Here is a 71334-nt window from a genome sequence, read left to right as displayed (position 1 = left end):
GACGGTGCCCTATTTAACGTGAATGCAGCTGTCTCTAATGCATAACCCCAAAACGATAGTGGTAAATCGGTAAGAGACATCATAGATCGCACCATATCTAATAAAGTACGGTTACGATGTTCGGACACACCATTATGATGTGGTGTTTCAGGTGGCGTGAGTTGTGAAACTATTCCACATTGTTTTAAATGAAGGCCAAACTCGTAACTCAAATATTCGCCTCCATAATTAGATCGTAGAAACATTATTTTCTTGTTACGATGATTCTCCACTTCACGCTGAAATTCTTTAAACTTTTCAAATGTTTCAGACTTGTGTTTCATCAAGTAGATATACCCATATCTGCTCAAATCATCAGTGAAGGTCAGAAAATAACAATACCCACCGCGAGCCTCAACACTCATCGGACCGCATACATCGGTATGTATTATTTCCAATAAGTCAGTGGCTCGCTCCATTGTTCCGGAGAACGGAGTTTTAGTCATCTTGCCCATGAGGCATGGTTCACAAGTATCAAATGATTCATAATCAAGTGATTCCAAAAATCCATCAGTATGGAGTTTCTTCATGCACTTTACACCAATATAACCTAAACGGCAGTGCCACAAATATGTTGCACTATCATTATCAACTTTGCATCTTTTGGCATCAATATTATGAATATGTGTATCACCACGATCGAGATTCAATAAACCATTTACACTGGGTGTATGACCATAGAAAGTTTTATTCATGTAAACAGAACAACAATTATTCTCTGACTTAAATGAATAACCGTATCGCAATAAACATGATCCAATCATATTCATGCTCAACGCAAACACCAAATAACATTTATTTTGGTCCAACACTAATCTCGAAGGTAGAGGGAGTGTGCGATGGTGATCATATCAACCTTGGAATCACTTCCAACACACATCGTCACCTCGCCCTTAACTAGTCTCTGTTCATTTTGCAATTCCTGTTTCGAGTTACTAATCTTAGCAACTGAACCGGTATCAAATACCCTGGGGTTACTATGGACGCTAGTAAAGTACACATCAATAACATGTGTATCAAATATACCTTTGTTCACTTTGCCATCCTTCTTATCTACCAAGTATTTGGGTAGTTCCGCTTCCAGTGACCATTCCCTTTGCAGTAGAAGCACTAAGTTTCAGGCTTAGGTCTAGCTTTGGGTTTCTTCACGGGAGTGGCAACTTGCTTGCCATTCTTTCTTGAAGTTCCCTTTCTTTTACTTTGCCCCTTTTCTTGAAACTAGTGATCTTGTTAACCATCAACACTTGATTCTCTTTCTTGATTTCTACGTTCATCGATTTTAGCATCTTGAAGAGCTCGGGAATCGTTTTCTTCATCCCTTGCATATTATAGTTCATCACGAAGTTCCAGTAACTTGGTGATAGTGACTAGAGAACTTTGTCAATCACTATCTTATCTGGAAGATTAACTCCCACCTGATTCAAGCGATTGTAGTACTCAGACATTCTGAGCACATGCTCACTGGTGAGCTATTCTCCTCCATCTTATAGGCAAAGTACTTGTCAGAGGTCTCATACCTCTCGACTCGGACATGAGTATGAAATACCAATTTCAGCTCTTGGAACATCTTATATGCTCCGTGGCGTTCAAAACATTTTTGAACTCCCGGTTCTAAGCCATAAGCATGGCGCACTAAACTATCAAGTAGTCATCATACCGAGCTTGCCAAACGTTCATAATATCTGCATCTGCTCCTGCAATAGGTTCGTCACCTAGCGGTGCATCAAGGACATAATTCTTCTGTGTAGCAATGAGGATAATCCTCAGATCACGGACCCAGTCCGCATCATTGCTACTATCATCTTTCAACTTATTTTTCTCTAGGGACATATCAAAATTAAACGGGGAGCTACATCGCAAGCTATTGATCTACAACATAGATATGCAAATACTATCAGGACTAAGTTCATGATAAATTAAGTTAAATTAATCATATTACTTAAGAACTCCCACTTAGATAGACATCCCTCAAGTCATCTAAATGATACGTGATCCAAATCAACCAAACCATGTCCGATCATCACGTGAGATGGAGTAGTCATCAATGGTGAACATCTCTATGTTGATCATATGTACTATATGATTCACGTTCGACCTTTCGGTCTCCAGTGTTCCGAGGCCATGTCTGTACATGCTAGGCTTGTCAAGTTTAACCCGAGTATTCCGCATGTGCAAAACTGTCTTGCACCCATTGTATGTGAACGTAGAGCCTATCACACCCGATCATCACGTGGTGTCTCAGCACGAAGAACTTTCACAACGGTGCATACTCAGGGAGAACACTTATACCTTGAAATTTAGTTAAGGGATCATCTTATAATGCTACCGTCGTACTAAGCAAAATAAGATGCATAAAAGATAAACACCACATGCAATCAAAATATGTGACATGATATGGTCATCATCATCTTGTGCCTTTGATCTCCATCTCCAAAGCACCGTCATGATCTCCATTGTCACTGGCTTGACACCTTGATCTCCGTTGTAGCGTCGTGGTCGTCTCGCCAACTATTGCTTCTACAACTATCGCTAACGCATAGTGATAAAGTAAAGCAATTACATGGCGTTTGCATTTCATACAATAAAGAGATATGTCCATTTTGCATCATGTTTTCTTACTGTTATTTACAATGTTTTTATCCATAATAATGCTTTTTGGAGTAATTCTAATGTCTTTTCTCTCATAATTTGCAAGTTACACACAAAGAGAGAGAATTTCGGCAGCTGGAAATCTGGACCTGAAAAAGTTACGTCACGCCACCTATATTGCATAACTCCAAATGAGTTGAAACTTCACGGAGATTTTTTCACTAGTAGAAAAAAGGGCCATTTGTCCCGGTTCTAGAGGGCCTTTAGTCCCGGTTCTGGAACCGGGACTAAAGGGTCGGTACTAAAGGCCCCCCTTTAGTCCCGGTTCTTATACTAACCGGGACTAAAGGCCCTCCACGTGGCCGCCGTCTGGAGCTCCACCTTTAGTCGCGGTTGGTAACACCAACCGAGACTAAAGGAAATTTTACGAAAAAAATTTGAATTTTTTTTTAAAATATTTTTTATTTTTTTCCCGATTTTCAAATTTCTGAATTATTTTACAATTTAATCTCTAATCACCCCTCATCACTGCTCAATTTAACCTCTAATCACCCCTCATCATTCCAAATTATCTAACTTCCTGGCCGGTCACCCATCCTCACTACTCCAGCCTGAGCATGCTTACCTTCCGGGTTCTATTCCCCCTCGTTTCCAAGTCTGCACTTGTTGTTTTTCCTGACAATAGTAAGATGTCAATCCTATTAACCCTCAGGAGTTTAGCTTGAGCATGAAGTCACACGTTTCACTGTTTGAGTTTGAAACTATTATTCAAAAAAACTGAAATAATTATTTAGTAACACTAATATTCTTGAACAATTATTTAGTAACACTAATACTTCTTGAATAAGTAGTTTGACCATAGTTTGACCAGATTTAACCAAAATTCAAAAAAACTGAAATTTGAGCATATTTTTTTCCTTTTAGAATTTGACGATTCTAAAAATTTGCAAACAGGCCTATGGTTGTCAAAATCGGATGCGGATTTTCGTGCTGAACATTTTGATATATTATACGTTTTTTCCGACATCGTATGCAAAAGTTATAGCCGTTTTACTTTTTCATAACACTTTTTTGCAAAACATGTCCAAATTTAAGTTTTTTAATTTTCGTAACTAGTAGATGTAGTAATATAACTACATCTCGAAGGTATTTCTTTTTTGAAGTTTTTTTTTCAAAACTGAAATGGCGATACACGGGGGGGGGGGGGTCGAGTTTGAGACACGAACCCCTTTAGTCCCGGTTTGAGACACGAACCGGGACTAAAGGGCATCACACCCTTTAGTCCCGGATCGTGTCTCAAACCGGGACTAAAGGTCTAATCTTTAGTCCCGGTTTGAGAAACGAACCGGGACTAAAGGGCATCACACCCTTTAGTCCCGGTTCGTGTCTCAAACCGGGACTGAAGGTCACAATTGAACTGGGACTAATGCCTTTAGCCGCTCGAACCAGGACTAATGCTCACATTAGTCCCGGTTCGTACTGCAACCGGGACTAATGTGTATATTGAGCTGTGACCAAAGCCCTGTTTTCTACTAGTGCTTATGGAATATATAAGAAATATTGGAGCTAATAAGTACCAGAGGGGGCCACCAGGTGGGCACAACCCACCTGGGCGCGCCAGGCCCCCCTGGCGCGCCCTGGTGGGTCGTGGCCTCCTCGGCCCACCTCCGGTTGCCATCTTCTGGTATATAAGTGGTTTTGACCTAGAAAAAATAAGAATAATACTTTCAGGACGGAGCGCCGCCGTCTCGAGGCGGAACTTGGGCAGGAGCACTTTTGCCCTCCGACGGAACGATTCTGCCGGGGGAACTTCCCTCCCGGAGGGGGAAATCATCGTCATCATCATCACCAACAACTCTCCCATCTTGGGGAGGCAATCTCCATCAACATCTTCACCAGCACCATCTCATCTCAAACCCTAGTTCATCTCTTGTATTCAATCTTGTTACCGGAACTATCACTACAAAAAAATACACTTCCGTGATGATACGTGTTTGTCACAGTAGGTCGCGTTTTTTGTCATCCATGTACGTCCATGACAATTTTATGATAGAATCAAGATAGTCATACCTGTGCTGTCGTAGAAGTGTTCCATGACATTACCAAAATTATCATCACGGAAGTGTCCACTTCCATGACGATAAATCACGCGTCACAGAAGTGCTTTCGTCAAGGGTGACCGACATGTGGCATCCACCATACGGAACGCCGTTAAGCTATCGGGTCCGGTTTTGGATCCGATAACCCGCTAACAGCCCTGACCAATGGGGATTTTCCACGTGTAAAATCATCATTGGCTGGAGGAAACACGTGTCGGCTCACCGTTGGGACAGATGTCATCCACTCATTGGACCGAAGGCGCCTATGATACGTCGACACGTGGCACGGCCGAACAGAGGCCCATTCCTGTGAAAAGGCCGGCCCGTTTGACTTGGTCAAAAGGTGGCGGGCCGGCCCACGGAAAGCCTGTTAACGGCCTGTTCGCATATAGCCCATTTACAGCCCGCTAACCCAGGGCCCGTTACGACCTATCCGAATTAGGCCCAGTAGCGTCATCTGGGCCGTCCAATATGATTCTAGCCCATTTTAAGTTCCGGCCCATGTATGGCCCATGACGTCTTTCGGCCCATATGAGGCCCTTTGTAACTCTTGGCCCATTAACGGCCCGTGGTGAAACTGGCCCATAATGAATAGTGTATCACTTTATACCCATTAACGACCCATTAAACCATTGGGCTGTTTGCAGCCCATGTTATCTTTCGGCCTTCTCAGGGCCCATTTATTCTTGGGCTCATTTCCAGCATTCGGTTACTTATGGCCCGTTACTGCAATTTTCTACTTGTGGGCCAAATTCAGCCTGTGGTTACAGTCGGCCCGTTTGTGGCCCGTTAATACGTTGGGCCGTTTTCATAGCGTCATCAAATACGGCCTATTAACGATGGCTGATGACCCACAAGTATAGGGGATCTATCGTAGTCCTTTCGATAAGTAAGAGTGTCGAACCCAACGAGGAGCAGAAGGAAATGATAAGCGGTTTTCAGCAAGGTATTCTCTGCAAGCACTGAAATAATAGGTAACAGATAGTTTTGTGATAGGATAATTTGTAACGAGCAACAAGTAACAAAAGTAAATAAAGTGCAGCAAGGTGGCCCAATCCTTTTTGTAGCAAAGGACAAGCCTGGACAAACTCTTATATAGAGAAAAGCGCTCCCGAGGACACATGGGAATTATCGTCAAGCTAGTTTTCATCACGTTCATATGATTCGCGTTCGGTACTTTGATAATTTGATATGTGGGTGGACCGGTGCTTGGGTGCTGCCCTTACTTGGACAAGCATCCCACTTATGATTAACCTCTATTGCAAGCATCCGCAACTACAACAAAAGTATTAAGGTAAACCTAACCATAGCATGAAACATATGGATCCAAATCAGCCCCTTACGAAGCAACGCATAAACTAGGGTTTAAGCTTCTGTCACTCTAGCAACCCATCATCTACTTATTACTTCCCAATGCCTTCCTCTAGGCCCAAATAATGGTGAAGTGTTATGTAGTCGACGTTCACATAACACCACTAGAGGATAGACAACATACATCTCATCAAAATATCGAACGAATACCAAATTCACATGACTACTAATAGCAAGACTTCTCCCATGTCCTCAGGAACAAACGTAACTACTCACAAAGCATATTCATGTTCATAATCAGAGGGGTATTAATATGCATAAGGATCTGAACATATGATCTTCCACCAAATAAACCAACTAGCATCAACTACAAGGAGTAATCAACACTACTAGCAACCTACAGGTACCAATCCCAGACTTAGAGACAAGAATTGGATACAAGAGATGAACTAGGGTTTGAGAGGAGATGATGCTGGTGAAGATGTTGATGGAGATTGCCCTCTCGCGATGAGAGGAGCGTTGGTGATGACGATGGCGATGATTTCCCCCTCTCGGAGGGAAGTGTCCCCGGCAGAACAGCTCTGTCGGAGCCCTAGATTGGTTCCGCCAAGGTTCCGCCTCGTGGCGGCGGAGTCTCGTCCCGAAAGCTTGCTTATGATTTTTCTTCGGACGAAAGACTTCATATAGCAGAAGATGGGCACCGGAGGGCCAACAAGGGGCCCACGAGGCAGGGGGTGCGCCCATGGGGGGTAGGGCGCGCCCCCCACCCTCGTGGCCAGGTGGGGGCCCCCCTAACGTACTTCTTCCGCTCAATATTTTTTATTATTTCCAAAAATAACTTTCGTGGAGTTTCAGGACTTTTGGAGTTGTGCAGAATAGGTCTCTAATATTTGCTCCTTTTCCAGCCCAGAATTCCAGCTGCCGGCATTCTCCCTCCTTATGTAAACCTTGTAAAATAAGAGAGAATAGGCATAAGTATTGTGACATAATGTGTAATAACAGCCCATAATGCAATAAATATCGATATAAAAGCATGATGCAAAATGGACGTATCAACTCCCCCAAGCTTAGACCTCGCTTGTCCTCAAGCGAAAGCCGATAACGATAAATATGTCCACATGTTTAGAGGTAGAGGTGTCGATAAAATAAAATACGGACATGAGGGCATCATGATTATTCTCATAACAGCAACATATATGGATATTGTCATATGATTTCTTATGCTCAAGTAATAATCTATTCACAATGCAAAGTATGAATCAGAAACTTTATTGAGAACTAACAAACTATAATCTCAGTCATTGAAGCAATTGCAATTTATCATAACATCAGAAAGAGTCTATGTCAGAGCTTTCTAGCAAGTCCACATACTCAACTATCATTTAGTCTTTCATAATTGCTAACACTCACGCAATACTTGTGGTTACGGAGTTTTAATCGGACACAGAGAAAGATAGGGGCTTATAGTTTCGCCTCCCAACCTTTTACCTCAAGGGTAATGTCAACAATAATAGTTCATGCTAACCCACATCCAATTAGATATATATATCAGGATCTTTCCAACATCCTGTGCTTGCCAAAGGATAAAATGTAAAAAGGAAAGGTGAAGATCACCATGACTCTTGCATAAGGTAGAAGATAATAATAAAAGATAGGCCCTTCGCAGAGGGAAGCAGAGGTTGCCATGCGCTTTCAGGGTTGGATGCACAAAATCTTAATGCGAAAGAACGTCACTTTATATTGCCACTTGTGATATGAACCTTTATTATGCAGTCCGTCGCTTTTATTTCTTCCACATCACAAGATCGTATAAAGCTTATTTCCTCCACACCAATCAATCATACATATTTAGAGAGCAATTTTTATTGCTTGCACCGATGACAACTTACTTGAAGGATCTTACTCAATCCATAGGTAGATATGGTGGACTCTCATGGCAAAACTGGTTTAAGGGTTTTTGGAAGCACAAGTAGTATCTCTACTTGGTGCAAAGAATTTGGCTAGCATGAGGGGGAAAGGCAAGCTCAACATGTTGGATGATCCATGACAATATACTTTATCTCAGATATAAGAAAACATAACCCATTACGTTGTCTTCCTTGTCCAACATCAACTCTTTAGCATGTCATATTTTAATGAGTGCTCCCAATCATAAAAGATGTCCAAGATAGTATATTTATATGTGAAACCTCTCTTTCTTTATTACTTCCTATTAATTGCAACGATGACCAAAGCTATGTTTGTCAACTCTCAACAATTTTTAATCATCATACTCTTTCTATGTGAAGTCATTACTCTCAATAAGATCAATATGATCTCTTTGTTTCTTTTTATTCTTTTCTCTTTTCTTTTATTCACTCAAGATCATAGCAAATAATCAAGCCCTTGACTCAACACTAATCTTTATTATATATAGCTCACGGACTCGATTACATAGAGAGATCATAAAGCAAAACTCAAAACTAGATCACACCAAAACATTATTCTACCGGATCAAGATACTACTAAAAGGATCGAACTAAGAAAAACGGTAAAGATAGGAGATGTGGTTGTGATACGATACCGGGGCACCTCCCCCAAGCTTGGCAGTTGCCAAGGGGAGTGCCCATACCCATGTGATTATGTCTCCTTTGCTGGTGAAGGGATTGTTGATGATGTAGGCTTGTCGTCCATCTTCCAAGGCATAGGCTCACCATCATAGAAGGATGATCGAGTCTCCGGGATCCTTAAATCTGCAGCCAAACTCATCCTCTTGAATCTATATTCATACTCACAGTTTTGGTTTTGCAGGTCATAGATTTGGGCTTGGAGGTGCTCGATTTTCTCGTGGAGCTTGAAGATGGCCTCCCCAATGTCCTTGGCATCCAGCTTGTGGTTGTTGGTGAACTCCGTGATCATTATGTGATTGGAGTCAAGTCCACGCTCCACCATCTCCTGGCACTTAAAAACTTGTTGCTCCATTGCTTCAAGCCTTGTCTCCACGCTTCCGGTCCTCCGTGGTCCCTCAACATCGCGGATGTGCAGCACCCCCTCATGCATCTCAATGGTTTGAGGGTGTTGCAGCACCTCCGCGAGGTAGGGATTGATGACCTTCTCGAAGAACTTGTCCTTGGGGGCACTTGGAGACGTCATGATGATCTAGATCTGTCAGAAAAACAGCTCGAAACAAGAACAGAGGATATTTGCGTGATACAGGAGTCAAAACCTTCGGGAGATTATATAATGAATTTTTACCGACCAAAATACGTATCGTGCAAGAAAACGGAGTCCCGAGAGCACACGAGGTGCCCACGAGGTAGGGGGCGCGCCCAGTAGGGTAGGGCGCGCCCTCCACCCTCGTGGAGGCCTCGTGTCCTTCCCGGACTGCTTCTTATTTTTCTATTTTTCTAAATATTCCAAAACGGAGAAATATTGCCATTAAAACTGTTTTGGAGTCGGTTTACTTACCGTACCACATACCTATTCCTTTTCGGAGTCTGAAACGTTCCGGAAAGTGTCCCTTATGTATTCCTCCGGGGTTACGGTTTCAATAACATTGGTTTCAACATTTATAGGATTACCTGAGATATAATGTTTGATTCTTTGACCGTTCACCACCTTCGGATTTGTGCCTTCGAAGTTGTTGATTTTTATGGCACCGGAACGATAGACCTCCTCGATAACGTAAGGGCCTTCCCATTTAGAGAGAAGTTTTCCTGCAAAAAATCTTAAACGAGAGTTGTATAGCAATACATAATCACCTACATTAAACTCACGCTTTTGTATTCTTTTGTCATGCCATCTTTTAACTTTTTCTTTAAACAACTTGGCATTTTCATAAGCTTGGGTTCTCCATTCATCAAGTGAGCTAATGTCAAATAACCTCTTCTCACCGGCAAGTTTGAAATCATAATTGAGCTCTTTAATAGCCCAATAAGCCTTATGTTCTAGTTCGAGAGGTAAGTGACATGCTTTTCCATAAACCATTTTATACGGAGACATACCCATAGGATTTTTATATGCAGTTCTATAGGCCCATAATGCATCATCAAGTTTCTTGGACCAATTCTTTCTAGATCTATTAACAGTCTTTTGCAAAATTAATTTGAGCTCTCTATTACTCAATTCTACTTGACCACTAGACTGTGGGTGATAAGGAGATGCAATTCTATGATTAACATCATATTTAGCAAGCATTTTACGAAAAGCACCATGAATAAAATGTGAACCACCATCAGTCATTAAATATCTAGGGACTCCAAACCTCGGAAAAATAACTTCTTTAAGCATTTTAATAGAAGTGTTATGATCAGCACTACTAGTTGGAATAGCTTCTACCCACTTAGTAACGTAATCAACAGCAACTAAAATATGTGTGTATCCATTAGAGGCAGGAAAAGGTCCCATATAATCAAAGCCCCAAACATCAAATGGTTCAATAACAAGTGAATAGTTCATAGGCATTTCTTGACGTCTACTAATATTACCAATTCTTTGACATTCATCACAAGACAAGACAAACTTACGGGCATCCTTGAAGAGAGTAGGCCAATAAAAACCGGATTGCAATACCTTATGTGCAGTTCTATCTCCAGCGTGGTGTCCTCCATAAGCCTCGGAGTGACACTTGCGTAGGATCTGTTCCTGTTCATGCTCAGGTACACAACGTCTAATAACACCATCTACTCCTTCTTTATAAAGATGTGGGTCATCCCAAAAGTAATGTCTCAAATCATAGAAAAACTTTTTCTTTTGCTGGTATGTGAAACTAGGTGGTATAAATTTAGCAACAATGTAATTAGCATAATCAGCATACCATGGAGCAGTACGAGAAGCATTTATGACATTTAATTGTTCATCAGGAAAGCTATCATCAATAGGTAGTGGGTCATCAAGAACATTTTCTAACCTAGACAAGTTGTCTGCAACGGGGTTCTCAGCTCCCTTTCTATCAATAATATGCAAATCAAATTCTTGTAGCAAGAGAACCCATCTAATAAGTCTAGGTTTAGCATCTTTCTTTTCCATAAGATATTTAATAGCAGCATGATCCGTGTGAATAGTTACTTTAGAATCAACAATATAAGGTCTGAACTTATCACAAGCAAATACAACTGCTAAGAATTCTTTTTCAGTAGTAGCATAATTTCTCTGAGCATTGTCTAGAGTTTTACTAGCATATTGAATAACATTTAATTTCTTATCAACTCTTTGCCCTAGAACAGCACCTACAGCATAATCACTAGCATCACACATAATTTCAAAGGGTAAATTCCAATCAGGTGGCTGAACAATAGGTGCAGAGATCAATGCTTTCTTAAGTATTTCAAATGCTTCTACACAATCATCATCAAAGACAAATGGTATATCTTTTTGTAATAAATTAGTCAGAGGCCGAGAAATTTTTGAGAAGTCCTTAATGAACCTCCTATAAAAACCGGCGTGACCAAGGAAACTTCTTATACCTTTGATGTCCTTGGGACATGGCATCTTTTCAATAGCATCAACCTTGGCTTTATCAACCTCAATACCTCTTTCAGAAACTTTATGCCCCAAGACAATACCTTCATTAACCATAAAGTGGCACTTTTCCCAATTCAAGACAAGATTAGTTTCTTCACATCTCTGCAAAACTCGATCAAGGTTGCTCAAGCAATCATCAAAAGAGGATCCATAGACGGAGAAATCGTCCATGAAAACCTCACAAATCTTTTCACAAAAGTCAGAGAATATAGCCATCATGCATCTTTGAAAGGTAGCAGGTGCATTACATAAACCAAAAGGCATACGTCTATAAGCAAAAGTACCAAAAGGGCAAGTAAAAGTAGTCTTTGATTGATCATTGGCTGACACAGGTATTTGAGAGAAACCAGAATAACCATCTAGAAAGCAAAAATGTGTATGTTTGGATAATCTTTCTAGCATTTGATCGATAAAAGGTAAGGGGTAATGATCTTTTTAGTAGCCTTATTTAATTTGCGGAAATCAATTACCATCCTATAACCTGTAATAATTCTTTGCGGGATCAATTCATCTTTATCATTAGGAACGACGGTAATACCTCCCTTCTTAGGGACACAATGGACAGGACTTACCCACTGACTATCAGCAACGGGATAAATTATACCTGCCTCAAGGAGCTTTAGTATTTCTTTTCTTACCACTTCCTTCATCTTAGGATTCAGCCGTCGTTGATGATCACGAACTGGTTTGGCATCTTCCTCCAAATTTATTTTATGTTGACATAGAGTGGGACTAATGCCCTTAAGATCATCAAGAGTATATCCAATAGCAGCACGGTGCTTCTTCAGAGTTTTCAATAATCTCTCTTCTTCATGCTCTGAAAGGTTAGCACTAATAATAACAGGATATATCTTTTTCTCATCAAGATAAGCATATTTAAGAGTATCAGGTAACGGTTTAAGCTCAAACACGGGATCACCCTTGGGTGGAGGAGGATCCCCTAGGATTTCAACAGGCAAATTGTGTTTCAGGATGGGTTCCTGTTTAAAGAATACTTCATCTATTTCCCTTCTTTCATTCATAAACATATCATTTTCATGGTCTAGCAAATATTGTTCTAAAGGATCACTAGGAGGTACGGCAATAGAAGCAAGACCAATTATTTCATCCTTACTAGGCAATTCCTCTTCACGGTGTTGTCTACGAAATTTAGAAAAGTTGAACTCATGAGACATATCACCCAAACCAATAGTAACAACATCCTTTTTGCAATCTATCTTAGCATTAACGGTGTTCAAGAAGGGTCTACCAAATATAATGGGACAAAAGCTATCTTGTGGGGAACCAAGAACAAGAAAATTAGCAGGATATTTAGTTTTCCCACACAAGACTTCAACATCTCTAACAATTCCAATGGGTGATATGTATCTCTATTGGCAAGTTTGATGGTAACATCAATATCTTCTATCTCAGCAGGTGCAATATCATGCATAATTTCTTTGTATAAGTCATGAGGTATAGCACTAGCGCTAGCACCCATATCACATAAGCCATGATAAAAATGATCTCCTATTTTAACAGAAATAACAGGCATGCCTACCACAGGTCTATGTTTATCTTTAGCACAAGGTTTAGCAATTCTAGCAGTTTCATCACAGAAATAAATAACATGCCCATCAATATTATCAGACAAGAGATCTTTAACAATAGCAATATTAGGTTCAACTTTAATTTGCTCAGGAGGTGTATACATTCTAATATTGCTTTTACGAACCACAGTTGAAGCTTTAGCATGATCCTTTATTCTAACAGGGAAAGGTGGTTTCTCAACATAAGAAGTAGGAACAATAGGATCATTATAAGTGATAGTCTTTTCTTCAACTTTAATAGGTGCAGCTACTTTTACTTCTATGGGAGGATGATATTTAAACCACTTCTCCTTAGGGAGATCAATATGAGCAGCAAAAGATTCACAGAAAGAAGCTACTATCTCAGAGTCAAGTCCATATTTAGTGCTAAACTTACGGAAAACATCGGTATCCATAAAAGATTTAACACAATCAAACTTAGGTGTCATACCTGACTCCTTACCTTCGTCGAGATCCCAATCTTCAGAGTTGCGTTTAATTCTATCCAATAAATCCCATTTGAATTCAATAGTCTTCATCATAAAAGAGCCAGCACAAGAAGTATCGAGCATGGTGCGATTGTTATCAGAAAGCCGAGCATAAAAATTTGAATAATTATTTCTCTTGAGAGCTCATGATTGGGGCATGAATATAACATTGATTTAAGCCTCCCCCAAGCTTGAGCGATGCTTTCTCCTTCGCGAGGCCAAAAATTATATATATAATTGCGATCACGATGAACAAGATGCATAGGATAAAATTTCTGATGAAATTCCAATTTCAATCGTTTGTAGTTCCATGATCCCGTATCATCACATAGCCTATACCATGTCAATGCATCTCCCTTCAAAGATAAAGGGAAGACCTTCTTCTTAATAAAATCACCGGGTATACCTGCAAGCTTAAATAATCCACAAACTTCATCCACATATATTAGGTGCTCATCAGGATGCTTTGTTCCGTCTCCTGCAAAAGGATTAGCTAGCAGTTTTTCTAACATACCCGAAGGAATTTCAAAGTGGACATTTTCATTTTCAGTAGGTTTAGTAGGTTGAGGAGCAACTCTTTCCTCTACTGGTCGGGGTGAAGATACCCCGAACAAGCCCCTCAGAGGATTACTTTCCATAGTAACAAGTGACAGTAAATTTCAGCACACTATATAAATTTTTCCTTACCAAATTCCACCTACCAAAGGCGCTTCACTCCCCGGCAACGGCGCCAGAAAAGAGTCTTGATGACCCACAAGTATAGGGGATCTATCGTAGTCCTTTCGATAAGTAAGAGTGTCGAACCCAACGAGGAGCAGAAGGAAATGATAAGCGGTTTTCAGCAAGGTATTCTCTGCAAGCACTGAAATAATAGGTAACAGATAGTTTTGTGATAGGATAATTTGTAACGAGCAACAAGTAACAAAAGTAAATAAAGTGCAGCAAGGTGGCCCAATCCTTTTTGTAGCAAAGGACAAGCCTGGACAAACTCTTATATAGAGAAAAGCGCTCCCGAGGACACATGGGAATTATCGTCAAGCTAGTTTTCATCACGTTCATATGATTCGCGTTCGGTACTTTGATAATTTGATATGTGGGTGGACCGGTGCTTGGGTGCTGCCCTTACTTGGACAAGCATCCCACTTATGATTAACCTCTATTGCAAGCATCCGCAACTACAACAAAAGTATTAAGGTAAACCTAACCATAGCATGAAACATATGGATCCAAATCAGCCCCTTACGAAGCAACGCATAAACTAGGGTTTAAGCTTCTGTCACTCTAGCAACCCATCATCTACTTATTACTTCCCAATGCCTTCCTCTAGGCCCAAATAATGGTGAAGTGTTATGTAGTCGACGTTCACATAACACCACTAGAGGATAGACAACATACATCTCATCAAAATATCGAACGAATACCAAATTCACATGACTACTAATAGCAAGACTTCTCCCATGTCCTCAGGAACAAACATAACTACTCACAAAGCATATTCATGTTCATAATCAGAGGGGTATTAATATGCATAATGGATCTGAACATATGATCTTCCACCAAATAAACCAACTAGCATCAACTACAAGGAGTAATCAACACTACTAGCAACCTACAGGTACCAATCCCAGACTTAGAGACAAGAATTGGATACAAGAGATGAACTAGGGTTTGAGAGGAGATGGTGCTGGTGAAGATGTTGATGGAGATTGCCCTCTCGCGATGAGAGGAGCGTTGGTGATGATTTCCCCCTCCCGGAGGGAAGTGTCCCCGGCAGAACGCTCTGCCGGAGCCCTAGATTGGTTCCGCCTCGTGGCGGCGGAGTCTCGTCCCGAAAGCTTGCTTATGATTTTTCTTCGGACGAATTCATATAGCAAAAGATGGGCACCGGAGGGCCAACAGAGGGCCCACGAGGCAGGGGGCGCGCCCTGGGGGTAGGGCGCGCCCCCCCACCCTCGTGGCCAGGTGGGGGGCCCCCCTGACGTACTTCTTCCGCTCAATATTTTTTATTATTTCCAAAATAACTTTCGTGGAGTTTCAGGACTTTTGGAGTTGTGCAGAATAGGTCTCTAATATTTGCTCCTTTTCCAGCCCAGAATTCCAGCTGCCGGCATTCTCCCTCCTTATGTAAACCTTGTAAAATAAGAGAGAATAGGCATAAGTATTGTGACATAATGTGTAATAACAGCCCATAATGCAATAAATATCGATATAAAAGCATGATGCAAAATGGACGTATCAACGGCCCGTTATGGTCGGCCCATGAACGGACGACTCCAACTCTAGCCCGTTTACGGCCATAATGCGGTCTGTTTTTGGCCCATGTTTGGCGAATCGATCATACGGCCCGTATAAGGCCCATTGATGATACGGCCCGTAGAAGGCCCATTGTTTCTACGGCCCGTAGAAGGCCCATTGTTTCTACGGACCGTAGAAGGCCCATTGTTTCTACGGCCCGTAGGAAGCCCAGTGTCACTACAGTAAATATGGAGCCCATGGCCTGTTAAAGGCGGGAAACTACTATAGGTTTAGACCTGCTAATGGCCCAAGATGATTATAGGCCCACGTTTTGGCCCATATGAGTAACGGGCCGGCCTGAAGACCGACAACACTGAGATCCACTGAACCTTCCGGCCTAAATTACAGCATACCGACCAAAGAATAAACCTAGACTATACAACAAAGAAATTACGGCATATTACATCCACTGGGAATCAAAGTTCGCTACCGGTGATAATAAAGCGCAACATGACCGCGGATTACATACACTGGGCATCAAAGGTCGCCACCAGTGCATATAAACGCACCGACAAAAGAATATACAAAACTGACAACACTTCAGAAGGCACTAGACCTGGCAAGCTCGGGCCCTGCAAGCAGCCGAACAAGATGATGAGACCTCAGTTGTGTCAACGATAGATGCTTCATCCCTAGCTATATGGCACCATAGTGCGCAAGGCAGTCCCCTGACATCTTCATTACATCTTTGACTTCAAGTCGGAGCTGAGCTGAAGCAAGCCTTTCCGCTTTAAGTTGAGACTAAACAAGTCGAACTGACTGAGGTAGCGACTGCACAGAGTTGTCTCACACCTGCTGGTGAGTAGCTTCAACTCACTGGCTTCATCAAGACAGGACCTTGGGGACATCTCGCTGTCCTCAAGATGGTTTGGCTCACTATCTTTCCTAAAGTTCTGCCTGGCATAAGAGATACGACTCTAAAAGAGAAACAAGGAGACACGTAACAGGTTTCACAATTATATAAGCAAATAAATGGATCTGTTCTGCATAAGGAACATGTTTTTACAACTACAATTTAAAACTGGTAGTTGTTGCAAACATCCAATCAGATGTAAACAGTAGTGGAGGAAATGATGCCTATCCAAATCTATACTAGAACAAAGTTTGAAGGCTTGAGAAGGATGAACTTACATTACATGTTAACACGGGCTGGACAAAGCCCTTCTCCATGTTGATGGAAAGATAATTCAATAAAGGGCGCTAATCTGCGCCAGTGCGCCGGCCCAACTGTTGGGCCGGTCCAGCACCAACCGTCCAATGCGCGAGCTCTAGCCGTTCGATCCAGGGCCGTTGTCTTCCTCCTATCCCCTTCTTTCCTTCCGCGGCAGCGCGAGCGCCGCCCTCGGGCCTGGGCATCCTCCCGGCCGCCGGCTCCTCTCCAGCGTCACCGTCGCCCGCGTGGCCCGCCCCCGGTCCGCCGTGGCTCTCGCCAGCTCCACCGCATGCAGCTCCTGCCGGCAAAGGTCGCAACTCTGACGAAGGAGTGCCGCCCCGTCCAGCTTCTAGCAACGCCGCTCATGGCCGATGGCCGCGGCTCCGCGTGAAGTCACCAGTAGTTCACCGCCGGTCCCTCGAGTTCGTCGCCGCTGCAGCTCCGCCGTGAAGCCATTGCATCAACGGCGAGGTGCCAGTCCAGCTTTTTGTCGCTGGGTTGAAGCTTTTCAAAAATATGGTTGAAGCTTTTCAAAAATATGGTACTACCGCAGGGAGAAAAACAGAACTGCCAAAACTTCTTCATATGAGCTCCGAATTGAGCAAACTCAAGCTTGTTGGATACAAGACGACGAGTAGCATCAAAACAGCGACTGGTTATAGTAAGAAGAGGCAGGGGAGGTATGCCAACAAATAGAGGAGTGAAACCTCCAACCGAGAAGAACTGGCATAACCTCCAACATCGAAAACATCATAGAAGATGCGAGTGAACTCCGTTTTCGATGAACTCGAGCTTGTCATCAAGATGACCATAAGCTCCAAAACTCACAAAGAGAAGAACCAAACAAGAACCAAGAAAGATGATGCAAGGATGCAATGGTTTGAGCTCTCTACGAATGATACGATCAAGCTACTCATCGAGAGCCCCCCTTGATAGTACGGCAATCGATCCTATAACCCGGTCTCCCAACTACCATCATGAGACCGGTAAAATAGAAAACCTATCAAGGGCAAACCTTTGCCTTGCACATGGTCCACTTGAGCTAGATGATGACGATCTTGACTCCCTCAAGTTGGACCACCTTTCTTGGTTGCGTTGGCTTGATGAAGACTAGTTGATTGCTCCCCCATACTCCACTATGGGTGAGCCACTCTTCCGCACATCTTCATAAGTCCACAAACAACATTCGGTCACCACAATGGACGGCAAGCTTCAAGCATTTGATCTCTTCATGATGCTTCACTTGAACTTGCACACCGCAACCTAACCCCACAAAGAACTCTCACGATGATCATGGGTTAGTACACAAAGCGTAATTGACAATGCTTACCACACCATGGGATCGCTTGATCCCTCTCGGTACATCTTCTACGCTTTGTGAGTTGATCAAGTTGATTCACTCTTGACTTAGTCTTGATCAACCTTGAATCTTTTCAACTCTCTTCATTTGGATGATGTCTTGAAGATATAGATGAATGATCACACAATCTTCTTCTCCAAGACATGCTTGCAATAAGCTCAACTCTCACATGACCAATCTTTGGATAATTCCTTAATAACACCTTGGTCACCACATAAACTCCTTGAAACCACCACATGGACTTCAAGAAATGCCTATGGACAAATCCTTCAAATATAACTCAAGGCAACCATTAGTCCATAGAGATTATCATCAATTACCAAAACCAAACATGGGGGCACCGCATGTTCTTTCAATTGGCTTTATTCAACATTTTGGTAAGAGTAAATGTAGATATGATAATTTGGAGAAAGTGGGGGGCAGGGCAGATAAGATGCAGAGTAATGCTAGACAATCAACTATCTCCATGGATGAAGAGTGGGTGGAGGGGTATATATAGCCTCCACACAAAATCTAACCGTTACACACAAATCACCAAACTCGGTGGGACCGAATCATGAAACTCGGTCGGACCGATTCAGTTCATAATGTGACCGTTAGGCATTTCGGTGGGACCGAATGGATCAACTCGGTGGGACCGATGTGTTAGGGTTAGGGTAAAGCCTCATCTCGGTTTGACCGATTAATCAAACTCGGTGGGACCGGTTTGGATAATAAGCGAAACAGAAAGTTGGCCAAGCAAACTCGGTGGGGCCGATTGCATATTTCGGTGGGACCGAAATTATTGCAATAGGCAATAGAGAGTTTGCAAGCCCATCTCGGTGAGACCGAGATCCCATCGGTGAGACCGAATTGATTAGGGTTTCTGGCAGTGGCTATGTCAAGAGAACTCGGTGGCGCCGGATAGATCAAATCGGTGGGGCCGAGTTTGACTTTTGGTTTGGGACATATGTGGATGTGAGAAAGTGGTTGAGGGCTTTGGAGCATATCACTAAGCACTTTGAGCAAGCAAGCCATTAAGCAACACCTCATCCCCTCTTAATAGTATTGGCTTTTCCTATGGACTCAATATGATTTTGGATCACTAAAATAGAAAATGTAGAGTCTTGAGCTTTGAGATTGAGCCAATCTTTTGTCCTCAGCATTTTGAAGGGGTTCCACATCCTATAGTCCATGCCACTCCATTGTTGAACTTATCTGAAACATACTAGGTAGAAGCATTAGTCCAACAAGAGATATGTTGACATTAATTACCAAAATCAGCCAGGGAGCACTTGTGCTTTCACAGTGCTAACCTTTCAGAGCATGAAGAAGAAAGATTATTGAAAGTTCTAAGGAAGCACCGAGCCGCTATTGGATATACTCTTGATGATTTAAAGGGCATTAGTCCCACTCTATGTCAGCACAAAATTAATATGGAACCTGATGCTAAACCAGTTGTTGATCACCAACGTCGGTTAAATCCGAAGATGAAAGAAGTGGTAAGAATAGAAATATTAAAACTTCTGGATGCAGGTATAATCTATCCTATAGCTGATAGTAGATGGGTAAGTCCTGTTCATTGTGTCCCTAAGAAAGGAGGTATAACTGTTGTTCCTAATGATAAGAATGAGCTTATTCCACAAAGAATTGCTACAGGCTATAGAATGGTAATTGATTTTAGAAAACTAAACAAAGCTACTAGAAAAGATCATTACCCTTTGCCTTTTATTGATCAAATGCTTGAAAGATTATCTAAGCACACGCACTTTTGCTTCCTTGATGGATATTCTGGCTTTTCACAAATACCTGTTTCTCAACCTGATCAAGAGAAGACTACTTTCACTTGTCCCTTTGGAACCTACGCTTATAGCCGTATGCCTTTTGGTTCATGTAATGCACCTCCTACTTGGGCGCCTCCCACAAGTCGGCCTCCCCCCTTCCATAAGTGTCGGAGGGGGAAGGAAAGAGAGGGGGGAGAGAAGGAAAGGGGGAGGCCGAATCCTTCCCTTTCCTTTCTCCCTTCCCCACCTTCCTTCTCCTCCTATTCGTCCTATATGGGGCGCGCGAGCCCGATAGGGGCTGGTCAGTCCCGCCCTTGGCCCAATAATGCCCATATCTTTGCCGGAGGGTGCCCGGAACCCCTTCCGGTGACCCGATACGTACCCGGTACCCTCGGAACACTTCCGGTGTCCGAATACTATCGTCCTATATATGAATCTTTACCCCTCGACCATTTCGAGACTCCTCGTCATGTCCTTGATCTCATTCGGGACTCCGAACAACATTCGGTCACCAAATCACATAACTCATATAATACAAAGCCGTCATCGAACGTTAAGCGTGCGAACCCTACGGGTTCGAGAACTATGTAGACATGACCGAGCCACTTCTCCGGTCAATAACCAACAACGGAACCTGGATGCTCATACTGGTTCCCACATATTCTACGAAGATCTTTATCGGTCGTACCGTATGACAACATTCGTTATTCCCTTTGTCATCGGTAAGTTACTTGCCCGAGATTTGATCGTCGATATCTTCATACCTAGTTCAATCTCGTTACCGGAAAGTCTCTTTACTCGTTCCGTAATGCATCATCCCACAACTAACTCATTAGTCACATTGCTTGCAAGGCTTATTATGATGTGCATTACCGAGAGGGCCCAGAGATACCTCTCCGATACTCGGAGTGACAAATCCTAATCTCGATCTATGCCAACCCAACAAACACCTTCGAAAATACATGTAGATCATCTTTATAATCACCCAGTTACGTTGTGACATTTGATAGCACACAAGGCATTCCTCCGGTATCCGGGAGTTGCATAATTTCATAGTCAAAGGAATATGTATATGACATGAAGAAAGCTATAGCAATAAAACCGAACGATCATTATGCTAAGCTAACGGATGGGTCTTGTCCATCACATCATTCTCCTAATGATGTGATCCCGTTCATCAAATGACAACACATGTCTATGGTTAGGAAACTTAACCATCTTTGATTAACGAGCTAGTCTAGTAGAGGCTTACTAGGGACACAGTGTTTTATCTATGTATCCACACATGTATCAAGTTTTCGGTTAATACAATTCTAGAATGAATAATAAACATTTATCATGATATAAGGAAATATAAAATAACCACTTTATTATTGCCTCTAGGGCATATTTCCTTCAAACCGGGGGCAGCTCCGGATCTACAGCCTCATCGAAGCCGCAGCTTCCTCGTTGGCGCAACTCAGACGCCGGCGCTGGCCCCTCCCGGCCCGGGGGCAGCTCCGACAGGTGGCATGCGCAATCCGCGCCTCCCCTACGCCGTCCCCTGGCCCCGTCGGCTGCCGCTCCCCCTTGTGGGCAGCGGTGGGTGCTTGCGCCCTCCCCTCCGGCCCAGACACGCACGCCAAAGTCAAAGGCACGCGCCGCCCGCTGCGAGAGGCAGTGGGGCAAGGGAGAGGGACGATGCAGAGAGCTCTGTCCGCCGCCCCGAGGGGTACCAGTGGAGCCCGATGAGGACGCGCGGCTCCTCGCATGGGTCTACGGCCGGTCGCTTACGATGGCGGAGACGGACACTCGGCGGCTCCGCGGGAAGAACGCGAAGGCTCTCCGTCTTGACATCGAGCAGTTCGAGAGGGAGGCGAAGGAGACAGCGACGGAGGTGGCTCGGAAAGCTGCATCACTCCATGACTTCCACCAGTTCATTACTCCCTTCATAAAGAAATATAAAAAGAGTGACCTAAACACTTTTATATTTTTTACAGAGGGATTACTAGTTAAGGGAATCAGAACAGCTTTGCATGCACTGATCCTACCCCCCAATGTCTGCTGAACAAGGCATGGTCCTAAGTGGAGTACATCTTCTCTGCGTTGGCCTTTACATAGCACTGCCACTATGAGTTTGGAACCCTCAACAGACTACGTTCAGGGTGAGGCTAAGGGCTTGTTCTGATCTCCTCCCACTACTAGGGAAATGCTTATAGGTAGAACATCAGTAGTAGCGCTGGAAAATAGCAGGCGCTGTTGCTAATTAGCAGTAGCGCTTTTCTAGGACAACGCTACAAGTAACGCTTTAGCAGTAGCACTGGGAATGGAAAAAGCGCTACTACTAAGTGGGACCTAATGAGCCCACCGACGCTAGCTGTAGTAGCAGCGCTGCCCTTAATACAGCGTACTGCTAGGCCTTTAGCAGTAGCACTTGTCTACCAACCAGCGCTATTGCTATGGGCACCTTATCCACCCCGCGCGTCCTCACTCTCCACTCACACTCTCTCACTCGCTCTCTCTGCCACCGCGCGCCGTCGCATCCGTCGCTTGCCGTCACTCCTCTCTCCTCCCTCCGACGGAGGCTAGGTATCTGCCTCCCTTCCTCCCTCCTCCTCTCGCCGCCGTCCTCTCTCCTCCCAACGGCGGCCCTCCTCTCTCCTCCCTCCTCCCGGCCGCCGCCTGATGCCCTCCTCCCACCCCCTCAGACCGCCCTGCGCCCTCCTCCCTCGTCCCACTGCCCTCCTCTCTCCTCCCTCCCCCGCCGCCCGATGCCCTCTTGCTCATTCCTCCCTCCTCCTCCTCCTCCCACCTCTCTTTGTATAAAAATTTAGGTATAGAAATTTTTACTAAAAGAATTTAGTAATAGAAATTTTTAGGTACAGAAATGTATTAGAATGCTATATGAGATTTTATTTAGTAAATGTAGGTTTTTTTAATAGAATAAAAAATTAGTAAATGTAGGTCATTTCAATAGAATAGGAATTTTTTAGTAATTTTTCTTCTTTTGAATAGAATAGACAATTAGTAAATGTAGAATAGAACAGAAAATTAGAATTTTTTTTAGTAAATGCAGGTCTTTTGAATACAATTGATTTTTTTATTCGTTCGATGTCGGTCTTTTGAACCCACTATCAGTATTATAGGTATCAAATAAAGTATGAAAATGCCCATGTCGATGATTAGAACTAGGTTTTACAAATTTTTAGGGTTAGAACTTGGTTTTACAAATTTTGTTTTTGTTTTAGACATATGGTTTTAATAATGTTTTTGTTTATATTTTGTTTTTGTAGAAATCAAGGAGCCCGTGCATCAGCCCGGCCGCCGTCGTCCTCGTCACCGACCCCCTCCGACCTCGGGGTGAGACCAGCCAAATCCCCATATAGATAGATGGATGGATGGATTGATAGCTATATTTTTTTAAGGAAAATAGTACCTGACGAATGTTCGCCAGGTAGGAACTGCCAGCGAACGCCTAACTGCCACACAATCTTGATCCTACAGTGTAGATTGGATGGCTTTCCTACACCTGAAAAAAAATGCCATGGCAGTTTTACAAAAAGCCTTCCAGTTTCTCCAAATACACTGAAACCGTCAGAGGAACGTTCGCAAATGCCATCTTTTGTGGCGAACGTTCGCCAGATACGCCAACTCTTATTTTAAAACTACTGTTCACTTCCAAGTCCCTGGACGGTGGGACACATGTGTAAGCACAAGCCGGGGAACACGCGGCCGGCGCGTAAAACCCTAAACCCCTCCCTCGCCCTCCTCTCCCCCTCCTATCTAATCCAAAAATCCCCTGCTCCTCCTCCTCTCATCGCCTCTCTTTTCTTCCTCCCCAAGACCCTCCGACCCCCCCTTCCCCCAGGCCCATGCCCCGGGCCCCGAAACCCTAGCGCCCCCCCCCCCCCCCCCCGCCGCCCGCCATGCCGCCGCGGCCGTCCCTCCAGTCGCTGCTCCTCATGGCCGCCTCCACCTCCGCGGGCGCCGGGGGCTCGGGCCTCCTCCTCGCCGCGCGCCGCCGCTTCCCCGCCGCCTTCGCCGCCGCGGGGGGCCACCGCGTCCGCCTGCTCCACTCCTTCCCCTCCCGGACCCGCCTCCCCCGGCGGCCCGAGCTCGCCTGCTGCTTCGGGACCGCCCCCGCCGAGGCCGTGCCCGCCGCCGCCCCCGCGACCCCGCGCTCCAGGAATGGTAATGCGACGCCGTACCACTCCGAGAGATTCTTTGGTTCCGCTTTGTGGCGCAGGCAGGGGTTCCTTCTTCTTTCTGCATCACGCACCGCGTGCAACAGGGAGCTCTGGCGCCGAGCGAGCATTGCTGGTTCAGTGCTTAGTGAAATTTCAGTAGCACCGTACATTTCTTATTGTTTTGGCTTGTAGTAAGATAGATAGTTCTGAAGCCTGCGCTCTTATATATGATATCAAGGGAGATCGTGCTCGAAAAAAATCTTGGGTTTGTGGCCTAGAAAAAGCGTTTCTCTGTTTTACAGAATTTGAGCTCTCTCGGTTGTGAATAACCTGGCGCACCTGCTCATTTGCATAGCTGCTGTTTTGTCGCATTGAAAGTGGTTTGCTAATGCTTCGTGATAACTAGATGTAGAATCCTTGCTGTTTTTACTGATGTGCTGTCATTCTGTGATAACAGTTCGTTCCATGGAGGAGAGAAGGGCTTGTGAAGAACGACTAGGGCAGGTAGTTGAGAAGATGAAAAAGGAAGGAATAGATATGAGCCAATGGAGGCTTGGCACTTTTCAACGGACGATTTGCCCACAGGTATGCCTTTTCTGATACCAAGAATTGTTGTTTCCATTTGCTTTTCTTTTCATAATGTATTTAGTTGGGTAAGCAAGTAAGCTAAAAGGGTTGTTTTTTATGGATTGAGAACAATCAAGAATTCACAGCCACAATTTGTTTTGAGCGGTTTAATTAGCTCATTTGTGTTCCACATATCATGCACACTGGAAGTATGTATCAACGAGCCTGCCTTCTTGTAGAGTGAAGTGGCTGCACATTATGATCAATTTGATGACCAGCTTACAAACATGTTCATCTGTATATAATACAGATACATATATGCTATTTTGGTGATCCATTGTACTTTATATTCTATCAAACAGCAAATGGTTAAGTATGATTTCCCTTTTGTTAACTAGTGCGAAGGGGGCTCAACTGAGGAACGAAGCCTCAGCGTATTCATCCGGGAAGATGGGTGAGTTTTTATGTACAGCACATTTTGGGCTTGTTAGTTGGAGTTGTTTCTTAAGGTATATGTACTGTAGGCTATTTGTCATCTGATCTCTGTCCTATGCTGTTTCTTCAGTACACATGGAAACTGGACTTGTTTTAGAGCGAATTGTGGATGGAAAGGCTATACCCAGGTGAGTTTAGCAACAACTTAAAGAAAACTGAAAGTACTATAGCTCTTGAATCTTGATACCACTATTGTTCTGTCTTGCGTCTGCAGCCTGATGGAGTTCCGAAGGCGTACCAAGCAAAGAAGGACTCGGGAAATGAAAATGAAAGTGACCAGGAAGTCAAAGCAAATCAGCCAGTCAAGGTTATCAGAAAACTTCGTGAAGAGGACCTGCGTCTCGAGCCTCTTTGTGATGAGGTAATGGAAGTATTATCAAGTAGACTTTTTTTATTGTTATATTCTTCAAATGATACTGAAACCATCTTCATAGTTCTCTTTTGCATTCTTTGTTGTATGCTGGCAAAACTTTTGCACATGAGTATTCTGTAAGATGGTTATCTCTTGCAGCTCGTGACATACTTTTCAGAAAGAATGATATCGGCAAAAACACTTAGAAGGAACAATGTATCGCAACGTAAAAGGAATAACAAGGTATGACTGTACTGTTGATGCATTTTTACTATGGAAAAACATGCATTGGGTTACACACATATGGTATTTCGTTGCAGATCGTTATTGCTTTCACCTATAGACGTGATAAAGTCCTTGTTGGCTGCAAATACAGGGAAGTATCTAAGAAATTTTCACAGGTTTGTTTTGATGTTCCTTTTTAGGTTGCATGCTTAATTTATATTTCTATGAATATTATTCATACTCACTTTTTCTTCTTAACAGGAGGCGAACACAGAGAAAATTTTGTACGGTCTGGATGATATAAAGCAAGCACGCGATATTATCATTGTATGTTCTACATAAGCCATGCGACATTTTTCTTATTTATTTTTTGTTGCCAATCCATTTGAGCTTGAGTTCACAAAGTATTTACTAGCTTTTTGTCCTTTCTGACATTGCAGGTTGAGGGTGAAATTGATAAACTTTCCATGGAGGAGGCTGGCTATCGTAATTGTGTGAGTGTGCCAGATGGTGCACCAGCGCAAGTATCAAACAAACTCCCGGACAAAGATCATGTTAGAACTATTTTCTGATACTGCTGCTAGTTTTTGTCACTAGAGTTTATGTTTGCCACTGTTATTTATTAGTATAGCTCCTTTAATGTGAGCTGATCTGTACTGGAAACCTTAACTGTGACCTAACATCTTCTTACGTTCCCTGTAAAGCTAGGATAAAAAGTATTCATATCTGTGGAACTGCAAAGAGTATCTTGACCCGGTGCGCATTTTCCTCGTTTCAGAAGTTATTTGCAAACTCTATTGTTAAGATCTTAGTTTTGGTGTACTGAATATGTTCTGCTATATGGTATTAGGCATCTAGGATAATACTGGCAACGGATGCTGATCCTCCAGGGCAGGCTCTTGCTGAGGAACTTGCTCGACGTCTTGGTAAAGAAAGGTTTGTCTGCCATTGTGTTGCAATCACAAGCCTCCACAATTACTTTAATTACCTATGACTGCAGGTCATCATTTAACTCGTTTGCCACATTTAATTTGATGCAATCAGGTGTTGGAGGGTCAAATGGCCAAAGAAGAACGAGACAGAATTTTGCAAAGATGCTAACGAGGTTTTTTATGGCATGCATATGCAACTTTGACTGATAAATAATATCACTATCATTCTTTTGCTTGTCTTTCATGCTGAAAGATTTCTGATGTCACAAGTACGATCAACCTCTAAGAGGTGTAAAAATGTCCTGCTCCTAATGTGACTTTCTAGCGATAAGCTTATACTAACTTGTATCGAGAGTCTAAATGTTAACTTCCTCATCCTAGATTGTAGTATTAACGTATTATGATGCTTTCTGAAAGTAATCTACTTGTTGTTCTTAATTAGAGCCTGTAAGGTTTTGTGTATGCAATTAATCTACATTCTGAAGAACCATCTAAAATATATAGCCACATTTGAGTTCAGTTCGTATTATCTCTAGCTCTGTTTTTATGAAACTAGACAACTGTGTTTTGGAACTTTGGGTGTTCTTACACGTCCTGTAGTTGATCCTTGTAACTCCCTTTTCAACTACAGGTACTTATGTTCTTAGGACCACAAGCATTGAAAGAGGTTATAGAAGGTGCAGAACTGTATCCTATAAGAGGTCTATTCAACTTCAAAGATTTCTTCCCTGAGATCGATAGTTATTATCTAGGAATTCATGGGGATGAGCTTGGAATTCCTACTGGTTGGAAATGTATGGATGGGCTCTACAAGGTATCTATTAGTTGTGTTTTTCATTTGTTTTTCGTCCTATTTTGATCGGTTCGAGCTGGCTTCGTCCCTTGCCAAGTTAAAGAGTTCCTTTGTTTTCTTTTGCACATAGAAGCTTGTTTTATGACCGCATTGGCTGTTGACATATGCCATGAAATCAGATCATTTAACCAATTTCAGTGAACTTCATACTGTGTTGTCATGTATTATGACTCCTTGATACTTGTTGAAAACAACTAGGTGATTTCTTCCTGCCAAGAGTTCCTTCTCTTTTCTTTATTTGCACACTGAAGGTCGTTTTCTGACTGCAACATGAAACCAGATTATTTAACCAATTTTGGGAATAGCTGTTGACATGTGGCATGTTGTCGTGTTTTCTGACTTGTTGATCTAGTTGAAAGCAATTATATGATTCCAGCTTCAGTGGCTAGCGTGCCCAAAAAGATGGCCTGAACTGTAGCACATTGGAAGCTATAGTTGCAGGCTTCAATGCATTAGGCATTAGCCACAATTTCTCATGTGATTTTGTTTATTTTCCTGCAGGTTGTTCCTGGGGAATTGACCATAGTAACAGGAGTACCAAATTCCGGCAAAAGTGAGTGGATCGATGCATTACTGTGTAATATAAACAATCAGTGTGGATGGAAATTTGTACTATGCTCGATGGAAAACAAGGCAAGCCATTGTTTACTATCAATGCTATCTAGCCTTTCATTTCATTCGACACCTCGAAATAATGATGATTTTGGTGTTTAGGTCAGAGACCATGCCCGGAAACTATTGGAGAAGCACATTAAGAAACCTTTCTTTGATGCTAGGTAAGGATAAGAGTCTGCAAGTGTATCTCTGTTTGTGTCTGATCTCATATATGATACCTAGAATAAGCAACTGCTTTTTAAAGGACAGTTCCTTTTGAGGAAGAGAGTAAGCTGTCAACAGAAGATTATTTGGAATAGATTCCACTCTGAACTTTGGCTATTTATTCTTGTTGTTTTGAAGGTTTTGTGATTACATCTAGTTGGTTTAGCAATCCTTGTTTTGGTTTCTACAGATATGGGGGCTCTGTGGAACGGATGAGTAAAGATGAATTTGAAGAAGGCAAAGAATGGTTGAATGAGTCATTCCATCTGATTAGGTATATACTAAGTTCAATTACATTGTTTTAAATAGTGGTAAGACGTCAGGGTTTTCAAAGACAGTTTGGATCTGCCCATGAAACCCACCTTTTGCAAATTTTAGAACTGGAGCTGCTATTTGTGGTGCGTGCATATAACCAGATTGAACGCACCACCCTTCCTTCTGTCGGTTTTGTCCCGCTTGTCGGTTGATCCCAATCCCGAGACTGAACACCCTAAGTAATAGGTCAGCAAGCGACCACCCCACCTTGCAGCACTGTTTCAGAAAGCACCCTTGAAAGTGTTTTAACCAATACTCGTTTTAACATTTTAAAATAAAATTATATATTTGTGATATGAACTATACTAAACACAGAACAAAATGATCACTTATATAAACTTACCATACATTGTATCATGTTTGTTCCATATGAGGACGTTGGTAAGGGTCTGGTCAATACTAGCTTGAAATTCCAAATGATGGTAGGAACTAAGCAACAAAGAGTGGTGGAATAAATAAGCAAAAAGAAGCATGTAAACACTATAATCCAAATGTGTTATATTTGGAAAGGAGCGACACATTGTAGTTATCATTCTCCAATTCCATTTATAGAAAAATATAAGCCTAGTCTGTCTGAGTTGCATGCTGTAATCTGGCAATATGAACTTTGGAATTTGAAATATTTTTTAGCTGCAAATTTTCTACTTATCTCGCTTTTTTTTAGCAAAATTTATCTCGCTTTCATTGGAGTCAAACTCAGTCACTTGTGTTTTGTGCTGCCTATATAGCTTGTTGATGAAGCGAAACAAAAACCAAAATTATTTCCTTGTGGCCGCTTGAAAGGTCTCTGTAGCACTCTAAGGCCTGCTAAACTGCTAAACCAATAACATATGGTCACAACACTTATATCTTCACCATCTACGGCTACATTGGTAGCAGCCACTATTATCAATGTTTATTTTCAGTCATCAAGAGCGCTCTGTTTAGAAGGGCGTGGTATCGTCAGTGTGTCTTGGCTTCTCTTCATGCGCACTTTACTGGGAAGGAATAGTAGTTGTATTTCTCTTGGATGATGTGCCTGTATTAAATGGTGGTTCAGATTTCAAGTTGACGTTGAATATGTGTTGCTTAATCAGGTGTGAAGATGATTGCCTTCCATCCATCGATTGGGTTCTTAATCTTGCTAAAGCCGCAGTTCTAAGACATGGAGTACGTGGTCTTGTGATTGATCCTTATAACGAGCTTGACCATCAGCGCCCCCCAAATCAGTAAGCATTACCCAAACCATACATTCATTGTAAAAGATAGGTAGCGTTTTTGCAAGTATGTCAACTATAACTCTGCTATTACCCAGCTACATATGTTTCCCTTTTGTTTTTGGTGAGTTAACTCATTTGCTATGTTATTAACAGAACCGAGACAGAATATGTCAGCCAGATCCTTACGAAGATTAAGCGTTTTGCACAACATCATTCATGTCATGTATGGTTTGTTGCGCACCCTAGGCAGGTAATAAAAATTTCACACAATCTCATATAGATCTTTGCAACACAGTTGCAATATGCAATCAGGTTTCATTTGGTGTTATTGTTTGTAAAAAGCTTCACAACTGGACTGGCGCACCGCCTAATATGTACGACATCAGTGGAAGTGCGCATTTCATAAACAAATGTGATAATGGTATCGTCATACACCGAAACAGGGATCCAGATGCTGGCCCTGTGGATGTCGTGCAGGTTGATATTTGCACCTTTTCAACACATGCTTCATTTTAATGCCAGTGCCTGACTCTTATTTGTTTTGCCTGGTTGGATGGGGAATCATAGGTCTGTATGAAGAAGGTTCGGAACAAAGTGATTGGGCAAATAGGGGATGCTTTCTTGACATACGACCGGTATGCTCATCAGAAAACTAGTTGTTTCCATCATTTTCTAAACTGAGGTTTCTTGATGATCCTTCATAACCATTTCAACATAATGATTTTTTTTCTGCTTTGTTCCATAATTTCTGAAGTGCCTTTGTAAAGGGTCAATTATGGTTTATGTAGTTTACCTTGTCTTCAAATTGCATGGCTAACTTAATAACCAAATCATGGTCGTATTTCCTGCCACAGGATTACTGGTGAATACAAGGAAGCCGATGAGGCCATTGTAGCAAAGGTGGTGAAGCAGCAGATTCGTCAGAAATCGACAAGTTACCAACGCTGATTTACTTTGCTCGCTCTCCCGGACAGTTGACACGGTTGAGATATTATGGCCCTCGCTTCTGTGGATGTCACAGTTGACAGTTTGCCGTGTGATCGTGGCAGATTGGCTAACTTGATCGTTCATGCATCTGAGCTGATTCCTGGTGCGAAAAATGTGGTCGAAGGCTACTAACCTTACTAAGACGGCCACATGGCATTGCTGGGGTGTGGTGGTGTATAGCAAGCTAGATCATATTATTGTAATTAATCGTCGCACCAGGCGGAGGTCGTGTCAGCAGGGAAAGCTCATCTCAACCGCTAGTAGGTTATTTTTTGTATGCCCTTCCGACGGTTGTAGCAGTTGGAAGTCCATGACACTCACACGTATCGTTGGCATCAGTTTGCATGCATCAGCAGAAGCCCATGATTTGCTCATCGGAGGCCCCATGTTTTGAATCTTCCTACCACCCAGCACATGCCATCGACCATGTGGTGACCAAATCTATTTGGATCTGAGCTGGAACGACAAATGCTTCCAAAATCTATGATCATTAGATCATTAACCAGCATTTTTCTTTCCCGCTTAACTTTGCACCGTTCATTCGTGCTTGTGTCCCTGTGCCGCTGGCTGGCCCTTGGTTAACAGCTAGCTGGAGCTGGTCTTGCTAGGTGTTTCTGATGGGCAGCCAGCTGGACCAAAATCAAGGCTGGTTCTGTTTGATTGGCAACGGCTGTCCTGTGTCTGATTGGCAATGGCAATGGCTGGCTGTTGCTTTGCTCAACAGTCGGCTGCTTGGTTGTGCTTTACTGTAGTACAGGGTACAGCCCACTCTTTTTTGGCAAACGGCGGTACGACCTACTGGAGCTGCTGCTGCAGCTGTATGGGCCAACCGAATGCGTACTTGTTCCTTCACCACAAATAAATTTTAAAAAAGTGTGCATCGGTTGGTCGGTATCAAAACCACCGCTTCTTTTATTTCTCCAGCTTGCAAAAAGGCCATAGGCAATGCACCACCGAATGCACGATGATCTTAGAATATGAACATATGACTTGGCCTAGGACAACGGACGCCTGCTTCAAATCATAGGCCAACTCAGACAGAGCGCACCTGTTCCTTGGAACCTCCAGCTTGCAATTAGCTGTGACGCCATAAGCAATGCGCCACTAAATGCAATGACATAAATTTCATATTGTGTGTGTGAACAATACCGTGACTTGGCCTAGACTAGCAAGAACAAGAAATATCCTCATCAAAAAGATAAAGCAAGAAGAAGAACGCCCTGCTGTCAGGTCAAACGCCGAGCTGGCAGTCAGATTTAATAATAGCAACAAGTAAAGGTACGGGCCCAACAAACAAAAGCGAATCAATCAAACAACAAACAACAGCCTAGCATCTTTCTCAAAAAAAAAAAAGGAAAAAAAAACAGGCTAGCATGGCCTCTCTACTGACTGCCTGTAGCCAGCAGCGAGGGAGCACTGCCGCGCGAGAGAAACAAAAGCGGTTAGCAAGGAGGTAGCCGTTGGCATGGGCCGGCCCGCCTGGCCCTGCGCCGCAGAAAGCAAAGCAAAGCGAAGACGGACGACCCAACGGCTCGCCCGTCCTACCTGGCGCCACCCCACTGGCCCCCGCCCCGTAGCCGTTGCGAGGCCGCGGTGCCGCTATATAGCGCTCTCTTCTTCCTCCCCGCTCCACACACCACCACCAAAGCCACCTTCGCCTCTGACACCGCACAGGAATCTCCGGCCTTCTTTGCTTTGCTCGCGTCTGTCGTCGTTGTGAGGTTTCTTGTTGAGTGACTGACCGGCGGCATGGGCGTGGAGGTCGTCTCCGGCGGGGCTGTGGAGGCGGTGGCGCCGGCGAAGGAGGTGAGTGCGAAGGTGGAGGTGGAGGCGGGCGCGGCCGCCGTGGCCGTGGCCAAGAACATGTCGTTCAGGGAGGAGAGCAACCGCCTGGGCGACCTCAAGGACGCCGAGCGGAAGGCGCTCGCCGAGCTCCGCGCCAAGGTCGAGGAGGCCATCGTCGAGGGCAAGCTGTTCGACGACGACAGCGCCAGCGTCAAGGTCAAGGCGAAGGTGGAGCCCAAGAAGAAGGAGGGTAAGAAGAAGGAGGGCAAGAAGAAGAAGGCCGAGGAGAAGAAGGAGGAGGCGGCGGCCGACGAGAAGAAGCCGGAGGTGGCTGCTGAGGAGAAGAAGGAGGATGCGGTGGAAGCGGGTGAGGAGAAGAAAGAGGAGGAAGCCAAGGAGGAGGTGGCCGTGGCCGAGCCGGCCGAGGAGAAGCAGGAGGAGGCCGTGGCGGCCGAGGAGAAGCAGGAGGAGGCCGTGGCGGCCGAGGAGAAGCAGGAGGAGGCGGCTGAAGAAAAGAAAGAGCCGGAGGCCGAGGCGGCCGCGGAGAAGGAGGAGACCGCCGCCGTCGAGGCCGAGAAGGCGGCGCCGGTCGCGGCGGCCGTCGTCGACAAGGACGTGGCGCTGTGGGGCGTGCCGCTGCTGCCGAGCAAGGGCGACGAGGCCACGGACGTGGTCCTCCTCAAGTTCCTCCGCGCGCGCGACTTCAAGGCGGGCGCCGCCTTCGACATGCTCCGCCGGACGCTCCGGTGGCGCCGGGAGTGGAAGAGCCTGGCCGCCACCGCCGCCGACGGCGACGACGACGAGGGCGACGCGCTCCCGGAGGGCGCGTGCGTCCTCGACGGCGCGGACCGCGAGGGCCACCCGGTGTGCTACAACGCGCTGGGCGTGTTCGCGGACGAGGGCGTGTACAGGAGCGCGCTGGGCACCGACGGCGGCAAGAAGCCGGCCCGGTTCCTCCGCTGGCGGGTGCGCGCCATGGAGCGCCACGTGGCCGAGCTCGACTTCCGCCCCGGCGGCGCCGCGTCGCTGCTGCAGGTGACGGACCTCCGCGGCTCCCCCGGCCCCGCCAGGAAGGACCTCCGCGTCGCCATGAAGCAGGTGCTCGACCTCTTCCAGGACAACTACCCCGAGCTCGTCGCCAGGAACGTGAGTGCCCAAAACATTTCGATTTCATTCCCCCAAGCATGCCATGAAATTGCTTCGAGATCTGACTGGATTTTCATGGCGCCGCCGTGCTGCAGATCCTGATCAACGTGCCGTTCTCCTACTACGCCTTCACCACCGTCTTCTTCCCGTTCCTGACGCAGCGGACCAAGAGCAAGCTGGTCGTCGCCCGCCCCTCAAAGGTCACCGAGACGCTGCTCAAGTACATCCCGATCGAGGCCATCCCGGTGAAGTACGGCGGGCTGAAGCGCGACGGCGACACGGAGTTCGCCGGCGAGCACGACGCCGAGATCGCCGAGGTGGTCGTCAAGGCGAACTCCACCGAAACCATCGAGATCGAGGCCGCCGAGGTGATTACAAATGGAAAAGAAACTTGTGATTTTGCTACACCACGCTGAATTTGTTCAGAGCTGATGACTGACCGACTGAATTTGTCTGTGACATTCATCCAGGGCGACACGACGCTGACGTGGGACGTGACGGTGCTGGGGTGGGAGGTGAGGTACACGGAGGAGTTCGTGCCGGCCGACGAGGGCGCCTACACCATCGTGGTGAGCAAGGGCAGGAAGGTGGGCGCCGGCGAGGAGGCGGTGCGCAACTCGTTCCGCGCGGCGGAGGCCGGCAAGGTGGTGATCACGGTGGAGAACGCGACCCGCGGCAGGAAGCGGGGGCTCTTCCGGCACAAGGCCAAGAGCGCCCTCGCCAAGAAGTGCTGAAGAAAGTGATGATAAATTATGAGGCTTTGGGGGGGATTCTTTGGAGGGGGACTTGTGTGCGTGTGGATTCTACATTCATTATTCAATTCTTTTGTGCAAGAGAGTACTGTAGTAGGGGTACATTGTGTTGTGTTGTGTTTGGCGAGCACCATCCTTTTGTCATGGAATTATTATTGTCTGAGAATATAAAGAGGTTTTTACCCGGTTAAAGTTTATGCCCTGTTTTCCAGTGAAATCAGGACCGAGATTCAGTGACATGCAATCATGCCCCCCTCTTTTCGACACCCCAGATCCACCTCTTGGCTGTCTATTTTTTTTAAAGAAGGCCATCATGGCTAGCTTTATTGATTTCAAACAGGAATTACATCGTCTACGAGTTTGGAAATCAGACAAGCCGGGGCTCATCAGTCCATGAATTACAAATCTTACTAAAAAAACAGTAACTAGCTAGCGCATGCGCCGCTTGATTTGAAGAACGAGCACAATGTTTAAAGATAACCTTCCCAATTGGCTGTCTATTTTTTATTTCTACCTTTCCTTTTGTTTTTAGAATCTTTACGCATTTTTACCTTTTGTTTTTAGAATCTTTACGCAGTTTTACCTGACTCAACATTGTTTGGTGGGCTCGGCCCGCTAACGAACGAACACTCCGCTACGGCAAGCCGTGGCGTAGAGCCCAACTCAAGTCTGACGCCCCCTCCCCCGCCCCGATCTTCTTCTCCGTAGCCGCAGCAGCGCCGGCGGTGGAGGCCCCCGATCCGATCCCCACCGCGCCGGCTTCACTCACTGCTTGAGGTGAGTCCCGTCGGGATCTCCCGCGCCTCCTCCTCTCCCTTCTCTCCCTCCGGATCCCAGGCTGCTCTCCTCCTTGAGGAGCCGCTCCAGTCCTAGATCTCCATTCCATGCGTCATGCGCGTGCGTAGTGACTAGTTTTAGAATGTACGTACTGTAGTTGATGTTTCTACTTGATGCGGTGCCTTCATAATTCTAGATTTTCAGACGATAATCAGACGCCGTAATGTATGCCATCACCAGTTGGAAAACCCAAAAAACAAAAGAAAAACCCACTGTAACCTGGTTAACGAACATGTCCTCGGTTTTTTCTTGTTTGATTTCTTCCGAGCTTTTAATCTTGTCAGAAAACTATAGGTTACCAGTTAATGGTTTGGACTCTTTTTGTCGATTCATGATTCGGTGAGTCCAGGGATTGGCGTGCACCAAATTCAGGTATTGATTGACGTTACATTTCCTAGCAACCAAACAAATTTCGACTTCTGCCCCCTTTTTTTTCATTCACAGTAGCGGTGTAAAACCATTGACCGTTTGCGTTTATGTTTGCGTCACCATTCTGGAAACAAACATGTCCAAATTCGTAACGCGTGCGTGTGAGCTGCTAGGCTGTGACAGCCTTGTTACGGTGCAAGAGAATCTGATTGCGAATTGTTTTTCTTTCTTACTGGTTAGCTCCAAGCGTTCTGAGGGTGCAAGGTTTGTGAGGATGCCGAAGGCTGACGGGGATGCCAAGCTCCTGATCCAGTCCCTGAACAAGGCCTATGCTGCCACGCCCACGAATCTCAAGGCAATTGCCATTCTCTCTCGTGTTGCCGCAAGTGGCCACTGTCAAATAACTGATTGCTGATCCTATTCTAACATTTCTGCAGATCATTGACCTGTATGTGTTTTTTGCCATGGTGACTGCGCTTGTTCAGGTAATTTAGGATGTTTCACGTTTTCCCAAAGATATGTGATTTAGGATGGATAAGTTTAAATCTTACTTGACAATTTCATTTTTCAAGAAAGCAAGGATACAAAGAGGGTTGCGATATTGTGAAATGATTTGTTCTAGTATAGCATGAGAATCTAGGAAGGGCGGTATCATGTTTGCTTACTATACCGCATTTCTCAATTTTGAAGGAGCAGGGTGTCAGCCTGCAAAAAACTGCTGTGCCCAGTACCTAGCCATCTGTCAACCAAATTCGTGTAGGTGTAAATGTCATGGATTGCTAAGCATTTGTATGCCCCTTGATGTTTGATTTGACAGATCAAGTGTTAGCCATTGTTTTCTAGGTGGTGTGCTTGATATAGTGTGTACTGGCCAGATTATTAGGATCAGGTGCAAGTTTCCTTTAAGCACGTACTTTTGCTGACTAGCATTATCTTTGTCATCAGTTTATAAGCCATAAGTCTTCTGTTCACCCATAATCACAAAAGGCCCGATCCATTTGCAAACTACTGAAATGCTCCCTCATGTGGCAAACCAGGTTGGTTACATGGGAGTAGTTGGGTCATTTCCCTTCAACTCGTTCCTCTCAGGTGTCCTGTCATGCATAGGAACTGCAGTGCTTGCTGGTAAGAATTTCATAAGCCCCTCTCAATCCTGGCCACCCTTCCTTGGCTGCATGATATGTCATTGTCTACGTTTTTGCAGTGTGCCTCCGTATTCAAGTCAACAAGGACAACAAGGAATTCAAGGTAACTCTAGTTTCATTGTTAGCGTTTAATCTGCTGCAATACTCTGTTCTTTGGAATCCAGCATAACATTGTATGTCAAAACATTTATGTACAGGATCTTCCTCCAGAAAGGGCCTTTGCAGATTTCGTCCTGTGCAATCTGGTGCTCCACCTGGTGATCATAAACTTCCTCGGATAAGCCACTGTCCTATGAGTTTTTTAGATTTTGTAGTGTCCTAATGTTTGAGACTGTCATCATGTTCGATGTTCATGTGGTACCGCACACCATCTATGTAATCCGAGAGTTTCTCTGTGAACTATAATAATTTCGTGAATTTAGTGCTAACAACATAAGGACATGAGAACTTGCTTTCTTTTGATGCGGTGAAGACTGGCAAGATCGCGAAAGTCATCTTTTGATCCCGAGCTCATATGCTCCCGCATGAACAGTAAAATCGAAAAAATATCGAAAAAAGTTCAAAAAATTCCAAATTTTTTTTGAGAGAAACATTGACAAAAGTTCTAAGTGCCTGCAAAAATTCATCATGAAATCACATTCCTGTAAGGCGTGGCAAAAAAAAAACAAATTCAGTGCTTCAAAATGCTTTTGAAAGTAGCTTTTTCAGAGTACTGTTTTTGTTTTTTTGCCCATGCCTTCTAGGAATGTGATTTCATGACGAATTTTTGCAGGCACTTAGAACTTTTGTCAATGTTTCTCCCAAAAAGAATTTGGAATTTTTTGAATTTTTTTCGATATTTTTTCGATTTTACTGTTCATGCGGGAGCATATGAGCTCGGGATCAATTCCTCCGCGTCCGCAAGATCACTTCAATATTGTCACTGTTCTTTACTGCTGAAGCTGTTAAAGAAAATAAAATGTTTGTCCTGATGCCGCAATGCTCCAAATATTCTAGTGTCCTAATGTTCAAACACTGAACTTGAAGCTCCAAATATTGGCACCGGGAGTTGTGTACTTATGGAGTTCTTTTTTTCTTTTTGCAAATATTTTGTATTTCCCATTCACCCAATCAGTATGCTTCAATTTCATTTGTGCCGGAGAGTAAAATTTCAATGCAGAACCACTTCAGTTTTATTACCCCATATTTTGATACCCAACCACCATAATTGTTTGCATTGCAATGCTTCAGGTTATTCATTCGACCAGCGTGCTTGAGTTGTACCAAACACCGTGAAGGGATACAATTCCGGATCTCAGGTGCATACTTGAACCAAACAAGACTGCCGTTTTTTCATTCCAGCGCCAGTAATCTGTTTCCAACTGCGTCACCAAAGTTCAAGCAAACTATCTATACCATGCACCAGCCTACTCTTTCCAAAGCCCCTCCGTTCCAAAATAGATGACCCAACAATATTAAGCAAAACAGCATATGCCACTTCTCTAGAAGACCAAGATAACAATTTGTCAGATTTACCAATACAGAATGGCAAGAAGTATACCTGGCCATATGTTGGGCTGGGACGGGCCGGGCCCGGCCATCGGGCCTAGATATCAGGCCCAGGCCCGACCCACCAGTGGAAAAGCCCGCCGGGTCTCGAGCCATTGGGCCAAGCCCTTCCCTAAATCGCAAATATGCCAAGCCCGGTCCAGCCCAGCTGTCGGGCCTATACCTCAGGCCCAGGCCCAACTCGTGGGCAAGGTCGGGCCGGGTGAGGTCAGGCTTTTTCGGGCCAGGTCGGGTCGGGCCGGCCGGGCCGGGTATCCCATGGCCATGTATAGTAGGAAGGAACTTTGTCTACAGCTATTAGTATAATTAAAATAACAAACAAAACCTACCAGGGCAACATTGCATTTATAAATCACATCTTTCTTTTCGTAACAATGAGCCACCTCGTTGATTTCCATTAAAGAAACCACCAACAGGGTTATTACAACGGTAGAAAGCAAAACAAAGGAGAAACTAAAGAAAGTATTTAGCGAACACACTCGCATCTCAGTGCGCAAGTTGCACAACCATTTGAGCAAAACATCTATCATCGCAAAGCGTACAACCAGGAAACCAACAACATCTATTTAACACAGAAAAACAGCGACAACAGGCATGAAACTGATCCTCATCAAGAACACACCATCTAGTGCACAATCATCTTCCTTCAAGCTTCAAGATGTCTACTTAGGGGATTCCATCCATGGATCCTGGCATATGCTTCTTCCAGGATCAAGATCTTGATCTTCAGATTGTTAGAACAGGGTTGAGCTGTGTGTAGTGGCTTCTTTGCTTATTTCCCTCACAAGTATATGTACTGCTGGCCTATTAGCCCCGTTGAATAGAAGCTCATTTCATAACATGGTATAAGAGCTAGGGTTAGGTTCCCCACTGCCGCCGCCAGCTGGTCCAGGCCACCGCTGCCGCCATCCTTCCCGGCCGATGCCAAATTAACGGTGAATAACCAAACCAAATACTCCATCCGTCCTAAATTTTTTGTCTTAGATTTGTCTAGATAAGGATGTATCTAGTCACGCTTTAAAGTTAGATACATCCGCATCTAGAAAAATTTAAGACAAATTTTTTGAGACGGAGGTAATGTAAACTTTGTACTCGCGACAAAAACAAGGACAAAAATTATGGAACGGAGAGAGTAATATATTATACATGTAAGAAGAGCACACCGATACATTCCCAGGCAAGCATACATGTAAGACCACACCGATACTTGGGCACACACTTAACATTGTTTCATGCGTAGTCTTTGGCAAACAGCACTCTCGTCAAATCAATAGGGGTTTTATGACGGTACATGGTTGACACACCACAGCCACATGAAAACCTTCTTATTACAAACACAAACATGACCACAAGCCAAACAAAACCAAACCACACACAAACAAACGGTACGTTCGTCTCCATCTCGTTGGAAACAAATCAAGAAGATGTACTCCTGATCTTGGGAAAACACAACATCACACCGATTTATTCTTCAGAAAAACACACCAACATAATCTTTGGAAATGAACACCTGAACCGCTGTGGCAACGCAGCAGTCAGGAGCAGCAAGGCATGACATCATCTTGCACCACCAAATCTAGACAACATAGCATAGGGCATTATAGTTGAGAGTAGAATGCATAGCCGAGAGGATGATAGGAATTGAACACAATACATGCATGATTAATTAACTTGTTGATGTACATCTGCACTTGATCTACATGCAGAGTATTCTTTGAAGTGCATATTACTCTACCATATAGTAAATGTTAACTTTATGATATGGTACATGTATTAAGCAAGAAACCACTGGAGAAAGCATTGTGCATGTGTACCTAAAACGGGTTGCGACGGTTTCACCGGAGAACGGAAATTCTCTCCAGGGGCATCTTGTAATAAGACGAGTGGTGCGTCTTGAAGAGGGAAGGATGATGGCCGGCCTCCTGACCGTCCCACTCCAGCTTGTCCCACCAATCCTTCTCGCAGTCCACGACAGGGTGGTTGTCTCGGCCGATGGCTGGGAGGCGCCTCAGACCCCAGCAGCCCCTGACCCTGATGGTCTCGAGCTTGGGAGCAAACATCTTGGCTTCGCATATCTGCTGCAGCTTGTGGAGGTCGTGCAGGTACACATGCTTCAGGTTGGGGAACTCCAGTGTACCACTTATGAACGCCATAGGTATGTATGTTGAAATGCTCAGGTCGAGCTTCTGCTCCACTGGGAACACCACTTTCAGATCGCCACAGAAGACGATGTGGATGGTCTCCAAGTTTCTCAAGGTGTCCAACCACGACAGTGGGAGGATAAATGTGAGCCTCGGGCAGGAGTGAAGGTGTATGCTCTGCAGTTTCGCATACCTATGAGCACGTGCCGAGTAATACCTGGCCGATCCTTCGCTCCAAATGCAGCGGGCCATTGGAAGATCAGCTGCCCAAATGCTCTCTAGTTCTTCAAAATTGCAATAAACGTGGTTAGCATCGAATACTGTGTGTAGCTTGGGACATCGCTCCACACGACACCATTTGAGACAATTCCAACCAAGTTTCAGCACTTGACCGGACTTCATGAGTCCAGGGATGTTTCCAGGGTTGGCAGTAGTGATGGAAGAATTGTCATGCACATGCAGCGACTCAGCCTTGTCCATCACTAAGATGATAGCTTTCATTCCTGGGATGGTTTCCACGCTAGTGTTGCTAAATCCATCACCAATCTCCACATGGTAGTCCCCCGGCTGAAACTGCACTGCGCTGCTGTAGTCATGATCAATACTTATGTCATCAACAGCAAAATCATTGTAGGTGTTGTAAGAGTGATTGGGAAATAATGACTTCGCTAGGGGTGGCCCTGATATGCTGTCAGAGCCCATCTTCTCGTTGCTGCACCACTGTCCGCCAGCAGATATGCAGAGGTTTAGACTACATCCAACGGTGTATGGGGACCAAAAGATATTGTAACTTCTTCGCACTAGTGACTGAATGAATCTCATGTCCATTGTAGCAACATATCCATGATGATGTCCCTTTTTTAGCTTGTCTAAATCTGGTAGTGTTCTTTCGACCTTTTCTCCTCGGGTGTCAATGACTAGCAAAGTTAGTCTGGGCACCCCCATTTCTGGCCAAAGCACGGCACGAAGCTGCTCACAACCCATCATGATGATTCGTTGGAGACATGGGACAGGCACCACCTCAGACCGAGGAATGCCAAAATCATACAAATCAACAGTGTCGTTGCTTCCATTGCAGAATAGGATTAAACATCTGTGTTCTTGTAGGGTTCGGTGGATCTCTCTCCCGACATCATTAATCTCACCTCTTGATGCTTCATCTGTCCCAGTGAAATCATCTTCCCTGTCTTGCCTATCAATGGCAGCCATCACCCGATGAGGAAGCTCCAGTATTTGTGCGATTGTCCTTTGGAGTGCTCTTCGGCTTTTCCACCTGGAGCAATCAACGTGGATGATCTTGTCGAATCTTTCCAACAGATACGGAGGAGGGTGCTTGTCTATTGCTCTAAGCACCGCAGAAGCAGCCAGGCCTTGATATCCATCAAAATAGATGGGCTTATGTGCAGCCCTACTCGTATCCACTAGATAATAACGAGAGATCTTCTCTGCCGCTTGTTCGACATTGCTCGCAAAGATGACCTACATTATTTGATGGCAATTAAATGATGTTGCTGATTACCATTTTGCGATTTTTGTCAAGTGTAGTAGTAGTAAGTAGTAACAAATACTCCTACGCAAACAACGCCTCTACTTAGTTTTTGCTATTATTAGGAACAGTAATTAAACTGCGACGGTATGTCACGACCACAACTTGAGTATGTCTGTGTTTGTCAGACGGACCTAGCTAGAGAAGGATGGCGGGAGGAGGATTTAATGGCGGTGTGTTAGGGCAAAGATGTACGCGTTGCTCCGGTTAGGGGTACTGCAGCCAGGGGAGGAGGCAGAGAAATTAGTTAATTAAGCAGATGGCAGTTGGAGGAGGGTTCTCCCCTTCTAGCCAGGCTCCTAGCAGCTCTTGTAATGTCAAGCCTGGCGTTTAAAGGGCTAATTAATTTCAGCAAGAATCACATCCTCTATCTGGAGTGCTCTTGTTCTCTACTGCGGCTAATTAATTAAAGAGAAAAGTATACTTTTCGTTTCTCAACTCTTGGTGAAGTCTAAATTTGGTCCATCAACTTCAAAACCGGACAACTTGCACCCCCAAGTACCGAAACCGGACAAGGTTCGTCCCTGGACTTGGTTTTGACCGATTTTGGTGTTGACTCACCCCGGTTTTGACCGGTGCTCACTCATATTCCTGTAATCTTTTTATATCCGTGAACTTTTTGAATTCACATACACTTTTCAACTCCGCGTAGTTTTATCAAGGTCGCGTATTTTTTTCAAAAATAAACATACTTTTTTCAAATCAGCGAATATTCTGAAATTCGCGTACCTTTTCCAAATCCGTTATTTTTTAACATTTACGTTCTTTTTGGCGAAGGTACATGAACTTGGAAAAAGTACACATATTTGAAAAAAATACATGAACTTGGAAAAAGTACGTAGATTTAAAAAAAGTACACAAATTTTAAAAAGGTTCACGTATTTGAAAAAAATAACCGAATTTGAAAACATTACGTGGACTTGGAAAAGGTAGGAAAATTTGAGTCGGAACGGTCAAAACCGGGGTGGGACAGCACCAAAACCAGTCAAAACCGTGACCAAGGATGAATCTTGTCCGGTTTCAGAAGTTAAGGGTGCAAGTTGTTCGGTTTTGGAGTTGAGGGACCAAATCTAGACTCCGCCAAGAATTGAGGGACGAAAAGTATACTTTTCTCTTAATTAAATTAGCTAGCTAGCATATCTCAGAAATTTTAAGTTTAGGATTAACTATGGAGACTGTATGTACCTGTTTTATGATTAGCATACCATGCACCAGAAGAAAGTATTACTGGTCTACATTGGGAGAACTGCATGCATGCGTGTAGCTAGGTGGAAAAAGTATGTACCTCTTGATCTCGAGGCATGATGACTAGTGTTCCAGTGAAGGCCCGGCAAAGGCAGGAAGCTCCAGAATTCTAAACCATCGATCTGCACCTCCAGGTGAATCAGTTTGCAGCTGGCACCTAGCTATACCAGAAGAGCCTAGGTATTAGTTATGTTCTTGCCTGAACAAACATTGTCAATCGATGCATAATTAAATACCTATTCTTTTGGAAAGAAAAGAAACTGCAAGTAATTAACCTGAGAAATATATATATAGCGGAAGAATCATATCAGTAGTGTCACCTTAATCCGTAGGCTGGCACACCTTGTGTGCTGATCTATGATGCGGTTGCGGTTGCAGTAGAAGATGTATGTTTACGTCAGGTGAAGGAGCAACAATGAATGAATGGGGATAGTGGAGAGCGATTGCAGAGTGTTGCCGACATGCTGGGATGCAGCAGTGTTTGATCTTTGGCTTTAGTTTTGGCCAAAGCATCCGTAGCTGGTTCTTTGCTTCAGGCTGGAGCTACTTAAAGAATAAAGATTGAACTATCAGCTTCCTCCTTTTCTTTTTCTTTGAATAATATAAAGGAGGAGGCTAGACCTTGGATTGGAATCCAAGCAGGTGTATCTAAAGGTGTGCGGGAGGGGCACACAGATTTTTTCTTCTGTTCTCTTTCATGAAAAAACATAAAAATAACACTACCACAAGCAGCCATGGAGGAAGTATATCCAGCAGTTTGCATACATGAGCCCAAAGCTGCCATTTTGTGCGGAAAATGCATGTGATACAGTGCAAAGATTCGAAGAATGCAAGCACCATAGTTCGGGCATCTCCAACGCTGACCGGCAAATATGCTCCGGCATCCGTCCGCGGATAGGGGGATCAGTCCATGGACATTGATGCCGGAGGCCGCCATCCAAAGCTGCTCGCATCCAATGCAAGCATCAACTATTTGAACTAACTAGATAAAATTCATTCAAAGACAGCGGATTTCATTAAAGTTTGGATATAATTTACATAAATGAACGAATTTTTGACCGTTTTACTTAAAACTATATAAAAAACTAAACCCTATACCGGACAACCACCTCATACGCGTGGCCGCCATGTCCTGCCGCACCGCGTCGCCGTCCATGTCATCGTCATTGTCGTCATCTCTCCAGCAGTGCAAGGATGTCGAAGGGCCGCGGTAGCCTACCGCTCTGCCTTTTGTTGTGTGGTGCGGAGGGCCGCCTTGGCCACTGCTGGCGGGGCCGCGGAGCTCTGGCCGCGGCCTTGCCCTTGTCGGTCTTGGCGAAGCAGTCGCTAAGCGACTATTGCTCGCCGATCTTGGCGAGCTCGCCGTCAAGGCGGGGGCGGTGCCTGGTTGCCGTCTCCGCGGTGGTGACGGAGTGGTAGAGCGTCCACGCGGCAGCGAGGTCAGGGTCATTGCAGACCCATTTCGGGGCCACGTCTATCTTGGGGAACGCGAAGCGGCGACCGGCATTGCGCCGATCATACCTTGCCTACTGCCTTCCCGCACGCTCCGCCTCGGATACCATGACACGAGAGTCGGCGGCACTACCGTAACCGCCGCCTCCGAGGTAGTGGAGGAGCAGCCACGTGCCTTTGCGGTCGCGGGTGGCAGCTCCTCCTTTATCTAGCGGCGGTGGCGAGAAGGCCCATCAATCCACGTGTACCAGCTGTGCGGCAGGGTCGACGTCGGCTGGACCTTGACGCGCTGGAGGCGCAAGGGGGACGTCCGCTCCTTCTTCACGCGGCCTCCGACGTGGAGGCCTGAAAGTGCAACTTATCCCCGGGTGGTTTTGGTAATTCATAACAACATATACTTTATTTAATTAATGCCTATTCAAAGAATATTTCAGGAAAGTTCAATTAGGTATGGAAAATGAAATGTGAATATGGACCCCTCAAAATGCAAAGGACATGCATTAGCAAAGCTCCAAGACTCTACATGTGGTTAAGTGATCAAAGATCACACTGAGTCCATAGGAAAGACAATACTATTAAAAGGGGATGATGTTTTGATCATGAGTCATTTGCTCAAGTGCTTGAAGATATTGCTCCAAAAACCCTTAACCACACCCTCACAATCATATCTGTCCAAAACCCTAAAGTCATTCTTGGTCCCACCGAACCAATCCATTCTAGTCTCACCGAGATACACCAGAGAGAGCTACTGCTTAAATCCTAGGAACTCGGTTTCACCGAGATGACATTCGGTCCCATCGAAGTGAATGTGCCAACCTTCTATAACCTATCGTTTTCATTTCGGAATTTCTAAATGAAACCGATCGGTGTCACCGAAGTGTGGAAAGTGCTTAGGTCATCACATATCGGTCGCACTGAGTGGATTCATCTGGTCTCACAGAGACATCCGAAGTTCAAAACTTTTGCATTGGTCTGTCTCACCGAGTGTTTCACTCGGTCCCACCGAGTTGTGCATAAAGGTGTGTAATGGTTAGATTTTTGGTGATGGCTATATATACCCCACCCACACCACCTACTCTTAGAGAGAGCAACAAGGACGAAACTACCACTTCCTATATCCATTTTTTGAGAGAAAACCACCTATACTTGTGTTGAGATCAAGGAATTCCACTCCAACCATTTGATCCTTGATTTCTAGCCTCCTCGAGTTGCTTTTCACTCCAATACCTCTCCTACTACCAAGCCAAATCTGTGAGAGAGTGATTGAGTGTTGAGGAGACTAACTTTTGAAACACAAGAGCAAGGAGTTCATCATCAACAACAACATCTATTACCTTTTGGAGAGTGGTGTCTCCTAGACTGGTTTAGTGTCACCTGGGAGCCTCCAAATCATGTGGAGTTGAACCAAGGAGTTTGTAAGGGCGAGGAGATCGCCTACTTCGTGAAGATCTACCCCGAGTGAGGCTAGTCCTTCGTGGGCGTAAGCCATGGTAGCATAGACAAGGTTGCTTTTCGTGGACCCTTCGTGGGTGGAGCCCTCCATGGACTCGCCCAACTGTTACCCTCCTTGGGTTGAAGTCCCTATCAACGTGGATGTATGATAGTGCCACATATCGGAACCACGCCAAAAATTCACGTCTTCATTGTGTTTGATCTTCCGATTTCTACCTCCCTTTACTTTCTTACGCTTGCATGTTGTTCCTTATCCGCTGCCTATACTCTAGAAATGCATGTGTATATTGTATTGGTTGCCATTTAACTTGTGCTAAAAATTGGTCTAAATTTCAAGTTAAAAACTATAACTCGTGCCTTGTTAGTGTCTATTCACCCACCCCCCTTTAGACCTATCTTCTCGATCCTACAAGGTCGCGGTTGCGTGGCAGGGACGCCGGTTCATCTTTCACCTGCCGTAGTGGGGATGTTGCCTCCTGCTACACATGGACATGCGTCGGGGACGATGGCTCCTTCACGCGCGTCGGTGATGACCCACAAGTATAGGGGATCAATCGTAGTCCTTTCGATAAGTAAGAGTGTCCAACCCAACGAGGAGCAGAAGGAAATGACAAGTTGTTTTTAGCAAGGTAATTTCTGCAAGCACTAAAATAGTCGGTAACAAGTAGTTTGATAGCAAGATAATTTGTAACGAGCAAGTAACGGTAACGTTAAATAAAGTGCAGCAAAGTAGCCCAATCCTTTTGTGGCAAAGGACAGGTCAAACCGGTCTCTTATGATAAGCAAAGCGTTCTTGAGGGTACACGGGAATTTCACCATATCACTTTCATCATGTTGGCTTGATTCGTGTTCTCTACTTTGATAATTTGATATGTGGGTGGACCGGTGCTTAGGTGTTGTTCTTACTTGAACACCTCCTAGTTATGATTAACCCCCTCACAAGCATCTGCAACTACGAGAAAAGTATTAAGATAAAATCTAACCATGTCATTAAACTTTTGGATCCAAATTCGTCCCTTATGAAATAGCGCATAAACTAGGGTTTAAGCTTCTGTCACTCTAGCAACCCATCATCTAATAACTACTCCACAATGCATTCCCTTAAGCCCAAATATGGTGAAGTGCCATGCAGTCGACATTCACATGACACCACTAAGGGAATCACAACATACATATCATCAAAATATCGAACACATATCAAGTTCACATGATTACTTGCAACATGACTTCTCCCGTGACCTCAAGAACAAAAGTAACTACTCACAAATGATAATCATGCTCAAGATCAGAGGGGTATTAAATAGCATAATGGATCTGAACATATAATCTTCCACCAAATAAATCATATAGTAATCAACTACAAGATGTAATCAACACTACTAGTCACCCACAGGTACCAATCTGGGGTTCCAGTACAAAGATTGAACACAAGAGATGAACTAGGGTTTGAGAGGAGATGGTGTTGTTGAAGATGTTGATGGAGATTGCCTTCCCAAAGATGGGAGAGTTGTTGGTGATGATGATGGCGATGATTTCCCCCCTCCGGGAGGGAAGTTCCCCCGGCGGAATCTCTCCACCAGAGGGAAAAAGTGCTCCTGCCAAAGTTCCGCCTCGAGACTGCGGCGCTTCATCCCGAAAGTCTCCTCCTGATTTTTTCTAGGTCAAAATGACCTCTATACCAGAAGATGGTCACCGGAGGTGGGCCGAGGAGGGCACAACCCACCAGGGCGCGCCTTGGGGCCCAGGCGTGCCCTGGTGTCTTGTGCTCACCAGGGTGGCCCCCTCCGGTAGTTATTTGCTCCAGTATTTTTATATATTCCAAAACAATTCTCCGTAAATTTTCCGCTCATTTGGAGATGTGTAGAATAGGTAACTCTGACGTAACTTTTTTAGGTCCAGAATTCCAGCTGCCGGCATTCTCACTCTTTGTGTAAACCTTGCATATTATGAGAGAAAAGGCATAGAATTACTACAAAAGCATTATTATGCATAAAAACATTACAAATAGCAGTAGGAAAACATGATGCAAAATGGACGTATCAACTCCCCCAAGCTTAGACCTCGCTTGTCCTCAAGTGAAAAATCGAAATCGAAAATCATGCCCACATGCTTAGAGAGAGAGGTGTCGATAAAAACAAAATACGGACATAGAAGAATCATGCTTATTATTATAACAGCAGAGAAATTTAACATAAAACTTTATCACGCAATTTTTATCATATAACTTCTCATAAACAAGTAACAATTCATCACAACATTGAAGTATAAAGCATAAACCTTATTGGAAGCCAACAAACTATGTTCTCAGTCAACTTTGCAACTACAATTCATCATATTTTCAGGAACGGTCATGTATCGGAGCCTTTTGGCAAGTCCACAGACTCATGTTGGGGAACGTAGAAGAAATTCAAAATTTTCTACGCATCACCAAGATCAATCTATGGAGTAATCTAGCAACGAGGGGAAGGGGAGTGCATCTACATACCATTGTAGATCGCGATGCGGAAGCGCTGCAAGAACGCGGATGAAGGAGTCGTACTCGTAGCGATTCAGATCGCGGTTGATTCCGATCTAAGCGCCGAACCACGGCGCCTCCACGTTCAACACACGTGCAGCCCGGTGACGTCTCCCACGCCTTGATCCAGCAAGGAGAGAGGGAGAGGTTGGGAAGACTCCATCCAGCAGCAGCACGACGATGTGGTGGTGATGGAGGAGCATGGCAATCCTGCAGGGCTTCGCCAAGCACCGCGGGAGAGGAGGAGGAGGGAGAGGGGTAGGGCTGCGCCAAAAGAGAGACGTTCTCGTGTGTCTGGCAGCCCCAAATACCTCCAGTATATATAGGGGAAGGGGGAGGGGCTGCGCCCCATCTAGGGTTCCCTCCCCAGGGGTGGCGGCAGCCCCCAAACCCATCTAGGGTGCGGCCAAGGGGAGGAGAGGGGGGGCGCCACTAGGGTGGGCCTTAAGGCCCATCTGGACCTAGGGTTTGCCCCCTCCCACTCTCCCATGCGCTTGGGCCTTGGTGGGGGGGGGGGGGGGCGCACCAGCCCACCTGGGGCTGGTCCCCTCCCACACTTGGCCCACGCAGCCTTCTGGGGCTGGTGGCCCCACTTGGTGGACCCCCGGGACCCTCCCGGTGGTCCCGGTACATTACCGATAACACCCGAAACCTTTCCGGTGACCAAAACATGACTTCCCATATATAAATCTTTACCTACGGACCATTCCGGAACTCCTCGTGACGTCCGGGATCTCATCCGGGACTCCGAACAACATTCGGTAACCACGTACATACTTTCCCTATAACCCTAGCGTCATCGAACCTTAAGTGTGTAGACCCTACGGGTTCGGGAACCATGCAGACATGACCGAGATGTTCTCCGGTCAATAACCAACAGCGGGATCTGGATACCCATGTTGGCTCCCACATGTTCCACGATGATCTCATCGGATGAACCACGATGTCGGGGATTCAATCAATCCCGTATACAATTCCCTTTGTCTATCGATATGTTACTTGCCCGAGATTCGATCGTCGGTATCCCTATACCTTGTTCAATCTCGTTACCGGCAAGTCTCTTTACTCGTTCCGTAACTCACATCATCCCGTGATCAACTCCTTGGTCACATTGAGCACATTATGATGATGTCCTACCGAGTGGGCCCAGAGATACCTTTCCGTTTACACGGAGTGACAAATCCCAGTCTCGATTCGTGCCAACCCAACAGACACTTTCGGAGATACCCGTAGTGCACCTTTATAGCCACCCAGTTACGTTGTGACGTTTGGCACACCCAAAGCATTCCTACGGTATCCGGGAGTTGCACAATCTCATGGTCTAAGGAAATGATACTTGACATTAGAAAAGCTCTGAGCAAACGAACTACACGATCTTGTGCTAGGCTTAGGATTGGGTCTTGTCCATCACATCATTCTCCTAATGATGTGATCCCGTTATCAACGACATCCAATGTCCATGGTCAGGAAACTGTAACCATCTGTTGATCAACGAGCTAGTCTCCTAGAGGCTTACTAGGGACATGGTGTTGTCTATGTATCCACACATGTATCTGAGTTTCCTATCAATACAATTCTAGCATGGATAATAAACGATTATCATGAACAAGGAAATATAATAATAACCAATTTATTATTGCCTCTAGGGCATATTTCCAACAGTCTCCCACTTGCACTAGAGTCAATAATCTAGTCCACATCACCATGTGATTAACACTCATAGGTCACATCACCATGTGACCAACATCCAAAGAGTTCACTAGAGTCAACAATCTAGTTCACATCACTATGTGATTAACACTCAATGAGTTCTGGTTTGATCATGTTATGCTTGTGAGAGAGGTTATTAGTCAACGGGTCTGAACCTTTCAGATCCGTGTGCTTTACGAATATCTATGTCATCTTGTGGATGCTACCACGCGCTACTTGGAGCCATTTCAAGTAATTGCTCTACTATACGAATCCGGTTTACTACTCAGAGTCATCCGGATTAGTGTCAAAGTTCGCATCGACGTAACCCTTTACGACGAACTCCTTTTCACCTCCATAATCGAGAAAATTCCTTAGTCCACTAGATACTAAGGATAAGTTCGACCGCTGTCATGTGATCCATTCCCGGATCACTATTGTGCCCCTTGACCAACTCATGGCAAGGCATACTTCATGTGCGGTACGCAGCATAGCATACTGTAGAGCCTACGTCTGAAGCATAGGGGACGACCTTCGTCCTTTCTCTCTCTTTTGCTGTGGTCAGGTCTTGAGTCTTACTCAATACTCACACCTTGTAACACAGCCAAGAACTCCTTCTTTGCTGATCTATTTTGAACTCTTTCAAAATCATGTCAAGGTGTGCGTTCTTTGAAAGTATCATCAGGCGTCTTGATCTATCTCTATAGATCTTAATGCCCAATACGTAAGCAGCTTCATCCAGGTCTTCCTTTGAAAAACTCCTTTCAAACAACCCTTTATGCTTTCCAGAAATTTTACATCATTTCGGATCAACAATATGTCATTCACATATACTTATCAGAAATGTTGTAGCGCTCCCACTCACTTTATTGTAAATACAAGTTTCTAACAAACTTTGTATAAACCCAGAAACTTTGATCACTCCATCAAAGCGTATATTCTGACTCCGAGATGCTTGCTCTAGTCCATGGAAGGATCGCTGGAGCTAGCATACCTTTTAGCATCCTTAGGATCGACAAAACCTTTCTGATTGTATCACATACAACCTTTCCTTACGAAAACAGGTAAGGAAACTTGTTTTGACATCCATCTGCCAGATTTCATAAATGCAGCTAATGCTAACATGATTCCGACGGACTTAAGCATCGCTACGGATGAGAAAATCTCATCGTGGTCAACTCCTTGAACTTGTGAAAATACTCTTTTCCACAAGTCGAGCTTCATAGACGGTAACATTACCGTCCATGTCCGTCTTCTTCTTAAAGATCCATTTATCTCGGATTTCATGGCTTCTAACCATTTGTCGAAATATGGGCCCACCATCGCTTCTCCATAGCTCGTAGGTTCAGTATTGTCCAACAACATGATATCTCAGACAGGATCACGTACCACTCTGAAGTAGCACGCATCCTCGTCGTCCTACGAGGTTTGGTAGTGACTTGATCCGAAGTTTCATGATCACTATCATAAGCTTCCACTTCAATTGGTGTAGGTGCCACAGGAACAACTTCCTGTGCCCTGCTACACACTAGTTGAAGTGACGGTTCAATAACCTTATCAAGTCTCCACCATCCTCCCACTCAATTCTTTCGAGAGAAACTTTTCCTCGAGAAAGGACCTGTTTCTAGAAGCAATTACTTTTGCTTCCAGATCTGAAATAGGAGGTATACCCAACTGTTTTTTGGGTATTCCATGAAGACGCATTTATCCGCTTTGGGTTCGAGCTTATCAGCCTGAAACTTTTTCACATAAGCATCGCATCCCCAAACTTTTAAGAAACGACAACTTGGGTTTCTCTAAACGGTGTCGTCTCAACGGAATTGCGTGGTGCCCCTTTTAAAGTGAATGCGGTTGTCTCTAATGCCTAACCCATAAACGATAGTGGTAATTCGATAAGAGACATCATGGTATGCACCATATCCAATAGGGTGCAGCTATGATGTCCGGACACACCATCACACTATGGTGTTCCAGGCGGTATTAATTGTGAAACACTTTCCACAATGTCTTAATTGTGTGCCAAACTCGTAACTCAGATACTCATCTCTATGATCATATCACAGACATTTTATCCTCTTATCATGACGATCTTCAACTTCACTCTGAAATTACTTGAACCTTTCAATAATTCAGACTTGTGTTTCATCAAGTAAATACACTCAGCATCTACTCAAATCATCTGTGAAGTAAGAACATAACGATATCCACTGCATGCCTCAGCACTCATTGGACTGCATACATCAAAATGTATTACTTCCAATAAGTTGCTCTCTTGTTCCATCTTACTGAAAACGAGGCCTTTCAGTCATGTTGCCCATGTGGTATGATTTGCATGTCTCAAGTGATTCAAAATCAAGTGAGTCCAAACGATCCATCTGCATGGAGTTTCTTCATGCATATATACCAATAGACATGGTTCGCATGTCTCAATCTTTTCAAAAACGAGTGAGTCCAAAGATCCATCTACATGGAGCTTCTTCATGCGTTTTATCCCAATATGACTCAAATAGCAGTGCCACAAGTATGTGGTACTATCATTACTTTTGGCATGAACATGTGTATCACTACGATCGAGATTCATTTTAGGTGTAAGGCCATTGAAGGTATTATTCAAATAAACAGAGTAACCATTATTCTCCTTAAATGAATAACCGTATTGCGATAAACATAATCCAATCATGTTCAACGCAAACACCAAATCTCGATAGTAGAGGGAGCATGCGATGCTTGATCACATCAATCTTGGAAACACTTCCGACACACATCGTCATCTCACCTTTATCCAGTCTCCATTTATTCCGCAGCTTTTATTTCGAGTTACTAACACTTAGCAACCGAACCGGTATCTAATACCCTGGTGCTGCTAGGAGTACTAGTAAAGTACACATTCATATAACGTATATCCAATATACTTCTGTCGACCTTGCCTGCCTTCTCATCTACCAAGTATCTAGGGTAGTACTGCTTCAGTGACCGTTCCCCTCATTACAGAAGCACTTAGTCTCGGGTTTGGGTTCAACCTTGGGATTCTTCACTAGAGCAGCAAATGATTTGCTGTTTCATGAAGTATCCCTTTTGCCCTTGCCCTTCTAGAAACTAGTGGTTTTACTAACCATCAACAATTGATGCTCCTTCTTGATTTCTACTTTCGCGGTGTCAAACATCGCGAGTTGCTCAAGGATCATCATCTATCCTTGATATTTATAGTTCATCACGAAGCTCTAATAGCTTGGTGGCAGTGATTATGGAGAACCATCACTATCTCATCTGGAAGATTAACTCCCACTCGATTCAAGCGATTGTGGCACTCAGACAATCTGAGCACATGCTCAACGATTGAGCTTTTCTCCCTTAGTTTGCAGGCCTAAGAAACTTGTCAGAGGTCTCATACCTCTTGACGTGGGCACTAGTCCGAAATCCCAATTTCAGTCTTCGGAACATCTCATATGTTCTGCGACGTTTCAAAAAACCGTCTTTGGTGCCACAATTCTAAACCGTTAGCATTACTCACTGAACTATCACGTAGTCATCAAAACGTGTATGTCAGATGTTTCACAACATCTACAAACGACGCTGAGGTTCAGCACACCGAGCGGTGCATTAAGGACATAAGCCCTCTGTGCAGCAATGAGGACAATCCTCAGTTTACGGACCCAGTCCGCATAATTGCTACTACCAACTTTCAACTAAATTTTCTCTAGGAACATATCTTAAACAGTAGAACTAAAGCGTATGACATAATTTGCAAAGACTTTTTGACTATGTTCATGATAATTAAGTTCATCTGATTAATGAACTCCCACTCAGATAGACATCCCTCTAGTCATCTAAGTGATACATGATCCGAGTCAAACTAGGCCGTGTCCGATCATCACGTGAGACGGACTAGTCATCATCAGTGAACATCTCCATGTTGATCGTATCTACTATACGACTCATGTTCGACCTTTCGGTCTCTTGTGTTCCGAGGCCATGTCTGTACATGCTAGGCTCGTCAAGTCAACCTAAGTGTTTCGCATGTGTTCCGAGGCCATGTCTGTACATGCTAGGCTCGTCAACACCCGTTGTATTCGAACGTTAGAATCTATCACACCCGATCATCACGTGGTGCTTCGAAACAACGAACCTTCGCAACGGTGCACAGTTAGGGGGAACACGTCTCTTGAAATTTTAGTGAGGGATCATCTTACTTACTACCGTCGTTCTAAGCAAATAAGATGCAAAACATGATAAACATCACATGCAATCAAATAGTGACATGATATGGCCAATATCATTTTGCTCCTTTGATCTCAATCTTCGGGGCACCATGATCATCTTCGTCACCGGCATGACACCATGATCTCCATCATCATGATCTCCATCATTGTGTCTTTATGAAGTTGTCACGCCAACGATTACTTCTACTTCTATGGCTAACGCGCTTAGCAATAAAGTAAAGTAATTTACATGGCGTTATTCAATGACACGCAGGTCATACAAAAAATAAAGACAACTCCTATGGCTCCTGCCGGTTGTCATACTCATCGACATGCAAGTCGTGATTCCTATTACAAGAATATGATCAATCTCATACATCACATATATCATTCATCACATCTTCTGGCCATATCACATCACATAGCACATGCTGCAAAAACAAGTTAGACGTCCTCTAATTGTTGTTGCAAGTTTTTTCTTGGCTTGTATAGGTTTCTAGCAAGAACCTTTCTTACCTACGTAAAACCACAACGTGATATGCCAATTTCTATTTACCCTTCATAAGGACCCTTTTCATCGAATCCGTTCCGACTAAAGTGGGAGAGACAGACACCCGCTAGCCACCTTATGCAACTAGTGCATGTCAGTCGGTGGAACCTGTCTCACGTAAGCGTACGTGTAAGGTCGGTCCGGGCCGCTTCATCCCACAATGCCGCCGAAACAAGATAAGACTAGTAGCGGCAAGAAGAACTGGCAAGATCTACGCCCACAACTGCTTTGTGTTCTACTCGTGCATAGAAACTACGCATAGACCTAGCTCATGATGCCACTGTTGGGGAACGTAGCAGAAATTCAAAATTTCTACGCATCACCAAGATCAATCTATGGAGTAATCTAGCAACGAGGGGAAGGGGAGTGCATCTACATACCATTGTAGATCGCGATGTGCAAGCGTTGCAAGAACGCGGATGAAGGAGTCGTACTCGTAGCGATTCAGATCGCGGTTGATTCCGATCTAAGCGCCGAACCACGGCGCCTCCGCGTTCAACACACGTGCAGCCCGGTGACGTCTCCCACGCCTTGATCCAGCAAGGAGAGAGGGAGAGGTTGGGAAGACTCCATCCAGCAGCAGCACGACAGTGTGGTGGTGATGGAGGAGCGTGGCAATCCCGCAGGGCTTCGCCAAGCACCGCGGGAGAGGAGGAGGAGGGAGAGGGGTAGGGCTGCGCCGAAAGAGAGACGTTCTCGTGTGTCTGGCAGCCCCAAATACCTCCAGTATATATAGGGGAAGGGGGAGGGGCTGCGCCCCATCTAGGGTTCCCTCCCCAGGGGTGGCGGCAGCCCCCAAACCCATCTAGGGTGCGGCCAAGGGGAGGAGAGGGGGGCGCCACTAGGGTGGGCCTTAAGGCCCATCTGGACCTAGGGTTTGCCCCCTCCCACTCTCCCATGCGCTTGGGCCTTGGTGGGGGGGGCGCACCAGCCCACCTGGGGCTGGTCCCCTCCCACACTTGGCCCACGCAGCCTTCTGGGGCTGGTGGCCCCACTTGGTGGACCCCCGGGACCCTCCCGGTGGTCCCGGTACATTACCGATAACACCCGAAACCTTTCCGGTGACCAAAACATGACTTCCCATATATAAATCTTTACCTCCGGACCATTCCGGAACTCCTCGTGACGTCCGGGATCTCATCCGGGACTCCGAACAACATTTGGTAACCACGTACATACTTTCCCTATAACCCTAGCGTCATCGAACCTTAAGTGTGTAGACCCTACGGGTTCGGGAACCATGCAGACATGACCGAGATGTTCTCCGGTCAATAACCAACAGCGGGATCTGGATACCCATGTGGGCTCCCACATGTTCCACGATGATCTCATCGGATGAACCACGATGTCGGGGATTCAATCAATCCCGTATACAATTCCCTTTGTCTATCGATATGTTACTTGCCCGAGATTCGATCGTCGGTATCCCTATACCTTGTTCAATCTCGTTACCGGCAAGTCTCTTTACTCGTTCCGTAACTCACATCATCCCGTGATCAACTCCTTGGTCACATTGTGCACATTATGATGATGTCCTACCGAGTGGGCCCAGAGATACCTCTCCGTTTACACGGAGTGACAAATCCCAGTCTCGATTCGTGCCAACCCAACAGACACTTTCAGATATACCCGTAGTGCACCTTTATAGCCATCCAGTTACGTTGTGACGTTTGGCACACCCAAAGCATTCCTACGGTATCCGGGAGTTGCACAATCTCATGGTCTAAGGAAATGATACTTGACATTAGAAAAGCTCTGAGCAAACGAACTACACGATCTTGTGCTAGGCTTAGGATTGGGTCTTGTCCATCACATCATTCTCCTAATGATGTGATCCCGTTATCAACGACATCCAATGTCCATGGTCAGGAAACCGTAACCATCTGTTGATCAACGAGCTAGTCTCCTAGAGGCTTACTAGGGACATGGTGTTGTCTATGTATCCACACATGTATCTGAGTTTCCTATCAATACAATTCTAGCATGGATAATAAACGATTATCATGAAGAAGGAAATATAATAATAACCAATTTATTATTGCCTCTAGGGCATATTTCCAACAACTCAAACATCATTTAATCTTCTATGATTGTTAACACTCACAGCATACCCATGAACAAAAAGTTTCAACCAGACACATAGAAAGATAGGGGCTTATAGTTTTGCCTCCCAGCGTATTCACCTCAAGGGTGATGACAACAATAATAACTCATGTTCACTCATATCCAACTGGATATATGTGCCTAGATCTTTCCTCAACACATGATGCTTGCAAAAAGAGAAAATAAAAGGAATAGGGAAGAATACTTTGACTCTTGCATAAAAGTAAATACATAAAAGTAAAAGATAGGCCCTTCGCAGAGGGAAGCAGAGGTTGTCATGCACTTATTTGTTTGTATACCAAATCCCTTAATGCAAAATAACATCACGTTATATTGCCCCTTATGATAGCAACCTTTATTATGCAGTCCATCGCTTTTATCACTTTGCCATCACAAGTTCGTACAACGCTCAATTTTCTCTTACACTAAATGATCCAACACATTTAGAAGCAATTTTTATTGCCTTATTGTACCAATGACAACTTACTTGAAGGATCTTACTCAATTCATAGGTACGTATGGTGGACTCGCAAAATAAGATTTTGGGTTTAAGGGTTTTTGGATGCACAAGTAGTATCTCTACTTAGTGTAGAGTTTTTGGCTAGCAAAGATATTGAGCAAGCACCACATGTTGAAGGATCTATGACAATATAACTTCTATGTGAATATGAACAAACATAAATCATTACGTTGTCTTCCTTCTCCAACGTCAACAATTTTGGCATATAATATTTAATGTGGGCTCACAATCATAAAAGATGTCCAAGATAGTGTATTTGCATGTGAATCTTCTCTTCCCTTATTAATTCTTTCATGAATTGCATTATTGACCAATGCTATGTTTGTTAATCTCCAATAAATTTTACCACTTACACTTTTCCTTATGTGATGTCATTACTTACCATAAGATTAGCATATGATCTTTTTCATTTATTTTTATTTCTTTTTATTAAAGCATAAAAGTAAAGAAACAAAACTCAAACTAATCTTTATTATATATCTCGCACACGATTACATAGATAGATAGATCACTAAGCAAGCACTCGAAGATAGATTGAACTAAACTTTTATTCAACTAAATCATAGGATAACTAAAGATCAAACTAAAATAGATAAAGGCAAAGATAGTGGTGGTGATACGATACCAGGGCACCTCCTCCAAGCTTGGCACAAGCCAAGGGGAGTGCCCATACCATGAACTCAAGTCTTCTTTGGTGGGGAAGATGGTGATGGTGGTGATGAGGTAGCATTACACTTCAGGCTCAGAAGGTGCTCCAATCTACAAATGGTGCTCCGGAGGGCTATGACATGCTCTTGCAACAGAATATTTTCACGAGTGAGATATTTATTTTGCACATGAACCGTTTCAATGATCCTAAAAGCTTCAATTTCAGTAGGGGTGAGATGATCGTAGTATGGTAGAAGAATCTCTTCTTCTTGTGCTGCCGGAACTTGATATCTCGCAACTTTCTTGACCTTATCACCCTTGATGGTCTCCTCTGGTTCCTCTCTCTTTAGTTCTATCTTCATCAACCAAGCATCCTCTTCTACTTTGTTGGAGGAGGGAGAAGATATGATGCCTGACTTGACAGATCTAACAAAAAAACAGCAAGAAAGAAGAACAGAAGATTTCTCCGTGATACGGTGTGCAATACTTTCGGGAGGTATATAAAGATCTTTTATCTTGGGAAACAAGCAAACAAGAGAAAAACGGAGTCGGGAAGGTTCCCGAGGTGGGCACAACCCACCTGGGTGCACCAGGCAAGCTAGGCGCGCTCTGGTTTCTTGTGCCCTCCTCGGTTGCCTTCCCGGTTGTTCCTTATTTTCCTAATTTTTAAAATATTCTAAAACTAACAAAAAATATTTTTGCGGATTTTTCGGAGTCCGTTTACTTACCGTATCACGTACCTCCTCTTTTTCAGGATTCTGTAGTGTTCCGAAAGGTTTATTTTATGTGTTCCTCCGGTGTCATGGTTTGAATAATATTGCTTTCAACATTAATAGGCGTACCTGAGATAAGTGTTTAATTCTTTGCCCATTGACCACCTTCGGGTTAGTACCTTCGGCATTATTAATCTTGATAGCTCCAGAGTGATAAACCTCGGTCCTTCCCATTTAGAGAGAAGTTTTCCTGCAAAAAATCTAAAACGAGAGTTGTACAAAAGAACATATTCTCCAACTTTGAATTCCCACTTAGATTCTTTTGTCATGCCATCTTTTAACTTTTTTTTTAAAATAATTTGGCCTTTTCAGAAGCTTGGGTTCTCCATTCATCTAATGAGCTAATATCAAATAACCTTTTTTCACCGGCAAGTTTGAAATCATAATTAAGTTCTTTAATTGGCCAATATGCTTTATGTTCTAACTCAAGAGGTAAATGACAAGCTTTACCATAAACCATTTTATAGGGAGACATACCCATAGGATTTTTATATGCTGTTCTGTAGGCCCAAAGTGCATCATCCAACTTCTTAGACCAATTCTTTCGAGACCTATTAACAATTTTTTGTAATATTAATTTTATTTCTCTATTGCTAAGTTCAACTTGACCACTAGATTGAGGATGATAGGGTGATGCAATTCTATGGTTAACATCATATTTAGCAAGCATTTTATGGAAAGCACCATGAATGAAGTGTGAACCACCATCAATCATTAAATATCTAGGGAATCCAACCCTTGGGAAAATAACTTCTTTAAGCATTTTAATGGAAGTGTTATGATCAGCGCTACTAGTTGGAACAACTTCTACCCACTTAGTGACATAATCAACAGCAACCAAAATATGTGTATACCCATTAGGGGAAGAAAAAGGTACCATATAATCAAAACCCCAAACATCAAATGGTTCAATAGCAAGTGAATAATTCATGGGCATTTCTTGACGCTTATTGATATTACCAATTCTTTGACATTCATCACAAGATAAAACAAACTTACGGGCATCCTTGAAGAGAGTAGGCCAATAAAAACCAGATTGTAATACCTTGTGAGCAGTTCTATCTCCCGCATGATGTCCTCCATAAGCTTCAGAGTGACATTTCCGTAGGATTTGTTTCTGTTCATGCTCAGGTACACAACGTCTAATAATACTATCTACTCCTTCTTTATAAAGACTAGATGACTAGTTGCGCCAAATGGCGCAAAGGCCCATTTAAAACCATGTTCGTGTTGAAAATATTTGCATTTTTTTCAATAACCGTATATTTGAGTACATTTGGTAAGAACTTATACCCCTATACATAAAGGAAATTAAATGCAAATATTTTCTGAAGGTAATAATGCCACAAATTAGATTATCGGTAGGTCAAGATAGTTGAGTCTGCAATTAGGAACTCCGAGTAGCTGTAAACTTGCATTAAAAAGAGTAAACACAAGTGACACAATAAAATGTACTTAATACATGAACTCGTGAACATTTGTACATGATAAGTTAATAGAAATAGTGGTCAATTACATCATATAATTTGGTTCTATACTCTTGTGTATATATCCTAGGTGCTACCCCTTTGTGATCAACTCTTTGTCCTTCGAATCGAATGGCACGGCTACTACCCCTTGTGGAAAAAGAAAGGACTCTATAATACCCATAAACGTAAACTTATAATTGCAAAAACAAAACACCACAAGCACCATATATAAGGATATATTACAAAATACAATGCAGTTCATATGCTCATTCTTCAATTGACATTCTGGACATCAAATCAAAATTATGAGGTATTGTTGTGAATTGCAAAACTTCTAAACCAGGTGCTAGCCTCAGAACATCCTTCAGTATGTACCTACCACAAATTATAGTCAGATTAATAAAATACATATCCCTTTTTAGAAGAGAAAATACACAACCATCTAAAATAGAGAAAATTGGCGGCATGCGGCATAAAGAAGATATTGCTCATGCTCGCTTGAGACAAGGAATATAGCTAAAGAATTTTCCAAACCTTGAGAACGAACTACAATAAACAGCCAAAAAATCTAATATTCTACATATGCTGGACACATGGATGTTACTACAAAAAGGGAATGCATCAACAAGCATAAGTATCTCATTTTTAGCTACCAATATTAGCAAATATTCTGTTATGGGAAACTATTTAATGGTAGAAACTCTGAAAGACGCAAAGTCATTCGTTTCACATCATCATCTTGCTGGTGACCAAATAAACACTATTGTTTCATGTGTAGTTCAAGGCTGTATTTCAGAAAGTCTAACTGTGTCGGAAAGAAAAACTTGAAACCAACACTTAAAAAAAGCGTGCCTAAAACTGTAAAAAATTTGAACCTAGTCCAAGCACTTCCTAAAATACCTTGTTATGTTCTCTATGAGTGCACTCATTAATCTGTCAGCGGGTGTCATAAAGAGCATCGGCGAGACACCTTTTACCATGCGGCAGCTAGTGTCATGTAAAAAGGGGTGGAATCATCAGGTGAAGATTTTGCATCCCTGAGTATAACTAATAAGGATATTGCACTACCTCCTGGTTGTCCTACCAGTAAACAATCATATCAACATATGAACCACATAGTTGTTGGGAAAACAATGGTTTCTAGGTTGGTTTTTAGCACCAACCCTTAGAATGTTGCAATGTTACTTATGCTGATACATCAACTCTATTCAACAGTGTACCAAAAATGTCTTGCTTCAGACAGAGATAATGAATTAACAATTCCATCATGTGTTTTTCAAACCCAGCAATTCTTAATGTTGCATGACCTTGTGGAGTCAGGTAGATATCACAAAATTCTATGAAAGACTACCAGCCAAAATGGCAAAAGAAAAGAAAGTTCAGCAGAGCAGAGAGAGTAGAAAATTCATTATTACTTGGAAGCGACACATGTTCATTAACTGGGGGAGGCATGGTGTCATCTGTTTTCAATGGCCTGAAATCAATCCAACAAGCTTCATCTACCAAGGAGATAACCCATTAGGCCTTTTAACACTCTGCATCATCATCCCATCTGATCTGTCAGGCTGACAGTCAGCGAACAATACTTCAGCTTTGCACATGATTTAAGGACAATCTAATGGGAGCAATCGTAGAAAAGTAAATCAACAGTGAATTGTTGTTTTTGCCTTTTTGGAGACATCTCTTACGATTAAAATACCTATCCAGAACAATCAATATAAGGCATTGTGAGCAGATAAACATTATTGTTTCATTATCTCCCAACAACCTAGATCAAAAGCATTAACCAACTTAGTGTGTGCCTAGCCTTACAGAATATCATAGCACAGACATTCATTGAAGAAGATAAATGATTATAAACTCTGAGCCAGTCACACTACCACAAAAACATGATAACCCTTGAAAAAAATACCAGCTCGAAGGTATGGAGGCAAAAGCATCAAAGGTATATGGGGAAGAACTCACCAGAGCAAAATCAATGGAACAATTAGTAATCCTGCTTACATGAAGCACCAGCGAAACCAATGATAAATTTAGACCGGCGCTTCAGCAAGAAATTACTTCAACACAATGGCAACCAACCACAACTCCTTTAAAGATGACTATAATGAATTTAACACAGTAGTAGTTTAGTTTCCACAAGTGAAACAATGAAGAAGCTTATTGTATAAGTTTACTTAATTTGGTCACAGTAAGCTAAGTATTTATGTGCACAAAATAGGGAGGCACACTTTCTTCAGGCCTGATTACTGAATGGCAGGTACTAACTGAAGTAAACCAAGCATGTATGTGCTCTGAATATTCACAATTGCCAGTAAACAAAGTAACTAACTATATTTACCAAAATGTACAATGCCCAAGCTCAGCGAGGGAAACAAACACAAGGAATAGAGGTCGCAGACCTGAAACCTGCTGAAGTTTGCGTCGGTCTCCCTCTCAAGGGCCAATCCAGAAACAAAATCAGCAAGCTATGTGCCTCCATGGCAAGTTTTCCATCTATAATTGAGAAGCACCTGCAAAGATGGAATAGTCATCAGCCATAAATCACAAGTTCTAGGCAAAGAAAGAGAATTCCTATAAAGCAAGTATCAAAACATTGCTCCCTTCAAGATGATGTCCCCTCTGCATCATAACATTTTTTCCCGACCTTTGAAGACACTGCACTGAACCCTCTTCAGCAAATAGAGCATAGATTCATGAAGAGCTCTAGAAGAGATTAAATGGGTACACATGACCAGTACACATGTCATGAGTTAAATAGGTTCGTTATGATGACAGGAGCAAAAGCAAGTATACTATAAGGAATTAATTACGATATGGGATTACAAATTTGAGAAAACAAGGGAGAAATAATAAGGTACCCGAGCAAATCGGAAGAGCGGCGACAGAATAATAAGGTACATAGATATTAGAGGTAAATTGTTATCCGGAAATCTATACATGGTTTAAACATGGTTCAATCTTATTTCAGAAATTAAAATTTTGATTTTTATGTGACCCACATTATAGAATAAATGCTAACCTTTTGACAAGTCCTATGCAATATCAGGAATCTAGATCCAACCAATGCACTCGACTTGCCCTGCAAATATATACATGGTTCAGAGTTATTTTCAGAAATTAGGATTTCATCCACAGTTGCAACTCCAACACCAAAAAGAACTAACCATTCATTTTTAGAAGTTTGGACAGAAACAAAGAACAATGCTTACCTGATAGAAACCAACAGAGTTGAACATAGACTCTGATTGAGAAGCCAAATTGAGATGCCATTGAGCACTCCAAATCCCATGAAGGTCCTTCCATAGAAAGATTTGTGCTCAAAGGGCTTCATACATAATGCCACATGAAGTCAATAGAATGGAACAAAGAGATGCCAGGCTGTCAACATGGTTGTTGTACAATAAAGAATAAGGGTGAGTAAACTTTTAGGGTAAACCAATCTACTTTTGTTTTTTCTAATATGTTTAGACTACTACTCTTTCCTTCTCAAAATATCATTTGATAACTGGTACACCACAATCTCACTCTAGCTCCTTCTGCTCGACATATTCATTTCAGTAAGTCACCCTAGCCGAGTGGTTGTATCATTCAAGTTAAGCTCACGGCTTGTTTATTTTGTTTTAACCATGGTGTGTTACAACCCACAATACCTATCCATACCGAAAAACAAAATTTGCAACTCGCACTAACCAACATAGTTTTTTTCCTGAATTTACACTTGCAATACCACATACCAAAATGGATGCGGTAGTTACATGGAGTAATTAGGCTATTGAAAATAATATGTAAATCTATCGATGCTCCAAGTATATATTAATTAAAAGCCAACCTAGTGTAATTTTCATTTAAGAATAATATAGCATTGACCCTGCGATATACTTGTATGCAGATTTTCTCAGAATCACACTTGCTTCGCTATTTTGTACACCGGCACGCTCTCTTCCATACTAAGCATATGTTGGCTACTTCAGTAGCACCTATCCATATTTTCACTTTGCTAGGATATCCGCTGGAAGAGAAGAAGTGAAGACTCTATTCTTCAACTTTGTTGCCTATGCATACATACACATATTCAGTTGACGAAACATGGTTTACTTTATACTTACACACATGATCCTAAATCTGAGAAACCAGAAATGGCCTAGTCAAGCTACAACCTTTGAACACATACCTTATTTTGCCAGATGGTGTGCAGTGTGATGGCCACGAACAACAAGACCTGGACCAAAATACCGAAGATGATTCCCATCCAAAGGCCCTGCCCACCTGTATAAGGAAGCAAGTGAAGGCAAGTTCAAAAGCAAGCATGAGAACACATGATAACCGAGCTAATATGTTCACTGTTTGTTGTTTTTTCAGAAGGGGATGACCCTGGCCTCTGCATAAGTGATGCACACAGCAAGTATTCACTGATGCATACCAAAAAAAATGTGGCTTCACATCCCTGTGACAGATTCCGAATAGTAATGAATGTACACGAGCCCCCTAAATAGACACCACCAATGTAGAATTGACTTAGAATAGTTGCACAATGGAAGACACACATTTCACATTTATTCATTGACAATTCACAAACCTGATAGGTGTAAAGCTTGACGTAGATAAGTGACATCCCCTGTTTGGCATTACTGTAGTTCTTAAGCCCGCGGTAGAGCGTCTCGGGGACATACTCCGTGACAAGGTTCAGAAACAGCTCACTCCACTTGTGGTTGAGAAGAAGCAGTGCTTGAGGAAGACAACATTGGAATGGTTAATCGAACGCATAAGCTGCAGCTCCCGACAGTACCTTCTTAATGGCTACCGTCTCCCCAGTTTCCAAGCATTTAGCCTACACATGCAACCATTTCGCTAAACATCAGGCTGGTAATCGACAACACAAACAGAGAAACAAACATTGGCTAGAGCAATCACCTGAAAGACGGCGCCAAATGAACCAGTGCCCAAAATGTGCTCTGCCATGTAGCTTTTGCGTTCCATCTGGTTTCATCCTTTCCAGGTCTGAATTTTGAGCAGGCAAATAAACTCGTCTCATGGAGCAGCAACTGCCAAATCCACCTTCTTTTGGCACTCTGGTTTTCCATCACATCGCTTCTTTGTCCAGTGATTTTCAGGAAGGTGGCAATCTCCCAACATACTTCTCATAACAACTAACAGGCAATGTCGTTCCTACCAGTGTGACCACCAGCAGAACCCATTCGGACTTCCATGGCCTTATCCTCTATTATATATTTATATGAAGACTGGTTAGTGAAATAGGCAAAGTAGTAAAGTAACTAATTTGTGTATCATAAGTACAAATTTCTGATTACTGCGAGTAATCAGTAGTAGTAGCATCTGGGACAAAATTTTAGTTTTTACTCAACAACACATCTCACTAAGGCAATACTGGCCGTAAAACTCAGGCCAAGAGACACAAGGGAAACATAAGAGACGGACAGCGCACATGTCGCCGGCCTGAGCTCGACCGCATGTTGTCCTCGTTTCCTCCAACTCGAGGGCGGTGTGCGGAGGCAGGGGAGGAGTCGCCGCTGGCGAGCAAGAGGGATAGGAAGAGGGCAAATCAGAGGGAGCAAAAGGGGCAGAAGGAAGACCAGCGAAGGCGACGACGGCATCCTTCCCTGCCTCGTACCCTCCCCAGATGGGCCCCGGAACAGCCGCCACCATCTCCGTCGTCTCGTGCCCGAGCGGCACCTCATCGCAGCTTGACGCCGCCACCACCGCTCCTCTCGCGCTGCCGCCGATGCATCCGCCGCTCCCCCGCCTTGAGCCGGCCTGCCGCCATGGAGCCTTAGCGGGAGGAGGAGAAACACGAAGGGGAGGAGGCGGAGGGGGGGGGGGACACGGGGCTCGAGAGCGGAGGGATTGGTGGCTGGAAGACGCGAGGGGAGGCCCCAGATCGAGGGGAGCAGCGGCGATGGAGGGAGAGGAGGCCGCCGGAGTTGGGGTTGGGTGGTTGGGGCGTGTGCCCCTGCCCGCTACCACCCGTCGGCTCTGCAGGCCGCGCCCCGCGCCACCCGCGCGAGCCCGCTGCTGCTTCTGGGCACCACCCGTGCGCGCTGCTGCTCGCCCCGCCTGACCACCCCGTGCACGCCTTGTTCGCGCACCGCACGCGCCGGCCGTGCCCTGTCCCACGCCCTTTAGCGCTGCTTCGCGCACGCCCGGCGCTGCTCGCTTCCGCTGCACCCTTCCGCAGCCGCCATGCCCGCCGCCGCCGCGGCCCGACCGCGTCCGCCTCCCTTCACCGCCCGCCTACGCCTGCCGCTGCCTCCCGCTTCGCCGCTGCGCGCCCACAGCCGCGGCGATGGCTGATGGAGGATGGGGAGGCGTCGTGGGAAGAAAGAGACGAGCGGCAACGGCGACCACGCGCTGGGGCTTCGAGAGGTGGATAGAAGTGGAGGGGAGGAGGAGGCGGCACAGCGAGGAGGGGACGCGCAGGATTGGCCCGACAGTGCTAGGTTTCCGGTAGAGGATTGGCCTGGCTCTTGTCGAGGATCTCGTTTTCGGGAGTGGATTGGTCTGCCTCATTCACGCAGGCTCTAGGAAACCCTCCCTCTGCTCGATGGCCCCCATAGGTTCGCGACCCCACCTGTCATCCTCTTCCGAAGCAGTCACAAAGGTTAAAAAAAGTGGACGGCTGACCAAACGCCAGCAGCCAAAAAAATACACTGTTGCGCTTCGAGCAACCCAATCCTGCGGCCGAACGCGTCGCATGCGCGCAGTGCCCCCAGATGGGCGGCTACTTTTATATGTTCAACTAGATGACCCGTTGCACCCATGGCGCAAAGGCCGAGTGCAAACCGGGTATTGGAGGAGGACTTGTTGGCATTTTTTATTAACAAATTATAATAATGTGCGTTCATTTTTCCCCGCAAGCAAATAAACTAACTATAATATTTGTAGGCAGTCCTCTCTCGACGGTTGGGAGTTTTTTCCCGCGAACAAATAAACTAACTATAATTAAGTTACCTGAGTTCACTACGATCTGCTGGTAAATAAAAATTTGGGAATGGCGATCATACATTTTCTTTAAGTATTATTATTTTATCAAATTTGGGAAATGTAGACCATAAGTCAAAAAAAAAATGAAAGTAAGACTCCGTCGGCCTCATTAAAGCTAAGAAGGCACCTCGTCGACCTCATTAAAGCTGAAAAGGCACTCTTCGGCCTAAGAGGGGTCATACTTTTGAAAATTTTGAATCAGGGCATACATTTTCCCAATTTGTTAACATAAGCTCTAGAACAGCTAATATTGCATTGGGAACAGCAGATACAGTAGGCGATTGCGTGAACAAATATTTACAGTAGATTGAAACAGTCATTCGAGAGAGAGGGTACAACAAAAGAGGTCTAATAGCGTTATCCACGGAATATGAAAGTTGCTCCGTTCGGATTTAAACAGGTAAAAGTATGAATGGAGTTTTGGCTTGTCTTTATGACTGCCAAAACCGGGATTGCAAACATGCAAGTAACATAGCAGTAGACTGTTTAAAAGGGTGTTGTAGGAAAACAACGGTTGCCATGCAGCGTTCACTTGTTCTTGCAGGCTTCAAAGTAGCGGCGAAGAAGGTAGTAAAGGCCAAAACAACCTGAGGAAAAATACAGGAATATTCATAAGGTAAGAGCTCAACATGGTACCGGAAAGTTTATAGGAGGAAAATTGCTACTGCAGCAAAGCTTATTATACATGTAGCCTATCAGTTATTGGCAGAAGGCGTGGACATGAATACATGTATGAGCTGATATGAGAGGCAGAAGATAAAAGTAAAGAAGTGAAAAGATTATTAGTTGCGTGAATAGACATACCACACATAGACGCTCATTCTGAAGCGCAGATTGCTTAGGGACCTATCATTGTTTTATGAAATGGTTGATGCAGCAGCAGCAGTAGTGGCAATCCTGAAATTATGAAGTTTTCAATAAAAGGCATACATTAGTAATGAGTATTTATATTCTATATGAATATAAATAGAAGGCCAACAAGACAAAATAATGAATGTGAGGCAGCAAAATTCAGAAGCTGAATTGCGTGGGTTGATAACAGCAAATTTGTTATGGTTCATGCATCTATTTCCAATCTGGATAAATAGTCAATAGCGTTTTATGTCTCACTGTATAGATATAGTGTACCCGTTAAGCCTAGCTGGCTGAGCAAGCACCGCTTCCGCGCTGTTGGCAGGTGCAGCAGTACAAGCATCTGGATCAACATCAGCAAGTGCAGGGGCCTGTGACAGGGATATGTTGATCAGTGGGAATCATCAAAGGAAAAATCAACAACAATAAAAGAGAAAGCTATGCTGAAACTTGAGTTCTTAAATGGTTGTGGGGTACATATTGGGGCAGCAATCAGTACTATCTCTCTACTATCTGGTTAATCTCGGGTGTCTACTATGAGTTTCATCTTGGGTGCAAACAAACATTAAGGGAGCCATTATCTGTATTTTTTAACTAAGGGTATTATCTGCCTGCTATCATTTGTTTTGGGTCTATCCACAATTTGCTACCATCACTCTGGATTTGTGCATGCACTCCTTACATAATCTCACTATGTTTTATTCCCATGCATGTCAGTTATTGTACACAATGGAATTGAACATGTAGAGCAAAAGAGACGAGCCTTGTGTGGCAATAAAATTTCATGCAGACGTCGCTCGTGGGCGCAAAGGCAGACCCCTCTCCACCCATTCGGATCATAATCAAGAGGAAGATAACTGTTCTGAGGGGGATTCAGAAGCAGAAAACCACTCCTATTTACCCCATGAGGTCTTCGCTCTAACTTGGCATGCTGTTGTTGGTAATATCATGCATATGGTGCCTTGCATTGCTTAGTGTATACACCAAAGATGACATCTGCTTAGTTTAGACATGCTTTGTGTCAATGCCATCTATTTAGTTTCTTTATCGTATATGTGAATCATGCAATGCCATCTTGTTTAGCCAGGCATCATATATGTGAATTTTGCAATGCCACCCTGGTTAGCCAGTCATCTTATATGTGAATTATATCATGACATAATTTTTTTATTACGTGTTAAATTTGTCAACAATTTTAGTAATTCAATTACTCTTCCTGTGCATCAGCCATTCGGCACGGTCATGGAAAAATCTGGAGTGGAAACAAGGTCTTTAGAGCAGACAATGCTATCTAACGAAGCACATGTCTTGCTGGTTACAAATAGCTCCTCAGAGGAGGATTCAGAGACAGATGACCAGTCCTATCCCCCCCCGAGGTGCATGCTCTAACTTGGCAGAGTTATGTTGCTCATATCGTGCGTATGGTATCTTGCATTGCTATGTCATTTGCTTAGTTTAGACATGCTTTGTGTGAATGCCACCTGTTTAGTGTCTAATTACCATATATGTGAATTATGCAATGCCATCTTGTTGCAAGACATTATATATGTGAATTATGCAATGCTATCTTGTTGCAAGGCATTATATATGTGAATTACGCAATGCCATGTTGTTTAGCCAAGCGTCATATATGTGAATTATATCATGCCGTCCTTTTTTGTATTTCTCATTGCTTTTGTCAACAATGTTTGTATATTCAACTGCTCTTCCTGTGCATTAGCCATTTGAATTGGTGATGGAGAAATCTGGAGTGAAAACAAGGTCTTCACAGCAGACAATGCTACCTGGTGAAGTAGATATCTTGCTGGTTACAGATAGCTCTTCCGAGGAGGATTCAGAGGCAGATGACCAGTCCAATTATCCCCCTGAGGTGTATGCTCAAACTTGGCAGGGTTATATTACTCATATCATGCATATGTTGTATTGCAATGCTTAGTTTTTACATCATATACACGATATTGAATGCCATCTCCTTAGTTGACACATCATATATGCGATTGCCCTCTGCTCACTTCCTTAGTATATAAATCATATATTTGAATTATATCATGCCATGATGTTTACATAGACAGCATGTATTTGAATTATGGCATGCCAACCCATTTTCTAAAGACATAATATAGTTATATCATCTCATCCTATTCACATAGTCATCATATTTTGAATTATGTCATTCTATCCGTGAATTATATCATGCCATCATGTTTCCATCGACGGCATGTTTGTGATTTATGGCATGCCAACCACTTAGACACATCGTATAGTTATATCATGTCATCCTGTTTACATAGTCATCATATTTTGAAGTATGTCATTCTATCTTGTTTAGTTAGCCATCATACATGTGAAATTGTGTCATGCTATCCTGTTGAATTAGCCATCATATATGTGAAATCATGTCCTGCTATTCTGTTTGGTTAGACAACATAAATGTGAATTATTTCATGCCCTGTTTTCTTCCCTACTATCCATTGCACCTGTCTATCTTACAATGTCTGTACATTCAATTACTTTTCTTG

General features: G+C 43.9%; 4 protein-coding genes and 2 long non-coding RNA genes across 8 annotated transcripts; 3 read left to right on the top strand and 3 right to left on the bottom strand.

Annotated features, from left to right (window-relative positions):
- Nucleotides 1-24050: 24050 nt before the first annotated feature.
- On the top strand, nt 24051-31451 carry LOC123165625 (twinkle homolog protein, chloroplastic/mitochondrial). 2 transcript variants are annotated; one of them, XM_044583318.1, is made up of 22 exons: nt 24051-24337; nt 24791-24918; nt 25299-25354; nt 25466-25523; nt 25610-25756; nt 25907-25990; nt 26068-26148; nt 26234-26299; nt 26413-26526; nt 26681-26728; nt 26823-26908; nt 27017-27077; nt 27536-27581; nt 27657-27718; nt 28259-28390; nt 28472-28533; nt 28767-28850; nt 29968-30099; nt 30244-30340; nt 30433-30567; nt 30658-30725; nt 30945-31451. In XM_044583318.1, the coding sequence occupies exons 1-22, from the start codon at nt 24073-24075 to the stop codon at nt 31036-31038; spliced, it is 2106 nt and encodes a 701-aa protein (XP_044439253.1). In that variant the 5' UTR covers nt 24051-24072; the 3' UTR covers nt 31039-31451. The 2 variants fall into 2 exon arrangements, with proteins under 2 accessions (XP_044439253.1, XP_044439252.1); XM_044583317.1 differs by having other exon boundaries at nt 27536-27718.
- Nucleotides 31452-32698: 1247 nt separating this feature from the next.
- Nucleotides 32699-34952, top strand: LOC123165626 (patellin-4). Its single transcript, XM_044583319.1, has 3 exons — nt 32699-34008; nt 34104-34376; nt 34479-34952. The coding sequence occupies exons 1-3, from the start codon at nt 32827-32829 to the stop codon at nt 34740-34742; spliced, it is 1719 nt and encodes a 572-aa protein (XP_044439254.1). The 5' UTR covers nt 32699-32826; the 3' UTR covers nt 34743-34952.
- Nucleotides 34953-35378: 426 nt separating this feature from the next.
- On the top strand, nt 35379-37544 carry LOC123166133 (dolichyl-diphosphooligosaccharide--protein glycosyltransferase subunit DAD1). The gene is made up of 6 exons (XM_044583903.1): nt 35379-35537; nt 36207-36321; nt 36404-36451; nt 37004-37091; nt 37171-37214; nt 37309-37544. Exons 2-6 carry the CDS (start codon nt 36241-36243, stop codon nt 37390-37392), a joined length of 345 nt encoding a protein of 114 aa, XP_044439838.1. The 5' UTR covers nt 35379-35537; nt 36207-36240; the 3' UTR covers nt 37393-37544.
- Nucleotides 37545-39778: 2234 nt separating this feature from the next.
- Nucleotides 39779-44089, bottom strand: LOC123171537 (uncharacterized). 2 transcript variants are annotated; one of them, XM_044588987.1, is made up of 4 exons: nt 43912-44089; nt 43632-43752; nt 40474-42279; nt 39779-40235 (listed from the first exon to the last, which is right to left on the bottom strand). In XM_044588987.1, exons 2-3 carry the CDS (start codon nt 43647-43649, stop codon nt 40495-40497), a joined length of 1803 nt encoding a protein of 600 aa, XP_044444922.1. In that variant the 5' UTR covers nt 43650-43752; nt 43912-44089; the 3' UTR covers nt 39779-40235; nt 40474-40494. The 2 variants fall into 2 exon arrangements, with proteins under 2 accessions (XP_044444922.1, XP_044444923.1); XM_044588988.1 differs by having other exon boundaries at nt 43632-43748.
- A 19292-nt stretch (nt 44090-63381) lies between these two features.
- Nucleotides 63382-64197, bottom strand: LOC123167619 (uncharacterized). The gene is made up of 3 exons (XR_006484010.1): nt 64174-64197; nt 63984-64043; nt 63382-63474 (listed from the first exon to the last, which is right to left on the bottom strand). It is a non-coding gene; the product is annotated as an uncharacterized lncRNA (long non-coding RNA).
- Nucleotides 64198-65215: 1018 nt separating this feature from the next.
- Nucleotides 65216-66142, bottom strand: LOC123167618 (uncharacterized). The gene is made up of 3 exons (XR_006484008.1): nt 65876-66142; nt 65541-65792; nt 65216-65230 (listed from the first exon to the last, which is right to left on the bottom strand). It is a non-coding gene; the product is annotated as an uncharacterized lncRNA (long non-coding RNA).
- Between the last annotated feature and the right edge of the window lie 5192 nt (nt 66143-71334).

Source organism: Triticum aestivum, chromosome 7D (genome assembly GCF_018294505.1).
Source record: "Triticum aestivum cultivar Chinese Spring chromosome 7D, IWGSC CS RefSeq v2.1, whole genome shotgun sequence".
NCBI lineage: Eukaryota > Viridiplantae > Streptophyta > Magnoliopsida > Poales > Poaceae > Triticum > Triticum aestivum.
Note: the sequence above shows the minus strand (reverse complement) of the source record. Positions and strands in the feature narration are given on the sequence as shown.

Bases quoted from the DNA above. Each gene is read 5' to 3' on its own strand.
- LOC123165626 (XM_044583319.1), top strand. From the start codon at position 32,827: ATGGGCGTGGAGGTCGTCTCCGGCGGGGCTGTGGAGGCGGTGGCGCCG. The intron at 34,009-34,103 runs GTGAGTGCCCAA...GCCGTGCTGCAG, and splicing joins CCGAGCTCGTCGCCAGGAAC to ATCCTGATCAACGTGCCGTT. The intron at 34,377-34,478 runs GTGATTACAAAT...ACATTCATCCAG, and splicing joins TCGAGATCGAGGCCGCCGAG to GGCGACACGACGCTGACGTG.
- LOC123166133 (XM_044583903.1), top strand. From the start codon at position 36,241: ATGCCGAAGGCTGACGGGGATGCCAAGCTCCTGATCCAGTCCCTGAAC. The intron at 36,322-36,403 runs GCAATTGCCATT...ACATTTCTGCAG, and splicing joins CCACGCCCACGAATCTCAAG to ATCATTGACCTGTATGTGTT. The intron at 37,215-37,308 runs GTAACTCTAGTT...ATTTATGTACAG, and splicing joins AGGACAACAAGGAATTCAAG to GATCTTCCTCCAGAAAGGGC.
- LOC123165625 (XM_044583317.1), top strand. From the start codon at position 24,073: ATGCCGCCGCGGCCGTCCCTCCAGTCGCTGCTCCTCATGGCCGCCTCC. The intron at 25,524-25,609 runs GTGAGTTTAGCA...TTGCGTCTGCAG, and splicing joins GATGGAAAGGCTATACCCAG to CCTGATGGAGTTCCGAAGGC. The intron at 26,300-26,412 runs GTATGTTCTACA...CTGACATTGCAG, and splicing joins AAGCACGCGATATTATCATT to GTTGAGGGTGAAATTGATAA.